This window comes from Lactuca virosa, chromosome 2 (genome assembly GCF_052849685.1).
Source record: "Lactuca virosa cultivar CGN04683 chromosome 2, Lactuca_virosa_CGN04683_v6, whole genome shotgun sequence".
Taxonomy (NCBI): domain Eukaryota; kingdom Viridiplantae; phylum Streptophyta; class Magnoliopsida; order Asterales; family Asteraceae; genus Lactuca; species Lactuca virosa.
The window spans coordinates 99,312,683-99,384,771 of record NC_136427.1 but is presented as its reverse complement, the minus strand read 5'-3'; positions in this window follow the sequence as shown (position 1 = coordinate 99,384,771).

The following is a 72,089-nucleotide window of genomic DNA, read 5'->3' as shown; positions in this document are numbered from 1 at the left end:
ACAAGAATCAACAGTTCAATAAACCACCATTCAACCGTAACTTCGGTTCCCAGAATAACCATCCTCGATATCCCAAAAGTTCTCATCCACCACCGCAATCTCAAAATAATCAACCAAAGGAGGTACCGAAGTGTCCTCAAACCACTGACTCCGGTACTCCCTCGGAAGACAAGACTGATGTTGAAGTTTGTCACAAATGCAACAAAGAGAATCACTTTGCAAGAGATTGTAAGACCAATGTAGTAAAAGACAGAGCATTCTACCTTAGAATGGTTCAAGAGCTGGAAGATAAGGAAAAGGCAAGGGCATACGTAGCCCAAGTCAAAAGAGACCATCAAGTTTGGTCATCCGGAGACGAAGATAAAGCCATCAGCAGTGTCAAAGGAAAAGGGAAAATCTGCATGCTGGCCACTGCGGATGATGATGATGGGTCTACAATGTTGAACAAGAACTACTGCTACATGGCAAAGGATGGAACTCTAAGCATCGTCGAACAGGTAAAACTTATGATCCAAACTCTAAATTATAGCATGCATGACTGTCAGCCCTACATAGATGATCTTAATGGCACTTGTGTTGCCGTCCTTACAGACTATAACAAAGCCTTAGATGAGAAGAACATTGCGTCCCAAGAGATGTTCCACGTTAGAGGACGACTGGATAACAAAAGACTCAAAATGGCTATGTTAGAGAAGGACCTAGAGTTAGAAAAAGATGCAAGAATGTTGAGTGAAACCCAATTAGAGATAGCTTTGAACCAGAGAGATTTAGCTCAGAGAGAAATTATACGCTTAAATCTCTTAATTGAAATTTTTTTAATGAAAGTGAAGCTATTGAAAATTTGGTAAACAATGGAATCGTAGACAATACATACAATTGGGGTTGGTCGAATGGATATCCTACCGCAATGGATTCCTCACCCCGGTTCAACAAAGACAGACTGTATGTCCCTCCAGACCGAGAATTTCTTTTCCCAGTCAATGACAAGACCTTTCCCGAAGATATCAAAACTCACTTCGGTAGACTGCACAATCTAAGCAATAATTGTGTCATTGAGGAAATTGTGCCTGAGGTTTCGGGTCACACATGTGATCAAATTCCTAACTGTGGCACTACTTATCCAAATTCTCAAACTTCATCCGTAGTTGATGAAGAAATTGTCATTGAGGGCCCCGAAGTCTCGAAAGACTTTCCATCTCTTCCCTCAGACCGCAGTGATTCTCACTGTAGTCAAATGTCCCATAAATGTCCCACCAAATTCCCAATTCAGACTTACTCTGCTATAGTCAAATCATCACTACCGCAGTCATCAGTACAAGGAACTGTGACTCTTCAGCCAATTCATCATGAGTTACCCATAGACAACTTTGAAGTAGGTCAATGCTCTCAAATCCCTGAATCCTCAAGTTCTGATGACTCAAGCCCACGTTTTCAAAATCATTCTAAGAATTCCAAGAAACTGCAGTTGAACAACAATGACTGCGGTTCACCAAAATCCTTGGCCAAAAGGGCCTTCAAAGAGGAAATTAGATCTAGAGGCACAAATAGACAAACTTTTTCGAAAAACAAGAAGCATGTCAGATTTCCAAAGTCCAAAAGTCCAGAAAAAATTGTTTTCTCACACTACTTTTCAAAAAACTCTCCTATCAAGAAAACAAACAAAAAGGAAAGTCCAGTTTCAAAAGTCATTCCTACTCCTTCTGACACAACCCAAAAGGGTGTTCAATCTTTTCGAAACAATGGTTTTCAGGTCTATTCCTCAAATGATCCTAAATGGAAAGGAATTTTACCCACTCCAACACTTTTAAAGTCACGTCAAAACTTCAACAAATGGAAGTGTATCCTACCAAATCCACCAAAAAGGACTCAAAGATCTACACGTGCTAAACCTCGTTCAAAAAAAACTTTTCAGAAACCAAACAACACTCATGTCAGATCTTTTCAACCTCGGACCGGTAACAAGTCCAATTCATCCTATAGACCGCTGACCAAGCATTGTGTCAGATCAAATGACAAAATCTCTTTTTGTAAATGTCAGTGTAGTTGTCAAAAGGATTTATCTTATGTCAAATCAAATCGGAATCAGAAACCTCGTACTTTTTCAAAAACTCACAACACTCCAAATCTGCACAAACACCCAGGACTAGGATTAAAAGTTGACAAGAGACCCGTCCCTACAACCTCGATCCATGCATCTTTCAGAAATTCACCAATTGCCCCAGGCTCCAAACTAGTTTGGATGCCTAAACTAACCGTGTAATTCTCAGGCCTTGTGCAAGGAGGAATAAGAAGAAGAATGGTTAATCGACAGTGCCTGCTCCTTGCACATGACTGAAAGGTTAGAGTACCTTCAGGATTTCAGGCCAATATGCAATGGTGGAAATGTCACATTCGGCAACAATGCGAATGGGGTCATCCGAGGTTACGGTGTTCTCACTACGGGGAACTTTTCCATTCAGAAGGTTGCTTATGTAGAAATCCATAATACCTATCTCATCAGTGTTGGCCAACTATGTAAAGCAGGACATCGAGTTGAATTTGATGATCAATTTTGCTACGTAATGAAAAGTGATAGGAACACATGTCTGATCAAATCCCGATCCGAAGGTACCATGTATCCTTTGGATGTCTCTATGATCATTGGTCGACCGCAGTTGTGCTTCCTATCCAAAGCTGTATCTGAAGTCAGTTGGCTATGGCACCGCAAGCTAGCTCACCTAAACTTCAGGTACATCAACAATTTGGTCACCGGAGAACTAGTCCGAGGTCTCCCTATTCTCAAATTCAGCAACGATACTCTCTGTCCGGCGTGTGAATGTGGTAAACAATCCAAAGCAAGTCATCCTCTAGTAATGGACTCTTCTATTTCTGAACCACTGGAGCTATTGCACATTAATCTCTGCGGTCCATCAACCATAGCCAGTCTCCGCCACAAGAAGTACATACTGGTTATTGTCGATGACTTTACACGCTTCACATGGGTCTTCTTTCTCAGACTCAAGTCAGAAACACCGCAGATTTTCATTAACTTCATCAAAGAAAGTGAACTTCAGATCAAGCTCCCAGTAAGACATATCCGCAGTGATAATGGCCTAGAGTTCACTAATCATCTTCTCAACAGTTTCTTGGTGTCCAAGGGCATATCTCACAACTTCTCAGCCCCCTACACACCGCAACAAAATGGTGTAGTAGAAAGAAGGAATCACACACTAGTAGAAGCAGCCAGATCAATACTCCACTTCGCACACCTTCCTCTCTACTTCTGGGCTGAAGCTGTAGCAACCGCATGTTTTGTCCAAAACAGAAGCATTGTGTGCAAACGCCTCAATAAAACACCATATGAGGGCCTTAATAACCGCAAGCCAAATGTTCGCTTCTTTCATATTTTTGGGTGTAGATGTTTTGTGATCAACAACCGAGATCAGCTTAACAAGTTTGCACCGAAGTCTGATGAAGGCATCTTTCTTGGTTATTCCACTAACAAGGTTGCTTATCGAGTGCTCATCAGACGTACAAGGCTGATCATTGAAAGCTTCGATGTGAAATTTGATGATTCTCACATCCGCAACGCTCCTCCATCCACTGAAACCACTGCAATCATGGAAAGTGACATTCCTGCATCTTCAGGTCCCTTAAATCTAGTTGAAGTCAATTATGACGATCTTTTCGATCCTGTTGAAACGGCGAAACTATCTGAAGTTCTTGTGTCACCCGCAGCTCAACAACAACACGCTGATGTTTCTGGACCATCTCTATCTAAAGTAGCATCTCTCAATACTTCCACCTCTCCGATTGAGGAGGAAAGCTCTACTCCGGATCTAGCAACAACCGCCGAGGTTCCAGTCCTTGATGTTGTTCAAGTTCCCACCCACAGAGAAGCATTAGCATCAAACGTATCTTCGGATTCAGATGATGAACTCATAGAGAACATTGACACGAGAACCGATCCAAGGATTATCACTCTCCCATCCGCAGTCCAGGGGGAACCTTCTCAGGTTCCAGAGGAACTCCCATCAGCAATCAAGGGGGAACCTCTCCCAACTGTTCAAGAAAACTCCATTCTCGTTCCAAAAATTCAAGATGACTCAGCAGGATGTTCTCAAGTCCAGGGGGAACTGCCATCTCCAACCGCAGATTCTCCTGATATTCAAGATATTCCATCTACCGCAGCTGCTGATTATCTGCAGCCCCGTCTATACGTATAGACGAAGGACCACCCACCAGGTCAAATCATCGGCAACCCGTCCGCAGGTATCCAGACTCGATCTTCCAAGGACCTATCTGATCACTGTAATTACACAACATTTATGTCCTCGGTAGAGCCCAGAACGATCAAAGAAGAATTGCTTGAACCTGACTGGATAGCTGCAATCCAAGAAGAGATAAAATAATTTCAAAGAAACAAAGTTTGGCAGCTCGTTCCGAAGCCACGTGGCCACTCTATTGTTGGCACTAGATGGGTATTCAAAAACAAGCTGGATGAATCTGGTGCGGTAGTCAGAAACAAGGCAAGGCTAGTTGCAAAGGGCTACAGTCAAACTTGAAGGTGTTGACTATGATGAAACGTATGCTACGGTAGCACGCATGGAAGCTATCCGGATCTTCCTAGCATACGCAGCCCACAAGAACATCAAGGTACACCAAATGGACGTTAAGAGTGCTTTTCTCAATGGGGAATTAAAAGAAGAAGTTTATCTTCAGCAACCTCCAGGTTTTGAAAATGTTGAATTCCCAGACCACTGCTACAAGCTTGAAAAAGCAATCTACGATCTGAAGCAAGCCCCAAGAGCTTGGTATGAGACTCTTTCTGAATTCCTCGTCTCATCCGGGTACAAGAGAGGAGTGATTGATCCCACGTTATTTAGAAAAGCAAATGGTAACCACCTTATGCTTGTACAAATATATGTGGATGATATCATCTTCGGATCAACTGATCAAGAAATGGTGGATGAATTTGCTAAGCTCATGACCAACAAATTCAAAATGAGCTTGAATAGAGAGATTAACTTCTTTCTAGGACTTCAAGTGAAACAAGTTCCACAAGGGATATTCATTCATCAAGAAAAATACACCACTGAACTATTAAAGAAATATTCTATGGACAACTGTTCTTCTGCTAAGGTCCCCCTGGCTTTCGGTTATAAGATCTCTGCTGATCCCTCAGGCGAATCCGTGGATCACAAGACTTGTAGAGGTATCATAGGCTCTTTGATGTACCTGACCGCAAGCAGGCCAGACATTGTCTTTGCAACTGGTGTATGTGCAAGGTATCAGGCTGACCCAAAAGTGTCACATATAACCGCAGCCAAACAGATACTACGGTACCTGAAAGGAAGCAAATCTCTTGGATTATGGTACCCCGCAGGCAATGATTTCAGCCTACAAGCTTTCGTAGATGCGGATCACGCCGGATGCAAACTAGATCGAAAAAGTACTTCAGGTGGATGTCAATTTCTAGGAGAAAGACTCGTCAGCTAGTCTTCAAGGAAACAAAGTTGTGTATCTCCGTCTACCGCAGAAGCTGAGTATGTGGCCGCAGCCAGCTGTTGTTCTCAAGTTCTTTGGATGAAAACTCAATTATTGGACTACGGTTATAGAATGCTGCGGATACCAATTTATTGTGACTCTGAAAGTGCTATTGCTATTTCTCACAATCCAATTCAGCACTCCAAGACTAAGCATATTGAACTACGGTATCATTTCATCAAAGACCACATCTTGAAAGGTAACATTGAACTCATCTTTGTCCATACTCATGAAGAGATTGCTGATGTGTTCACAAAAGCGCTCGACTCCACAAAGCTTAACACCTTCCTGCAAATGTTAGGATAGATGAATCCAGACCCGCAAGTCTTTTTGAGTTGTTAGCTACTGCAGACCATTCTTGGTCTCCGTTGCGGTTCTAACTGAGAGTTACTTATGATAGATGGTTTTAGTACCGCAGTCTAGGTACCGTAACCATATATCATACTTATCTCTCATGGGTCTTTAGTATTTGTTATTACTAATTTTTGTACAAGTGCTTTCCTCAGTTTCTCCTACTGCAATCAATAAATTTTCAACCGCGCTGACATTCCCATCCGCGATGACGTTCCTAACCGCAATGACGTTTCCATCCGCAATGAAGTTTCCATCCGCAATCACTATGATAATTTCTCCATTGTTTCATCAACCCTTGAATCCTTGTGTGCTATTTAATGATCCTTCATTAAATAATACATTAAATAAAAAAAACATTCCCTTGAGAAACTGTCCCATTCTCTTTCTGAATAAACCTTGTGTCAGACCTATTTTTAGGGATGATGACAAAAAGAATGATTTTCCATAAACACATCCTTAATTTGTCTTTTCCTCTTACCCAAAACGTCCCATCTGTTCCAACTTCCTATCCCTTCACCCCCATGATCACCTGACGTATTGACATACGTCTGACTTTTCATTAAATGCAAACCCCTTTTTGTAAATCTCCAAAAATCTTTTTTAAACTGTTTCATCTTTGTGTGGCTGAGATTAAATCCCCGATTCAAACAATTCCCCCAAACCCCAAACGACGTTTTTACCTTTCCTTACCTTTTACCTAGGGTAAAAAATTTTCACCCGCTTTATAAACTCATCTTCTTCCCTAAATCACTTTACGCTTTCAGAACATCGATCATTCCCTCTCAAACCCTTCAAGAACTCTGTTTTCTACTTCTTCTCTCAAGCTCCAACAATGGTGAAATCAGGTGCATCAAAGAAACAATCCAAGGTTTCAGGCTCAGTGAATCCTACAGGTTCAGACTCTCCAACGATTGCTTCAAGCAACTTTCAAGCAGTGTTTGAAGATCATTCTTCATACAATGCTCCAACCAAACTGATGATCAAGTTTCTCAAGAATCACCCTATGTTTGGCCTTTTCGACGCTTTTACAGATGTTGTTCCAGTCTCAACCCTCTACAAATGTGCATTTTCTGCTTATCGCCCAAACGAAAACCCTCAAGAAGTTCACCTCAACCTGATTAACGATTCTTTGGTCATCCTGTCCAAAGAAAAGTTTCTTAATGCCATAAACCTTCTGGTTCATCCATCCATCAAGATTTTCTCTCCTTCCATGGCGGACATTACATCCGCCCTTTACCAAATGGGGTATCAGAAACCAATTCGAGGAATTGGTGAATTCAAGAAAAATCAATTACCTGCGGTCTGGCAGTTTGTGTCCCATTTCATCATCCGCTGTCTATCCGACAGAACCGGAGGCATAGACAACATGGGACTCAAACTACTGGAGTTGGTGTGGAGCATATTCACAGGACACAACGTCAACTACGGTAAGATTCTATGGGACGACTTCCTTCAATACATTCCCAAAGAGAGCCCAAGGGAGAACCCAACCGAGCTCACATTTGCAAGGTTCTGGTCACTCTGCATATCAGACCTTCATGCGGACGCTGGAATAGATATGGGCAGTAACATCAACTTCTTTGTCACTAAGGATCTCAAAAGGTACAATCCCTCTTCTAATCAAACTGTATTTGGACCTATCCACAGACTCCCTACCCATATTCTTTCCACACTTGGTCTTGAGACTGCTGATGTCTCAGATCATATTGAGGCTACGGAAGGTATTGCCCCATACCCTCCTACCCCGACTCTTCCATCCGCAACCCTTAACCCTAAAGGTACCACAGTCCCTTCTACCACTACTCTTTCTAATGTTTCTCAAAGAAGAAAGCAATTGGCCACCAAGAAGAAACAAAGAACACCCAAGAAGGATGCTCCCAAACGAACCGCACCCACCAAGAAACGTAAAACCAAACCAACCGCAACCACACCTGGTAGTGATTTAGATGAGGGCAGGCAACCAATTGCTATCCTCAAGAAAACAAAAACCGATACATCTGACCAAATGCGTGACCGGACCGATACTGAAGCCTCTCAAAAGGCCCCGGTAGTCCTTGGGGTGGCCGCAGACCCATTCAACACCATCATCGAATACCACTCAAGCTCAGAAAGTGAGTTTGTTTCATCATCTCTTCGTGGAGACTCCCCCCCAGTTCACTCCCACGGGGATGACACTGGTTCTCGCCCTAAGGTCTCCAGGGCTTCCCGACTGCATTTTTTCCCCAGAGGAGTTGCGCTCCATCCTTTCAAATGTCACCCAAACACTTCAAACACCTCCCCAACCGCAGGGCACTTCTTTCGCCCATGCCAGAACTGAGCCGAGGCCAGACTTGACCACGGGTCAAGGAGACCGAGGAAGCTCAGGAAATCCTACTCTGCTTACATCAGTAACAGGTGGTTTAGGCACGGTGAGCACAAATGTGCAAGGATCCGTGGACCCGAAGGACACTTCGGTGCGTTTCCAAGGATTTGACGGCGATGAATCCAATGACTCATGGTTACAGTACAATCCGGTAACTGAGTCAGACATCAACAAGTATGCTGCTTTCAAAAGGGCATTCCAAGCCCGTGAGGAACAACAGATCAAGCAGCAGCAGCTAAAAGAGCAAGAAATCCAGTCAGTGGCTAAGTACTGGGCAGATGCAATACATAATGCCCATACCGTAGCCACCATTCTCAAAGTTCAAGACTGGATGACCGAGATGGCGGAAACAATTCTTAGAGCTCAAGAAACAGGTGCAGCTGCAGGTACCTCCAGAGTAACTCCTACTCCAACTCCAAATCCAATTCCAACTCCAACAGTCCATGAATCACAAGATGAAGGAACCGCAATCGAAGTCAGTTCTGCTCCCACCTTCGGCCTTGATGATGAAGATATACAGGAGGTAAACAAACCCAGTCCTTCTGATGATGACCTCATGATGTTCGATGAGGAAGAGGAATCAAGTGGCTCCCAACATTCGACTTCCAAGCCCAAAGGAAAGAAGAAGAAGAAGAATGTTGTCACCAGGAAAGAATTTATGAGCCTTCAAGCCAAAGTTGATCAGATCTTAGCTGCTGTCAAGCCCACTCAACCGCAACCAGAAGATTCTCGTGGACCGCAGTCCCTGTCGAACATATAGAGCGTCTGGAAACAAGGGAACGCTTGGCTGCTGAGAGAATCTCTCTCAAAGTGGAAATGGGGATCCGGTCCCTTGACAACAACCGCAAGGCAGATCACAACGACTTTATGGCTGCTGCAGAACGCCTAATCACTGAGGTAACCGCAATCAAAACGGATCTCCAAGCAACCATTGCAGATCAAGCCACTCAGTCTCAGAAGCTGATAGCTGAGACTCACACTGCGTCTGAGTCCACTATCTCCATTCTTCAAAGCACAATCAATAGACTGCAATGTTCCCTGTCTTCCAACTTCCATGGTCCAGAGATCCTCCCGCTCACCAAAGAAATTCAGAAACTACTCTTCAACCCCACCATTCCCAATAATCAACAATTGGCCGACGACCTTAAAGCACAATTTGAAAATGTTTTTGCCAAGGTTGATGGCCTCAGACAATGGCTTGAGGAAGCACCTGGGTTGCATTCCTCAAGAGGGGGAAGTGAAGACGAGGGGCATCAAAATGAAGAAACCCATCACTCTGATCACTCCATTTCACAGCATCAGAGTCCCCCCATCATCACTGAAAAAATTCCCACACCACAGCCTTCACCGCAACCATCCTACCATACCCCACCTCATGACACCCCCCCTCAATAGAAGGTCACTCCGGAAAAGCCAGAGACTCCCCTCACTTCAAAAATCTGGCGGAGTTCATGTCATCTCCAAGCTCAACCGAATCTCCTGCCACCACACAAAGAAAACATGACTGGAAAGCAGCCAAACTTGCCGAGCTTATATGGAGAGAATGCGGTTTTGACACAATGATGGATGAGTCCTTGATAAACTCTTGTATCAATCCTCACCGCAGACGGCATGATGAAGATAACAGACCCCACCTCACCTATGCTGAACCCCCTGGTGATGGCTACCGGGATGTCCCTATATCTCCAAATGCCAAATACTTCACTGTATTTGAGCAATTCGACCGCAACCTTCCTGACCACAAGCGACTGCCAATGGAATTTGAGAGACTTAGTCTTTTTCATGCTAAGCATGCCTCTCCCATTGAGAAGATTTGGTCTAACGATAGACCATCCGTAGTCAAGAACTACAAAATCCGTAAGTTCATGAAGGTTGACTTCATCCAGTATACCCTCACTAGAAGGGAGCATGACTACATCCGCACCCAGGCAGACTTTCCTTGCATGAACCCTGAAGAAATCTTTCTTATTGCCAAGGTGTTTCAGAACAAGTCAGAAAACCACTCAAAAATGAAGATTGCGCTTGAAAAGGCCAACACTTTTCTGAAGGAAACGGTCTGTGATTTTGCCAAGATCGATGCGGACATCCACCCTATCATTGCCAAGAAAGTTCATCTGCCACCGCTCGAGCCTGCACCAATGTATACCGAAGGCTACCAAGAAAGATCCTTAGGCGCAACCAACTTTCCTGAACTTGGAGTCATTTTCAAATGGAAGATTGATAACGTCAAATATCTCATTCCTGTGACTGCCATGCATCGCCTCACCAAGAAGCAACTTGACATTTGCCGAACCGCAGTTGAAAGATCGAAACACATTACCACAGAAGTCAAGTTCGAGATCCTAAGAAGAATCATCTGGCTGGAAAACATCAGGAAGTTTTGGTGGATCCTGATCAAGTTCCTCAAACTTGATAGCTGAATCAAAAGTTAAAGAGGTCACTTAGGGGAAAATTGTTGAATCATAAAAAGTGACCCTCTTGAACTTCAGCTACCGCAACCAATTCAGCTACCGCAGCCATCCAGCACCCGCAGTCAAATTCCTTTTGCTACAAACGCATCCGGATTCTTCCTACCACAGTCACTTAGCTAGATTACTTTACTTGTCTTATTGTAATACACTCTATTGTCCAGTAGGCCTTGCATGGCTACTCATAGATATGTAATCTAGTGTACTTCGAGTCTCTATAAATAAGAGCTCATTCTTTGTAATCCATACGGATAACTTACGTATCTATTCTGAATACATTTCTCTGAAGTTATCTTTTCTATCTCTCTATCTTACTACTCATCACTTCTTACTCTCACGTAACTGATTATAACCTCTCTCCGAAGCAAGTCTTCTGTGACTTAATCACTAAGTTTGATCTTCCTTATTAACTCGGTTTGAATGCATTCGTTGTTATGAATCAACTTATGTCTATACTTGATATAACAATTGTTGTCATTTCTATTTCTTTACTTTTCCGCAACTAACTCTCTAACTATTAACTTATTAATATTATTGTTGAGCTTTTAGATCCTTTGAGATTAACTATTCCGCAATCCACTTGTTCTAACGTTTGTTCAAGTGTGTCTCTAAGTTTTTCTCTCAACAAAACTAACCTTTGTTTACGAGATTTCATTCTTCATTAGTTTTATTTTTATTAATAGAACAACTATACAATATACCAGAGGATTCCAGGGGATAAAATACATGGTCTTATTTTAATTAATAAAACTATTATACATACTGGTGGTAACCAGGGTTTTCAAACAGAACATTCTATACATACTGGTGTTATCCAGCGTTTTCACACAAAAGGGATTTCCTTTGACACAACTTTATACAATACTTTTGGTGATATCCAGGCTTACGAACTAATACTTTATGGAACACTGTAACAAACACATATGTTAGAAAATATTGGATTTTCTTGGAAACATACAAATAATCTCACTGATTCATTAACAGGTTTTCATTAACAAAAACATGCTTATCAACTCACCAGCTTTTATGATGATACTCTTTCAAAACCGCTTGTATTCTCAGGAAATCAGTAGATAGGTACTCCCGCAGGCATGTTGAGAAGACAAATCGTATGGAGTCACGTCTTTTATATTTTGCTATACTTTTGATGTATATAAATATGAATCAAACAGATGTAAAAACCTTTTATATATTCAATGTAATGGTTGTGTTTACTTTGATTACTATGATGCAATTTTTATGATAGTACACATGACTTCCTCCACCCCCGAACGTTTCTGCTGTTTCGGTTTGGGGGTGTGACAGATTGGTATTAGAGCTATTGTTTATAGTGAACTAAGTATACCAAACCTTACATGGTATACAACTATAAACACTAAAAGGGGGCCGAAGCACTCTGAAACTAAAAGTTTACTTTTAAAATTTAAGTATTTTACAATAAGTATACAAGTATACATACATACTAGAAACCGTATCAAAGTAAGAACTACATAAAAGTATTTAGGACTAGTTGGGAAGTACGGTTAAACCTGAATAGTTATGTAATCATGTGTGGGGCCAATATAACCTGATCAACTATATTTGTTCGAGATATGACCAACATGTATTTGGGAGTGACTGTGGTGCTGCGACAAGTCTAAAACTCACCAAATCCGACGAAGTACGTAGTTAAAATACTATAGGAGTATTTTATAATTCTATAACACTGCACATATTTGTTACAAGTAATACTAATCCTCACAAATGAAAGACCTGCAATTCTTTGTATATGTTAGTAAGCGTTATTGTACATCTCTGTTAACGATGTAGGGTTAAGATACATCTGGTTCGAAAGTATCTGACTCTTGATCAATATAGAAGGCTTATCGTCATTTTCCCCTTGTATCTTTTATAGAAAGATGCCTCCCAAGAAGAGACCCAACAGAAAGAACAACGATCCTCCTCCGCCGCCACCTCCTCAGTTCGATCCTGCCATGTTCCAAGCAGCAGTTACAGCCGCCGTGGCTGCTGCCAATTCGCAGATAAATTCTGGCGGGTCGGGTAGTGGTACCCATCCCCTCAATCTTGATGGTGGTCAGGGACATCAGAAGGAGTGTTCCTACAAAGACTTTATGAATGAGAAACCCAAATCCTTCAACGGAAATGGTGGTGTCATTGCCCTAACTCGTTGGTTCAAGAAGATCGAATCAATTTTCGAAATCTGTGCATGCTCCAAAGCAAGCAAGGTGAAGTTCACCGCCTGCACCTTTACCGATATAGCACTAACTTGGTGGAATAGCCGAGTCAAATCCCTAACTTTGCCAGTAGCCAATGCCATGGGTTAGGAGGGTTTGAAAGAGTTAATGCTTGCAGAGTATTGCCCAAGAGGCGAGATACAAAAGTTGGAGCACAAGCTCTGGAACCTAAAGATGAAGGGTTCCGACATTGCTACATCCACTGCTAGATTTTGCGACCTGGCTCTTCTCTATCACAGGATGGTCACCCCGGAAAGCAAAAATATTGATAGGTACATATGGGGATTGACACCCCCAACTCAAGGAAACGTCTTGGCTGCTAAACCTTCGACTTTTGACAGCGCTAATTGTCTAGCGCAGACTCTAATAGATCACGAGGTTTATCATGAAACAGTAGCAGCCGTTCCCGAACCACCAAAGGTGAGTGGTGCGAAGAAAAAATTTGGAACAAGCGTAAGGGCCAGTCTTCGCAAGAGCTCTCCAAAACGCAACAAACAGTGGCAGTCGATGCTGCTACTACTCCTATTGATGTTCCAACCGCCCAAGCACCTGCCTGTAGATATGCTGGTACTCTTCCAAAGTGTGATAAGTGTAACTTCCATCATCACGAACCATGCCGTGAGAAGCAATGCAACAACTGTGGCAAAAAGGGACACACAACTCGTTTCTGCAAGACACCAGTCCAACCAACCAATCAGGCTCCTGCAGTGGGTGTTAGTCAAGCCTGTTATGGCTGTGGGGAGATCGGGCACTTCAAGAGAAACTTCCCCAAGACAACAACTGCTGGCAACACAGGGGGAGTGCTAGCGATGGGCCAGGAGGAGGCAGTTGCTGATCCCACCGTAGTTATGGGTACGTTCCTCCTCGACAACTCTTATGCATGTATTCTTTTCGATAGTGGTGTGGAGAGGAGTTTTGTTAGTCATGCATTTAAACATCTTCTTAAGCATAAATCCCAACCTTTAACAGAAACATTCACCGTCGAGATGGCTAACAGAAAGAAGGAGAGCACTAACGACGTATTCATAGGTTGTACTCTTACCCTAAACGATCATTCCTTCCCAATCGACCTCATGCCAGTTTCCATAAAAAGCTTCGATGTCATTATCGGCATGGAATGGTTGAGCCTCAATCGTGCTGATATCCTTTGTTATGAAAAAGCCATTCATCTCAATCTGTCATCTGGTGAAACCCTCGTTATCTATGGTGATAAACTCAGCTCAAGCCTTCGCATCATTTCGTACCTCAAAGCAAAAAATATATGCGAAAGGAGTGTTATGCATTCCTAGCCCATGTTGTTAACGGAAAATAGGAAGTTAAAAACCTCGATAGCATCGCCAATGTCTGCAACTTTCCTGATGTCTTCCCCGAAGATCTTCCCGGAATTCCTCCCGAGCGTTAAGTCGAGTTCCGAATCGACTTAATCCCTGGAGCTACCCCCGTAGCTAAATCCGCTTACCGTCTAGCGCCGACATAAATGCAAGAGTTATCCAGCCAGCTCAATGAACTACTCAACAAGGGATTCATCAGAGCAAGTTCCTCACCCTAGGGAGCCCCGGTCTTATTTGTGAAAAAGAAAGATAGGTCCTTTCGGATGTACGTAGATTATCACGAACTAAACAAGCTTACCATCAAAAATTGTTACCCTCTACCCAGAATCGATAACCTCTTTGATCAACTCCAAGGAGCCAACTACTTCTCAAAGATAGACCTAAGATCAGGGTATCATCAGCTACGAGTCTTGGAGAGTGATGTTCCGAAAATAGCTTTCCCAACTCGGTATGGTCACTACAAGTTTGTAGTAATGCCCTTTGGTCTAACCAACGCACCCACGGTATTCATGGATCTGATCAATCAGGTGTGCCGCCCATTCCTAGACAAGTTCGTGATAGTATTCATAGATGATATACTTGTCTATTCTCGGAGTGATGAAGATCACAGACAGCACTTGAGACTAGTTCTAGAAACCTTGAGGGCAGAGAAACTTTATGCAAAATTCTCAAAGTGTGAATTCTGGATAAGAAAAGTAACTTTCCTCGGTCACGTGGTTAGCGAAGATGGAATACATGTGGACCCTTCCAAAATCAATTCGATTGAGAATTGGTCAGCACCAAAGACACCCACAGAAATTCGTCAATTCTTGGGTCTTGCTGGCTACTATCGCAGGTTTATCCAGACTTTCTCCAAAATTGCTAAGCCTCTCACCACCCTGACTCAGAAAGGTGTAACCTTTAATTGGGGAGAAAATCAAGACACTGCATTCCAAACATTGAAGCAGGCCCTATGCAGCGCACCTATCTTGTCTCTGCCAGAAGGGACGGAGGACTTCGTGGTCTTCTGCGATGCATCCAATCAGGCTGTGTGCTCATGCAGCGAGGAAAAGTCATTGTATATGCTTCAAGACATCTAAAAGCACACGAAGTCAATTATACAACTCACGACCTAGAGTTGGGAGCAGTGGTCTTCGCATTAAAGATTTGGAGACATTATCTCTACGGAACTAAGTGCACCGTCTTCACCGACCATAAGAGTCTACAACATATTTTCGATCAGAAAGAGTTGAATATGAGGCAACGGTGATGGTTAGAGCTACTCAATGATTATGAGTGCGGAATTCTCTATCATCTCGACAAGGCCAATGTGGTAGCATATGCCCTCAGCCGGAAAGAGTATTCAGGTCGCAGAGTGAAGGCACTTACAATGACTATCCATTCCCATCTATCCACACAAATCAGAGAGGCTCAGGTTGAAGCCTTGAAGCCAGATAATGTGGCAGATAATCTGGACCCCAAAGTTCGGCGGTTACAGGGAGGTTGTCATGAACGAAGCTCATCAGACAAGATACTCTGTTCACCCAGGTTCAGATAAGATGTAGCTGGATCTCAAAAAGCTATATTGGTGGCCAAACATGAAAGCACAAATTGCTATCTGTGACAACCCAAAATTTTCATTTGTATAAACTCCGCAGTCAAGCACATCAAATATATAGTCAAATTCATCCCAGTACATTTTTGGCCAGTTTTAAGTTCGTTTGGGAATTTTATTTTAATTTCTCGTCAAACGAACAAATAAATGGAAGTATCCGTTAGGAGTGTTGTGGAATAAATAAACAATTAACACCTTGACTAGGTGTTTACGGCCAAACAAGGAGAGTTTGGGCCGTAAACTCTCTTTTTCCATGAACTCATGCATATAGCATGAGTTTACCCTTCATTCCTCACTTTTCACTTCCTAAGTCAAGAACACCAAGATTCTCTCTCAAGTATCATATCACATTTCTTGAAATCCGCCAAAAATATAAGTGTTTCCTTCCTAAATTCGTTCATATAACACTTTATCTAGTGTTTATACTCGATTTCATCCATGGAAATCTCCTCTTTTCTTAGATCTTCAAGTGTTCTTCAAAACACCAAGAACCAAGAACACACACTAGTGTGTGTGGCCGAAAACACCTTTCTTTGCTTCCACCTTGTAAGTATCTACTTCCTACACTGTTACCTAGTAAGAATACTTGATTTAGGAGCCTTGAAATCGTCTTTTCCAAGAACAAAAGGAGTTTTCGGTTTAGTGCATCTCCTTAAACTGAAAACCCCTAAAGAAAGGTCCCTTTAAGACCTTAAAACTCACTTAAGGCTTCGGATAAAGCTTAGAACCCTTTTACATGTTTGAAAGCACTCAAAAAACACCACATGCACCGAAGATCCTGAGTTTTCGGTCTCGCCCGAAAACCCTAAAAACCGAAAACCCCTTCGGACCGAGAACCTCTTGGACCGAGAACCCCTTCGGACTGAGAACCTCTTGGACCGAGAACCTCTTGGACCGAGAACCCTTCGGACTGAGAACCTTTTTGGATCGGGATTACCATTAAGAACGAAAGCTCCTAGGAACATACCACTTGGACCGAAAGCTCCATTTGGTGACCATACACTCCATTTATGCAATCCTTTGTGATTGTAACACTTCCATATAAGTGTTTCCTAGACTATAAGGGTGTTATCCTTATTAATTAGTTGAATATACTCTAATTGCATGCATATATGTGTCTTTATATGCTAAATAGGATTTGTGTGTGCTCAAGTCTTCACTTGACACTTAGCACCCTTTTTCCGATCTTACATTCGCATCACTCATTTCAGGTGAGTTCATACCCCTTAATTAACCTTTTAAATGTTTTTAAATGCTTTTATGGGGGGGATACAAGTTGAATCATGATAGTTATTATATCAATCACATGTGATTAATAATTGTCTAACAGATAGATTTTTGCATGTTAAACTGTTTTGTCCAGCTAAAGGTTTTCAAATCTCTTTTAAACACAAAAATCCTTTTCTTTAAATCATTGAGCTATTATTACTGTCTTTTAAAATTAGATTCTTGTTAGATTCATGTCTATATAGATATAGTTATATAAGTAGGGTTTGAAGGACTTAGGACTGATAGTCCGCTTTACTTCCTGTTCCTCGTTTGGTTGTGGACTTAGAGCATCCGGCTATTTGTCCGAGTGTCGTTGAAATCCTAGTTATATATTATGTATATCTGGTTAGATCTTAAACCTCTCACTCCAGTTCAATACCTTTGGGTAGCAAAGCCACCTAGATATCCTCTCAAGTAAACTACAATAGGTATAGTTTAGAAACCAACCCTAACATTCATGAAAGAGAACTTAATTATAGCTATATTCTAAAAACATATACTTTTTAAGTGAAAAGAAAGGTTTTATAGAAATCAAAACACGAGATACATCCTCATGACGCGGATTTCACCATTGTCGAGTGGTAACCAGAGTCTCCTGGACGTAGAGCGGGCATTGTGTGTATAGATCTATACGGGACAGACACTCCCACATCCAGACTGCTAGCTACAGTCCCGACCGACCAAGCCAAGGGGTGACAAATGTCACATTCACTCTGACGCCAGCAGGTCATCAAGTATTCGATCGTCAATCAGTATGGTTACGAGTATCTTTACATTTACCTTATAATTCATGGCTTTAAGGTAATAAGTGTTATCACGGAATTTTCTACATATAAAATCCTCATGATGTATTTTCCTAGTTATACACTAGGCCATATTTTAATCCTTTAAACTAACCTACTCAGGATTAAAGGCTACCTTAGACTCTCCGAGGCGTATTGTTCACTTAATACCACCTGGAGTCTGTATTTCATTCACTTAGACTCTCCGAGGTGTATTGTTCACTTAATACTGCCTGGAGTCTGTATTTCATTCACTTAGACTCTCTGAGGCGTATTGTTCATTTAATACTACCTAGAGCCTATGTTTTATTTACTTTTAGCCAGCAGTGTTACTGCTGAGGTAAAATATTATTTCTCCCTATTACTTTTACTTGTGACCTTCTCACATATTTATTAAAAGTATAAACTATATTTTTATAATGATTGTTACCTTTGGGGGAAATTACTCCTTAAACATAAAACAATTGGGTCTTAGTAGAAGACTGCTTTTAGTAGAAAATATAGGATTTTCTAGAAGGAATTCTAATACTCTGTAAACTCAAATCGCCATTATCTAGTGAGATTATTTTGAAGAAAAACATGTATTTATATCAATGTCATTAAATACTTATGAACTCACCAGCATTAAAAATGCTGATACTCGCTTTCAAAATAACTTGTATTCTCAGGTCGTCATTAGACAGGTACACTCCGGAAGCTTTTGTGAAGACAGCCTTGTACCGAGCTGCATCTTATGTTATTCTCTATATTTACTTTGATGTTGATGCGAAATGTAATCTATGTAAAATTATTACTACTAATGCAATGGTTATTGTTCTTTGATTACTATACTGCATGTGTTGTGATACTTGACATGACGTCCTCCACCCCAGAACGTTTCCGTCGTTCCGGTTTTGGAGTGTGACAAATTCGTATCAGAGCATTGTTTATAGTAAGCTCAGTATATCAAATCATAAAAGATATACAACCTATAAATACATTGGGATAAAAATACTCTGACCAAGAATTATACTTTAAAATATAACCATATTTTACAAAAGTATAAGAACATCCAGAATATACAAACCTGAACAAGTATCACAAGAAGAATGAGAATAAAAGTCTTTGGATGTTGAGCATTACCGTCAAACCTGGGCAGTTATGTAATCGTAAGCTAGGATAAATGTAACCTGATCAACTACATTTATTCGAGATGCGACTAACATGTGTTTGGGAGTGATGGTGGTGTTGCAATAAATCTGAAACTTACCAAGTAGGAATGCTAGAGCCAAACATAAAGTTTAAAATACTATAAGAGTATTTTAGGATACTAAAAGACTCACAATAAACCCAAAAGCATGTTCAGCAGTTAAGAATCAAACATGTAATTAAAATACTATAGGGGTATTTTAGGAACCATAAATAACCTTGCGTGAAAACTAAAAGAGATCCTTATTGATAGACCTATGATTACAGAGTGCATACTCCGAAGGTTATGTATAGTGAGGATCTTATAGGCTAAGACTATGTGGTTTCGCTCTACTTCCTTTTCCTTGTTTGGATGTGGATATAGGGTAGTATCACATATTTGAAGGCCTATCAGATCTAAGTTATACATGATTTGTGTACACTATGTAATTATAGCCGGCCTCGATATGGATCACCCACTAAAATGTTTTAATAATCTCTTAAGATTCTTTAGACATTCCCATTCTCGCACAAACCCCTTTAGGAAACCTTATCCACTTCAGTAATCAGCAGAGGAGTCGATAAAGACCCATAAGAGGTTCGTTGAGAAAGATTGCCAAGTAGGAAGTAAACGAACAGTGATGAGGCTATTGAAATCACCTTGTGCCTATACCTTTTAGGGACATCGGTGGGGAATTCTCCTGAACTTCAGAGATTCCAGTCATCCATTATGAAGTGATGACACTCAGAATCAGAATCAGAAATAAAGCGGAGCAGAAATTCAATATATCTACGAGAGCAGAGAACCCTATATAGATACCCGGAGGAAACCAACGCTTGTTCTAGTCAGGGATAAGAGGTGGACAGAGAGGGCCAATGCATGGAACCCAAGAAGTGTTACTACCTCTTTAGCGTCACACTAATAATCCATAAAATAATACAATTTAGTGAGTTAGTGATTACAATACTCACACTATGTGCTAGGCAAATCGTCTTTCCCGTCGCGATTAATATAAATAGATCGGAATCACAAAACCTCGATTGAGAGTGTTTAGCCATAAACTTTCATGTCCTTCTCTTGTGTAAACATCGTTCCGGAGCTCTTTCAAAATTCTTTTCAAAACCGGAGAGTGAACCTCTCCAACGTAAAGATAACCCAGTTGGAACGACACCCATTTTATGGCCTTCCGATACACTTACTCCTACTCTGTTACCCAGACTGCATCATAGGGATGTAGGTCGACGCTCAGATAACCATAAATCAAGGCGCGGGAAAAATTTATGCCTATCATAGTAAAGAAAGATACGTCTAGAGTTAACCATCGTTTCTCATCAGCTTGTGTTCCTTTTCGTGTAGGAAAAACCATGCCTCCAAAGAAACGTAACCAACCTGCTGGTAAGACACCGATTCTTCAAATCGATGAAGCTACGTTCCAAGTTGAAGTTTCAGCAGCCGTAGCAGCTGTCATGGCTCACCTGAATGCTAACAACGCCAATCTTAGCAGGAGCACTATCGAGAATCCCGATCATAGCAATGGACAGCAGCAACCAACCCCCGTGTGCGAATCCACCCAAGAACTCAAACCTAATCCCCTGAAAAGAAAGTTTGAGAACGAGAAGGGGAGTACCTCGACTCAAGGACCTTCTGAAAGGCAGCAAGCTGAGATAGTCAATACCCCTGTCAACCCGCCTGTCTCGACACCAAGAATACCATACCTAGGAAACCTGCTCCACTGCAGCAAGTGTAGCTACCATCATTATGGAGTCTGTCAAGAACCCTTTTGTGTTAGGTGCAACATGAAGGCGCATACCGCTCGCAACTGCAGAACCCCGGTTGAGTTCATTACATCAACCACCAACGTTGGGACCAGTCCAGTATGCCACCTATGTGGCGAAATTGGACACTTCAAGAAGGACTGCCCAACTGAAAGAAATGACAAAGACGCAGGAGGAGGTTAACCCTAATGCGTAGGGGAACATCAAGAACCCGGTGGAATTTTGGTATGCTTCTCAACCTTAAGTAGCTAATAGAAAACTTAAAATGATCAATTCTAATTGAAATTACTCTCTCGTTAAGGCGAAAGTCGCAGCACAGTTGTAACGCTTAAAAATCCATCGGGTAAAGCTATGATGGCTTAGTGTATACGTTAAGGCCATGTATAATTGGAATCGATAGACCGAGAGTGAGTGATGCTGCCTTATCTCCTGTTCCTCGTTTGGTTGTGGATTTAGGGCGGAGTCACTCAGTCAACAGTCCTTTTAATCCTAATTATGCATGACTAGTGTATACTAAACGGTTATAGAGAGGCCTCGTGAGAAATCCATTCATGAAAAGTACATTATTCCAAAACATCAGGACCCCTAGAGTTCTGCGTCAATCCTATCGGTCCAAGTATCCGCGATAGTGATACCATGGATGAAACCCGAGACGCTAAGAACTTGTGTGCCCTGTTCAGCACATGGTCCTATCAATCTTTATTCTATATCGTGTCGATGGTTGTAAATTTCGACACTACCTTCTGTCATGGCTTGACTTGGTTCAACCATGCGAAAATTCCTAGTGCTGTGTAAAGAGAACTTTCACCTTATCCTAAATGTCAAATAAAATTATTTCGAACCTAATAGGAAATCTAATGCGAACCATCGATCATCTCTCTCATCCAACTCTCAGAAGTACCCAGAGGAGGGGTACCACGCGCTGTTAACCACTCCGTTAGACTTTAAAACCAGGAACGAAAGGCACTGCAGATATCCCGAAAGACAATAACCGCCCGAGGCCTACTCAGTAGAACCTCCAGAAAGACCATTAGCACCGCACAACCAGGTTCATGAATCAAGAGAAAGAACTCATGGGATTAGCTTACTACTACTGAGTATATGCATTGGAGTGGTATATAATTTGGATCGATAAGATGTAAGATGAGTGCTTCCTCCCTACTCCCTGTTCCTCGTTTGGTTGTGGGTTTGGGGTGGGGCCACACATCTGAACACCCCGTCAATCCCAATTATATACGACTTGCATACACGGAGTAATAATGATTGAGCCAAGTATGAGGTCTACCACGAACCTTATAATAAGACCCTTCATCCTATCACATAGAAAAGGAGCTGGAGTCAAGAGAACCACTGTGGGTTGAGCTACTAAAATGACCACAAATTTGAAATTTGTTGTCATCCCGGTTAAGCCAACATAGTAGCTAACGCCCTCAGTTAGGAAAGGTAACTCAAGTCGTAAGAGTCAAAAACATTGACTACGACCATCCATTCACGCTCAATCTCACCAATTAAGCATCTCAGCAGTGGGTCCAGAAACCTGGAAAGCTGTGACAGGTTAAACTCTGAGAAGAGTGGATGAGGAAATTAGAGGTTCTGAGTGACGGAACCCTATGCTATCTAGATTTAATCTAGATAGAGAAGACTCAGTAACACCAAAAGAGTAGTTGCAAGGAATATTCGCACTACTCAGGCACTTCGTCCATCCAGATACAGACGAGTAGTGCCTGGGATACAATGCCTCCTCATACGAGAAAATTCATTGTTACCCTATAGACGATAGACTGCATTCTTCAAAGTTAATACAAAGATGCTAGGAACCACATGACCACCTCCGCAACCATGAATACTTGAATAAAGTAAATGGTAAGTTGCATTAAGCTTTATAACCCAGATCATAAAGAGATTGTAGACTCGACACCAGTCTAGGTGTTAGTCAATGGATTATACAATAACACGCGATGGAGAATGGAGCAAGTCTTAGAGATTTGTTAGACTACCAGGTGTTCCAAAGAATACTATCTCTCAGGAGATATTAGAACCACCTCCTAAAATAGTCAATCACTTCAGAAAATCTCTTAGGACGAAGTTAGCCCTGATCAGAGGCTGCTATCCATGAAACAGCAAAGCGAGTAAGTGAATGATTCCTTCCGATTAGAGATCATATTGTGAAAGCGTTTAGTAGACGATGAAGAAAATTGAAATTTTCTAAGCATCGTCTGGTAAAACCCTCTATCTCGCTGACTTTGAGAGTTTCTGTTAGGAACACCTCAAGAGTCAGAAGTGCAGGTCCATTTTGCACTAGGTCGAGATAGATGTCACGTAACCAATAGATGCCAGTATATAGCCAATACCTCCAATGATCCAGAAAACCTCCGAAAACAAATCAGTAGGAAATACGAATCCGAAGACGACCTGAACCGTCTAAGAACCAACCCGGGGACTACACCCTCAGTAAGAGAGAACTTTTGGAGCTTCAGAATGGCCATCACGCCAAGTGATGATCTAACCATGGAAGTACATTATGTTCTAAGTACTGAAACATTCTATCTTCCCAAAAACTTAGGACCATCCGAGATTCTTGATGAAGATTGGTTTAACCTCCGTCAGACCTCGACTACCTAAGGGATTCCATAATTTCCATCCGAATCTATCCCCGGCTCAACTTGAAAAAGTTCTTGTCCGACGCGACTCTTGTAATCCCACTCGTCGAGAACGGAATCATAGAGAGCCCCAACTTCGTAGGAGAACCTATAGAGATTATGGACCGAGAGGACAATGCGAACAAAGCAAATCTGCATCCCGATAGTGAAGGTTCGCAGGAACGCCAAGCGAGGACCGGACTTCACTTGGGAGCGCGTGGATCAACGAAACTTAAATGTCCCCATCTTTTTGCATAGTTATTTTGTAATGACTGGTTGCTTGAACTCTAATTTTGGGACGAAATTCCCTCTAACGGGGGATGATGTGACAACCCAAAATTTTCAATTGTATAAACTTCGTAGTCAAGCACATCAAATATATAGTCAAATGCATCCTAGTACATTTTTGGCCGGTTTTAAGTTCGTTTGGGAATTTTATTTTAATTTTTCGTCAAACGAACAAATAAATGGAAGTATCCGTTAGGAGTGTTGTGGAATAAATAAACAATTAACACCTTGACTAGGTGTTTACGGCCAAACAAGGAGAGTTTGGGCCGTAAACTCTCTTTTTTCATGAATTCATGCATATAGCATGAGTTTACCCTTCATTCCTCACTTTTCACTTCCTAAGTCAAGAACACCAAGATTCTCTCTCAAGTATCATATCACATTTCTTCAAATCTGCCAAAAATGTAAGTGTTTCCTTCCTAAATTCGTTCATATAACACTTTATCTAGTGTTTATACTCGATTTCATCCATGGAAATCTCCTCTTTTCTTAGATCTTCAAGTGTTCTTCAAAACACCAAGAACCAAGAACACACACTAGTGTGTGTGGCCGAAAACACCTTTCTTTGCTTCCACCTTGTAAGTATCTACTTCCTACACTGTTACCTAGTAAGAATACTTGATTTAGGAGCCTTGAAATCGTCTTTTCCAAGAACAAAAGGAGTTTTCGGTTTAGTGCATCTCCTTAAACCGAAAACCCCTAAAGAAAGGTCCCTTTAAGACCTCAAAACTCACTTAAGGCTTCGGATAAAGCTTAGAACCCTTTTGCATGTTTGAAAGCACTCGAAAAACACCACATGCACCGAAGATCCTGAGTTTTCGGTCTCACCCGAAAACCCTAAAAACCGAAAACCCCTTCGGACCGAGAACCTCTTGGACCGAGAACCCCTTCGGACCGAGAACCTCTTGGACCGAGAACCTCTTGGACCGAGAACCCTTCGGACCGAGAACCTTTTTGGATCGGGATTACCATTAAGACCAAAAGCTCCTAGGAACATACCACTTGGACCGAAAGCTCCATTTGGTGACCATACACTCCTTTTATGCAATCCTTTGTGATTGTAACACTTCTATATAAGTGTTTCCTAGACTATAAGGGTGTTATCCTTCTTAATTAGTTGAATATACTCTAATTGCATGCATATATGTGTCTTTATATGCTAAATAGGATTTGTGTGTGCTCAAGTCTTCACTTGACACTTAACATCCTTTTTCCGATCTTATATTCGCATCACTCATTTCAGGTGAGTTTATACCCCTTAATTAACCTTTTAAATGTTTTTAAATGCTTTTATGGGGGGGATACAAGTTGAATCATGATAGTTATTATATCAATCACATGTGATTAATAATTGTCTAACAGATAGATTTTTGCATGTTAAACTGTTTTGTCCAGCTAAAGGTTTTCAAATCTCTTTTAAACACAAAATTCCTTTTCTTTAAATCATTGAGCTTTTATCAAAGTCTTTTAAACTTAGATTCTTGTTAGATTCATGTCTCTATAGATATAGTTATATAATTAGGGTTTGAAGGACTTAGGACTGATAGCCCGCTTTACTTCCTGTTCCTCATTTGATTGTGGACTTAGAGCATCCGGCTATTTTTCCGAGTGTCGTTGAAATCCTAGTTATATATTATGTATATCTGGTTAGATATTAAACCTCTCACTCCAGTTCAATACCTTTGGGTAGCAAAGGCACCTAGATATCCTCTCAAGTAAACTATAATAGGTATAGTTTAGAAACCAACCCTAACATTCATGAAAGAGAACTTAATTATAGCTATATTCTAAAAACATATACTTTTTCAGTGAAAAGAAAGGTTTTATAGAAATCAAAACACGAGATACATCCTCATGACGCGGATTTCACCGTTGTCGAGTGGTAACCAGAGTCTCCTAGATGGAGAGCGGGCATTGTGTGTATAGATCTATACGGGACAGATACTCCCACATCCTGACTGCTAGCTACAGTCTCGGCCGACCAAGCCAAGGGGTGACAAATGTCACATTCACTCTGACGCCAGCAGGTCGTCAAGTATTCGATCGTCAATCAGTATGGTTACGAGTATCTTTACATTTACCTTATAATTCATGGCTTTAAGGTAATAAGTGTTATCACGGAATTTTCTACATACAAAATCCTCATGATGTATTTTCCTAGTTATACACTAGGCCATATTTTAAACCTTTAAACTAACCTACTCAGGATTAAAGGCTACCTTAGACTCTCTGAGGCGTATTGTTCACTTAATACCGCCTGGAGTCTGTATTTCATTCACTTAGACTCTCCGAGGCGTATTGTTCACTTAATACCGCCTGGAGTCTGTATTTCTTTCACTTAGACTCTCCGAGGCGTATTGTTCATTTAATACTACCTGGAGCCTATGTTTTATTTACTTTTAGCCAGCAGTGTTACTGCTGAGGTAAAATATTATTTCTCCCTATTACTTTTACTTGTGACCTTCTCACATATTTATTAAATGTATAAACTATATTTTTATAATGATAGTTACCTTTGGGGGAAATTACTCCTTAAACATAAAACAGTTGGGTCTTGGTAGAAGACTGCTTTTAGTAGAGAAACTCTTTGGTTTAAACATAAAACAATTGGGTCTTGGTAGAAGACTGCTTTTATTAGAAAATATAGGATTTTCTGGAAGGAATTCTAATACTCTGTAAACTCAAATCGCCATCATCTAGTGAGATTATTTTTAATAAAAACATGTATTTATATCAATGTCATTAAATACTTATGAACTCACCAGCATTAAAAATGATGATACTCGCTTTCAAAATAACTTGTATTCTCAGGTCGTCAGTAGATAGGTACACTCCGGAAGCTTTTGTGAAGACAACCTTGTACCGAGCTGCATGTTATGTTATTCTCTATATTTACTTTGATGTTGATGCTAAATGTAATCTATGTAAAATTATTACTACTAATGCAATGGTTGTTGTACTTTGATTACTATATTGCATGTGTTGTGATACTTGACATGATGTCCTCCACCCCAGAACGTTTCCGCCGTTCCGGTTTTGGGGTGTGACACTATCTTCGTGGGCAAATGCCTAAATTGTGCCAAGGTGAAGGTGGAATACCAAAAGCCCTTAGGTCTACTTCAACAGCCAGAAATACCTGAGTGGAATTGGGAAAAAATCTCAATGGATTTCACTACCAAACTGCCCAAGACCCAGAGTGGCCATGACAGTATCTGGGTAATCGTCGACAGATTGACTAAGTTTGCCCACTTCCTGCCAATAAGAGAAACATACAAGATGAAGAGACTGACCCGAATCTATATCCAAGAGATAGTTTGACTGCATGGTGTTCCTGTGTCCATTATCTATGATCGAGATAGCAGATTCACCTCCAGATTTTGGCAGTCCTTGCAAAAGGCTCTTGGAAGTAAGCTGGATATGAGCACAACTTATCATCCACAGACCGACAGGCAGAATGAGAGAACCATTCAAACCCTAGAAGACATGCTGAGAGCGTGCGATATCGACTTTGGTAAGTCATGGGATATCCATTTCCCATTGTTCGAGTTCTCTTACAACAACAACTATCACACTAGCATCAAGGCTGCTCCTTTCGAAGCCCTCTATGGTCGTAAGTGTAGATCTCCTTTGTGATGGGCTGAGGTGGGCGACACGCACCTAGCCAAAGGCCAAGTCCCTGATAGCACTCTCACTGGCCCAGAAATCATCCGAGCAACCACAGAAAAGATCGTACAAATCCGGGAACGAATTAAAGCTTCAAGTGATAGACAAAAGAGCTAAGCCGACAAAAGACAAAAACCTTTGGAGTTCTAGGTTGGTGACCGTGTCTTGTTAAAGGTCTCGCCCTAGAAAGGCATGATACGCTTTGGAAAGCGTGGAAAGCTAAATCCGAGATACATTGGACCATTCGAGATCCTCGCTAAGATCGACCCTGTAGCTTACAAACTTCTTTTACCCCAAGAGCTTAGTAACATTCATCTCGTCTTCCACGCGTCGAATCTTAAAAAGTTTTTATCCGACGAAACCCTTGTGATCCCTCTTGATGAGATCGAGATCAATGAGAACCTTAATTTTGTGGAAGAACCAATCGAAATCATGGATCGGGAAGTCAAACGAACGAAATAAAGTCGCATCCCGATAGTGAAGGTTCGTTGGAATGCCAAGCGGGGAACTGAATTCACTTGGGAGCGCGAAGAACAAATGAAACAGAAGTATCCACGTCTCTTTCCCTAGTTCATAATTATATTCATTTTAGAATTTCAGGACGAAATTCCCTCTATCGGGGGGATGATGTGACAACCCGAACCTTTCCGCTAACATTTGCCCGATTTCGTTAAATAAATTTTGAATTTTATTTTTCCCGTTAAATTCTTATGGTTTAGAAAATCGTTTATTTCTTTATATAAGAGCTGGAACCAAAATCACGTGAAAACTTGAGTTTTTCTTTGAGAATCAATGAAATCCGGTCTGATTGGTGTTCACGGCCGTGAACTCGATCATGGTCATAAAGCGATCACGGCCGTGAACCCGGTCTAACAGGTGGACCCCACCACCGACCATAAACCCAGCCTTTATATATGTTCTCCCACCCTTCATTTACACTTTTCTGGCCAAAGACTGTGACAACCCGAATTTTTTTTTATTCTCGTTAAGTCAACGTTGATGAAACTTAATCCTTCCATGGTCTTAGATTAGATGGTTTATTGGGTTATAAGTACTGAAGCCTAGTTAACTAAGAGTATTAAGTTTTGGAAGAGAACAGCTTTAAAGAACCGAGAACCTTCGCATGGCCGCAAACTCCTTGCAGCCGTAAACCTTGCAGCCGTGAACACCGAGTCGTAAACCTGCGAGCCGCAAACCACTTCTGTCACACCCCAAAACCGAGAACGGCGGAAACGTTCTGGGGTGGAGGACGTCATGTAATGTATCACAACAATGTAAAGTAGTAAACAAGCAACAACATCATCCATTGCATTAATAGTATAATTTTGCTTACAAGTGTGTTCTTTCATAGTATAAAACAACATAATGAATACTCAAAATAAAAGACGAGTCTTGACTGCTCCGTCTTCTCTAAACCTTGCATCGGTACCTGTCTATTTGTGACCTGAGAATACAAGTTATTTTGAAAGCGAGTATTAGCAATAAAGCTGGTGAATTCATAAGTATATTAGTGTCATTACTTTGTAAAGTTGTTATGAAAGACTGGTGAATGTTTAATGAATCATTTAGTATAAGTGTGAAAACCCTAGAAAATTCCATATTTCCTACTAGTATAAAAGGTAGTCTTCTACCAAGACCCGAATGTTTTGAAAGTTTAAGCCTCTACATAGGTGAAGGTTTTTCTTTGCACAACTATTATTATTCAAATCTAATCTACCTCATCGGTTATGTGAATGTGTCACAAAATAAAGGTAATAAGGAAAATAGTATAATAACAGAAGTATTATCCTTTGGTACTAGGATAAACTAATTAATCTACCTCATCGGTTATGTGAATGTGTCACAAAATAAAGGTAATAAGGAAAATAATATAAGTATTATCCTTTGGTACTAGGATGAAACACGACGTGGAAACTCGCCGTAAAAGTATTAACCGTAGACATCCGTAGATGTGCATTTACCTCTGTAGCTAACAGTTGGGTGTAGGAATGGTTAGTCCCGTAAAGTATACAATATTCCTCTCTGTATAGTATATAATAGTATCTACACATATAATATGTAATAGTATCTCATCATATAGTATCTATGTAACGGTATCCATGTAAAAGTATCTCTTCATATTGATGTATTAGTATCTCTTCATATTGATGTATTAGTATAGACTCATGAATGAACTGACTCTGATGTAATTCCTTGTACTAGGAATAATCTTTTGTATCCCCTAAACTATACCTATAATAGTTTACCGGAATGTAAATTGGGTGTCCAAGTAGGTTTATACATCCTTGCTACCCAAGAGTGTTGGAACTGAAGAATGAAAGCTCTTATATCAATACATAGATACATGAAACATAAGTGTATAGATATGGTTTTTTAAAAATGAGTTGAAAGAGATTTTGTAACACATTTAAGAGTTTTGAACAATAAATAATAATGACTTGATGTCATTTTATAAAACATTTCAAAAGTAAAACATTTGATAACAAAGTATAACAGAACTAAAAACCATTTCGTGTATCACATTTTGAAGTATGTGAAATCAATTGGTTGAACACACAGTTATAAATCACATGTGATTGATTCTATAACATGCTGTTATCTACTTGTATGCCCCCCCCCCCCATTAAAGCATTTAAAATCATTTAAAAGATTGATTAAGGGGTATGAACTCACCTGTAGTTGGTGGTTTGGATGAACGGATGATGTAGGATTCTAAGTGTCAAGTGATTACTTGTACACACACTATGATCCTAGTTAACATATAATAACACATATATGTATCCAATTAGTCATTAAACAACTAATTAACAAGGTTAAAGACATCCTAAGTCATGTAAAACACCTTATTTAAGTGCTATAAGACATAAGGATTGCATCTAAGTGTTGTAGGACATTGCTATTGAGTTTAGGGTTCAAGGGGACCCTCTATATGAGTTTACGGTTTTGTGACCATAAATCATTGAGTTTACGGTCGTAAACCCATGAGTTTACGGCCGTAAACTCATGCTTCTTTGACCACTTTGTGTTTTGAAGTCTTATAAGTCCTTAGAAGCATTTCTACTTGAAGTATAAGCCTTAGGAAGAGATTAGGGCACCATTTCACTCCTAAATGGAGTTTACGGTCCTTGGACCATTTTCCTTTGGGTTTACGGCCGTAAACCCACATGGTTTATGGTCTTTTGATGTTTTCATGTACTAAACTCATTAAGGAAGGGATCTATGCAAGTTTCCAAGGCTTAGAAGGGGCTAGGGCACACTTTGGCACCCTTTTTAGGGTTTACGGTCCAAGAACACCTTGGAACGTAAACACCTTGTTCTTGTGTTTCTTGGTTGATTTCTTGATGTCTAGAAGTGTAACAAGCCTTATACTACTCTAGGATAGAAGTACTTACTAGTTAGAAGCTTAAAAAAGTGCTAAAAGTCCAAGAACACTAGTGTGTGTTCTTGGTGTTCTTGGTGAAACTTGAAGATCTAACCTTTTGGAATGATTTCACATATGGAAGTGTGTTAGATCACTAGATTAAGCAATATATCAACTTATTAGGGCTAGAAACACTTACAAGTTGATAATCTAGAAGAATTGGTGGATGATACTTGAGAGAGAGGTGAGATTTGGATCTTGATTTTGTGAAAAATGGTAAATAATGACTAAGTGTCATATATATACCCCCTATTAGGGTTTACGGCCGTAAACACCTTTGTTTAGGCCGTAAACTCCAAACTCTTGGAGTTCTGGAACATTATTGTTGCACAATAAACCCTAGGGCATCCTCTCTCCTGATATCTCCTAGAACACTAACCATAACTTACTCAAACTTATTCCAAAAAGCTTGAAAGTTAGCAGAAACTATTTTGACTTCTATTGAATTGGATGGTTGCACAGAATAGAAATTTCGGGTTGTGACATCATCCCCCCGTTAGAGAGAATTTCGTCCCGAAATTAGAATTTAGGTAAGGAGTAGGCATGAATAATCGAGCTAAGAAGTGGGGATACTTCCTAATCGATTGATTTTCGCGCTGCCAAGTGAATTCAGGTCCTCAGTTGGCATTCCAACGAACCTTCACTAATGGGAAGCGGCTATGAATTGTTCGCCTGACCTCTCGGTCCATGGTCACTACGGTTCATCCACGAAGGTGAGGCTCTTGTGGAACTCGATCTCGTCGGGTGGGATTTCAAGAGTCTCGTCGGACAGATACTTTTTCAAGTCCGAGAAATGGAGGGTAGAATGTACGTTACTGAGTTCGCGGGGTAGGTTGGATTTGTGAGTTACAGGGCCGATTCTGGCAAGAATCTCGGGGGTCCTGACTATCTTGGATATTTAGCTTTCCACGCTTTCCGAAGCGTATCAAGCCTTCCCTGGGTGAGACTTCCAAAAGAATTTGGTCTCTCACCTGGAGTTCCAAAGGTTTCTCCCTCTTGCTTCTCTTCCCAGTCAAGGGTCGCTCCCTTCAGGGTCAAAGTCGTAGAGATTTCGTAATTTGTGAGGAGTTCTAGATGAACTATGACAGTAGGTCAGCGAGACCTAGAATTTGGCGAATTCCTGTCGGCGTCTTGGGTGCTGATAATTTCTCAACAGTTTTAATTAAATGAAAGGGTCCTCAAGAATTCCCACAACACTAATAGTGTGTCATAGGAATTTGACTCTTAAATTCCAAAACTCGCATTTAGAGAACTTCGTGTAATGCTTCTTTGATCGTATTGTTTCCGTGGTTTGTTGTAGTTGCTCTTTATGATTTCCTTCTTACTACGAGAGTAGATAAGTAAGTCATTGACAAGAACAATGAAGAAACTGATCCAAGTAAGAATGGCATACCCTATTCATTAAGTTCATGAATACTACGGGCGTATTGGTCCTATCCGAGGGGTATCACTACGAACTCGCAGCGTCCGCATCGAGTTTGGAAGATTGTCCTCGGGACATCCTTCTCTAAAACTCGCAACTGGTGATATTCGGATCTCAGGTCCATTTCTGAAGGGTACATCGTCCCTTGCGGTTGGTCGGCCTATTCATCTATACGAGGCAGATAGTAATGATTTCTGCTGGAGATATTGTCGAGGTCCCTGTAGTCGATGGACCTTCGAAACAATTCGTCTTTCTCCTTGAAGAACAAGACCGGAACTCTCCTTGGTGAGGAGTTTGGTCTTTCATTTCCATTGCTGAGTAGTTCGTTAGGTTTGACCTGACAGTTCTTGCAGCTCGGGGGGTGTTAGACTGTAGGGCGATCTGGTTACAGGAGTCGTACTGGGTTCTAAGTTTGTTCGCATGACGATGCGATTACTCGTAGTCTTGGGCAGTCTCCGTCCTAAAGTTCATATTAGAATTCATACATGGTTCATCAATCACAGTCTCGTGTATACGAGTCGTATATAATTAAGATTGAAAAGGTAGTTGAATAAATGATTCTTCTTTAAGCTCACATCCCTACGAGGAAAAGAAGTTAAAGCGGAATCATCAATTCTAAACCTGTAGAGCCTTGATTATATACTACCCTTATGTATACATTCTTCAGAGATAGATCAACCGTACGGGTCTTTGGATTGAACTTGATGTACTGTACAAGTGGTACTCTGGGGAGGTTTGCTGAGATTTCTTTGGAAAGGATAAGAAATGTAAGGTACTCTACGCATCACTACTTCGGAGTTCTGAAATGACGGTTTCGCTAGAAAGACGATTTCGGAGAAAGAGATTTACGCATGAAGCTGGTATTGCGAGGGTCGAAATGATTCAAGTTATCTGATAGTCTTGGACTACTCGGAAAAACAAAAGCATTAGATTAGGTCCAAAAGGCGTTACAGACAAAACATAACAGTGTAACTTGTAACAGAGTTACAGTACTTTAGATTAGCTAGAAGACTACTGCTGCAAACAAGGTATACTACAAAAGGCAAGTATACGCAGCACGAGCATCCCTTACTGACGGGATCTCGCAAAAGATAAGACTCGAGTTGCACTAGTTTTAGACATTTTAAGAGTCTGTTACAACGAACGCCTTAGATACTTTAACGTGGGTCAGGAGTAGTTTCTCCTGCGGCAGTGATCCTTAGTATCTTCCCGTCTGCGCCAGAGTTCTTTGTTATTGGGCAATCCTTCTTGAGGTGTCCAATCGCACCGTTATGATGACATATCTGGCTAGTACTAGCATTGATGGTGGAAGTGAAGTGTCGGGTCGGAGTTATGTGGACCCGGATGCTTTCGTTGATCTTCCTTTTCGGACAATTCCTCTTGTAGTGTCCGGTTTCACCACAACCATAGCAAGCTGGGCTGATTCCGATGGTAGGGGTGGTTTTACAAGATCGAGCAATGTGTCCCGATTTGTTGCAATTGATGCATTGCAATACTCGGCAAGCTCCATTGTGGTGATAGGTACACTTGATACACTTCGGGAGTGTTCCCTCATATCGCTTGCGTTTCTTTTGGGCCTGATGCTTTCGTTTCTCAAACTTTGAGTTATGGCTTTGGGTGTTTTCGATCGTTACTATTTGTTGATTTCTTGGATCGTTACAACGATTGGAAATGTCAACCTCTTTGCCAGTCTTGTTTGTGTTGCCAGAGTTGAGGGTTGTAAGGACAGCTGTCACAGCAGCTGTTACCGCGGCTTGGAATGTAGCGGCGTCGATATGAAGGATAGGGGTTTCGTTGCTCGACTGACTACTTCCGGATGACGACATGATTCTGTAACGTGAAAGATAAGGAGTTTGTGAGCGATTATGGTTGACCCTAGATGTATTTCGATCGTTCATGTAAAGAGTAAAAATATGTTCTCGAGGGTTTGACCTACATCCCTATGATGCAGTCCTAGTAAAGAATAGAAGTAAGTTTGTAGAATGGTCTCAAGACGTTTGTCGTTCAAGCCGGGGTATTATAAGTTGGATAATATGGTCCAACCTTTGAAAGAGGCTTGAAAATGATTCCGGAGTTAGATTACCCTAGTCCAATAACTTGACTAGAGTGAGTTTCAAATAGACCTCAACGAAAGGATGATGAAAGTATTTGAACAAAGAGTGACACAGAATTTAGCCGACTGAAAATATTATTGATGTTTAAGATGTAATAAGTTTGGGAAAAAATGACCCTGTAGAAGGTCTTACATCATATCCGGAGTAGGAAAGTTTTGGCCGCATAAAGGCCTAACCAAAAGTACTTACAGTACAAGGTAGTTTCATAGGAAAATGCCACATAGGGCACAGACAGGAAAAACGATTCCTTTAACAAGGAAGGAAAAGAAAGCTTCTCCTACTGGTAACGGTCATCCCTCTGGTGAACCGTTAGTTTAGGCAGTTGGCGTTCCATATCAAGCAGGTGTCTTTCGTACACCCTCTGGCGTACTCGGAGTTCTATGACTTCGGCTCATGTTTCAGCTAGTGATTGAAGTAGAGTCTCATGGTCTCTCTCAGATCTCTCATGAGTGTGTTCAAGGTGATTGGTGCGGATGGTATGCATTCTTGTATTAACATCAACCTCTGCGATACGATGGAGAGCTGACCTGCCTTGAATCTCGTTTCGGGCAACTCTACGGACCAGAATTGGAAGAATTCTGTCTGCTGAGCTTCCTTCACTTGTGTTGTAGAAGCTTCGGTCTCCAGCAAACGGCATAGGCTGATCTTGCTCTTCACTCCAAGTCTCCAAACATTCTATCTAAGGGGGCGTCGGACCATGAAGAGTCGGACGAAGGTTAGGAATTGGAATGGGAGCTACTTGGGGTAGGTTCTCAACTTCGGGTTCGGAGTTAGCATCATCCGAAAGGTCTTCAGCTTGGTGATCATTCAAAGGGATTGGATGATCATCCTCTGGTTCTCCTCCAAACCATCCAGCATTGCCTTCGTTCGGAAGGTACGGGTTGTCGTGGGGATGGAGTCCAGCCACGTTATCTACGCGAGAAAAAGGGATAAGAAATAACTAAATAGACGAACTAATTAGATAATTATAAGATGATCTTTATCAGTTACTTCAATACTTGTTTAGTGCATACCAGTTATATGCAACTAAGATAGGATAGACCTTCGAATAAGTGACCCTAACTCTAAGCCCACAACCCAACGAGGAACAGGAAGTAAAGCAAAGATCCACAGATTCTAAGTCTATGACGTCCTAGATACATATAACCTTAGTGTATCCACTAAGAAACTATTGACCTACTGCTAAAGACCTTTTTAATTTGCAAACAAGTAATTATAATAACACCAAATACCCCTATGGTATTTCATTATGGAAGTGTTGGTAAGTTTTTAGACTTGTTGCCACATCACAACCATTCTTGGGCATATGCTAATCACTCCTCGAACCAGCATAGCTGATCAGGCTATGCCACTCCTAGGACTGACCATATATCTCCAGGCTCACTTGTGATATTCAACAATCGTAATACTTTTGTTCTTGTCATTGTGACACTAATTTTAGTATGAATGCAGGCATGTATACTTAGTTAAATATTTTATTATTTATAAGTATAAACTCTTGGTCAGAGTGTTTTAATCCCAATGTATTTATAGTTAGTATATCTTTTATGGGTTGATATACTTAATTCACTATAAACAAAGCTTTGATACCAATCTGTCACACCCCAAAACCGAGAACGGCGGAAACGTTCTAGGGTGGAGGACGTCATGTAATGTATCACAACAATGTAAAGTAGTAAACAAGCAACAAGATCATCCATTGCATTAATAGTATAATTTTTCTTACAAGTGTGTTCTTTCATAGTATAAAACAACATAATGAATACTCAAAATAAAAGACGAGTCTTGACTGCTCCGTCTTCTCTAAACCTTGCATCGGTACCTGTCTATTTGTGACCTGAGAATACAAGTTATTTTGAAAGCGAGTATCAGCAATAAAGCTGGTGAATTCATAAGTATATTAGTGTCATTACTTTGTAAAGTTGTTATGAAAGACTGGTGAATGTTTAATGAATCATTTAGTATAAGTGTGAAAACCCTAGAAAATCCCATATTTCCTACTAGTATAAAAGGTAGTCTTCTACCAAGACCCGAATGTTTTGAAAGTTTAAGCCTCTACATAGGTGAAGGTTTTTCTTTGCGCAACTATTATTATTCAAATCTAATCTACCTCATCGGTTATGTGAATGTGTCACAAAATAAAGGTAATAAGGAAAATAGTATAATAACAGAAGTATTATCCTTTGGTACTAGGATAAACTAATTAATCTACCTCATCGGTTATGTGAATGTGTCACAAAATAAAGGTAATAAGGAAAATAATATAAGTATTATCCTTTGGTACTAGGATGAAACACGACATGGAAACTCGTCGTAAAAGTATTAACCGTAGACATTCGTAGATGTGCATTTACCTCTGTAGCTAACAGCTGGGTGTAGGAATGGTTAGTCCCGTAAAGTATACATTATTCCTCTCTGTATAGTATATAATAGTATCTACACATATAATATGTAATAGTGTCTCATCATATAGTATCTATGTAACGGTATCCATGTAAAAGTATCTCTTCATATTGATGTATTAGTATCTCTTCATATTGATGTATTAGTATCTCTTCATATTGATGTATTAGTATCTCTTCATATTGATGTATTAGTATAGACTCATGAATGAACTGACTCTGATGTAATTCCTTGTACTAGGAATAATGTTTTGTATCCCATAAACTATACCTATAATAGTTACCGGAATGAAAAATTGGGTGTCCAAGTAGGTTTATACGCCCTTGCTACCCAAGAGTGTTGGAACTGAAGAATGAAAGCTCTTATATCAATACATATATACATGAAACATAAGTGTATAGATATGGTTTTTTAAAAATGAGTTGAAAGAGATTTTGTAAAACATTTAAGAGTTTTGAACAATAAATAATAATGACTTGATGTCATTTTATAAAACATTTCAAAAGTAAATCATTTGATAACAAAGTATAACATAACTAAAAACCATTTCGTGTATCACCTTTTGAAGAATGTGAAATCAGTTGGTTGAACACACAGTTATAAATCACATGTGATTGATTCTATAACATGCTGTTATCTACTTGTATCCCCCCCCCAATTAAAGCATTTAAAATCATTTAAAAGATTGATTATGGGGTATGAACTCACCTGTAGTTGGTGGTTTGGATGAACGGATGATATAGGATGCTAAGTGTCAAGTGATTACTTGTACACACACTATGATCCTAGTTAACATATAATAACACATATATATATCCAATTAGTCTTTAAACAACTAATTAACAAGGTTAAAGACATCCTAGGTCATGTAAAACACCTTATTTAAGTGCTATAAGACATACGGATTGCATCTAAGTGTTGTAGGACATTGCTATTGAGTTTAGGGTTCAAGGGGACCCTCTATATGAGTTTACGGTTTTGTGACCATAACTCATTGAGTTTACGGTCGCAAACCCATGAGTATACGGCCGTAAACTCATGCTTCTTTGACCACTTTGTGTTTTGAAGTCTTATAAGTCCTTAGAAGCATTTCTACTTGAAGTATAAGCCTTAGGAAGATATTAGGGCACCATTTCACTCCTAAATGGAGTTTACGGTCCTTGGACCATTTGCCTTTGGGTTTACGGCCGTAAACCCACATGGTTTATGGTCTTTTGATGTTTTCATGTACTAAACTCATTAAGGAAGGGATCTATGCAAGTTTCTAAGGCTTAGAAGGGGCTAGGGCACACTTTGGCACCCTTTTTAGGGTTTACGGTCCAAGAACACATTGAACCGTAAACACCTTGTTCTTGTGTTTCTTGGTTGATTTCTTGATGTCTAGAAGTGTAACAAGCCTTATACTACTCTAGGATAGAAGTACTTACTAGTTAGAAGCTTGAAAAGGTGCTAAAAGTCCAAGAACACTAGTGTGTGTTCTTGGTGTTCTTGGTGAAACTTGAAGATCTAACCTTTTGGTATGATTTCACGGATGGAAGTGTGTTAGATCACTAGATTTAGCAATATATCAACTTATTAGGGCTAGAAACACTTACAAGTTGATGATCTAGAAGAATTGGTGGATGATACTTGAGAGAGAGGTGAGATTTGGATCTTGATTTTGTGAAAAATGGTAAATAATGACTAAGTGTCATATATATACCCCCTATTAGGGTTTACGGCCGTAAACACCTTTGTTTAGGCCATAAACTCCAAACTCTTGGAGTTCTGGGACATTATTGTTACATAATAAACCCTAGGGCATCCTCTCTCCTGATATCTCCTAGAACACTAACCATAACTTACTCAAACTTATTCCAAAAAGCTTGAAAGTTAGCAGAAACTGTTTTGACTTCTATTGAATTAGATGGTTGCACAGAATAGAAATTTCGGGTTGTCACAACTTCGCACCATGATCCCTCGGTTCACGACCGTAAACGAGGCTTTAGCCATGAACCTCGGACCGTGAACTCCTCGGCCGCAATCACTTCTCTATATAGATAGATTCACTTCATTATTTCTTCATTTCTCACATCTTCCAACCAAGAACTCCCATTCTGTCTCAAGTATCATCAAGGATATCCTCCTTGATCTTCTCAAGTGTAAGTTATTCTTCCGTATTTACTTGATATCCTTCTTATTCAAGTGAAACCCTATGATTTCATCCATGGATTCATCTCTTTTGGGTTTAGATCTTCAAATCACCAAGAACACACACTTGTTCTTTGGGCCGTAATCACCATATAAGCTTCCAAAATGTAAGTATCTCTTCCATATACTTGTTATCCATTAGAAGCTCTTGATCTTGATGTAGCCGTAAGCCCTTCATACGATCTTGATGTGGCCGTAAACCCTTCATAGGATCAAGCCTTGCACCGTAAACACTTCATGTGTGGCCGTAAACTCTCTTATGGCCGTAAACACTTATAGTGTGGCCGTGAACACCCTTTCATACAATCATATGTGATTATAACACTTCATTGCAAGTGTTTCCTAGTACCTAAGGTTGTTCCCTTACATGATTAGTTGTTATATACACTAATTGTATACATATATGTACCAATATATGTCATTTAGGACTCGTTTGTGCCTCGGGACTTCATTCGTGGAACTTCTCATCCTTACTCGAATCTTCAATTAAATCACCCACATAAGGTGAGTTCATACCCATATAATCAATTTTTTAAATGGTTTTACATGCTTTTAAGGGGGGGGGGGAATACAAGTAAAACACAAGAAATGTTGTGTATTAAAATATAAACTGCTTATTATGTCTTTGTACCAATAAACTGTATGTAGAACATGAAACTGTGAATAGAACATAGAAATGAGCTTATAAACTTTAATAAGCATAACTTAAAGAACAAAAGGATCTTTTTATCAACTTATCTGCTAAATATAAAAAGGGTTTTCGACATTATTACTTGTAAAGTCGTTAATCCAGCTTGTGAGACACGTCTTCTAGTACTCATATAAGTACCAGCAAAAGTCTACCCTTACGACCAGAGTCTCCTGGAGGTAGAGCGTGAGTTTGTGTATAGATCTATACGGGATTGACAATCCTGCACCTCGATGTTAGCTACACCCGGACCATCGGGTCTGCGGGTGACAAATGTCATATTCTTTTCGACGTCTACAATACGTCGGGGTTAACCGGTCCAATTAGTATGGTCGTAAAACTCACAAATAGATAACAACGATATATTTACGTAGTAATAAACTTTTCATGATCAAATCTCGAAGGACACTAACTATGTGATTACCCAATGTATACTTAGGGTTAGATAGAACTGAAGTCCGATAGACAATGAAATGTGTGACTTCTGCCTCATTTCCTGTTCCTTGTTTGGTTGTGGGCTTAGGGCACATTCACCCATTCAACTGTGTATTCGATCTCGGTTATATGCAACTCGTATGTATTAGGTAATCATAGGAGGGTAGTATCGTCGTATCAGGTATCCAGAACAACCAAGTCTTTATTCAGTTTAACATATCAACAAAACTATACATCATCGTAGTAAGTATAGGGAGTATACTTGTGCTTTTCAAACTTAGAATAACATGGACATCCAGTCGGTTTTTATAGAAAATATAGGATTTTCTATGGTAAACATAATTCTTTTAAGGTAAACAGTTTTGATTGTACTTTCTGAAAACAATAGCATTTTACCAAAAGCAACGTTTCACAATTGAGTTAGTGAAACTAGAAACTTATTTATAAAAGGGGTTTAATACTTCTTATTAAACCAGTATGACTTAAACGACCTTTAGTAGTTAATTCTATACTACCTTAGTTTATCCGTTAGGGTTATATATAATTAATATCCGATAGACAATTGAATGTGTGTTTTCCGCCTCATTTCCTGTTCCTTGTTTGGTTGTGGACTTAGGGCAGATTCATACATTTAACTGTCCGTTCGATATTAGATTATATATAGCTAGTATAAACCAAGTGATTATAGAAGGAACTATTGTGGTTACCATTTTTACTAAAGGAAATACATGATTTTCTTAAAAGATGTTTTCACCAAATATTAAAAACTACTACAGTTGACTCCGTAAGTACCAACTGAATATGCTAGGGTTATATACAATGAGGATCTAACAAACAATGGGATGTGTGCTTTCCGCCTCATTTCCTGTTCCTTGTTTGGTTGTGGGCTTAGGACAGATTCACATAATCGATTGTCTGTTTGATCTTGATTTTATAGAACTTGTATCCATTTAGTACTCATAGAAGAACTTAGAGTCATTTTTAATTATCTTACTTTTCTAAAGAACAAGCGAAGAGTCAAATATAGGATTTTCTGTAGGAACAAGCGAACTTTTTCTAAAGAACTTACTTTTCATCACTTAAACACTTATGAACTCACCAGCTTAAATGTTGATCTACTCTTTCAAAATGACTTGTATTCTCAGGAAACTAGTAGACAAGTACGCGCTCTGGGATTCAGAAGATGGAGCATAGTAGCTTCATGTCTTGTTTTGTTATTTACTTTTGGAGTCAACTTTTGTGAATCACATACTCTGTAAACACTTTAATATAAATGCAATGGTTGTTTGTTACTTTGATTACTATGATGCATGTGTTGTGATATTACATATGCCGTCCTTCGCCCCCAAACGTTTCCGCCGTTCCGGTTTGGGGTGTGACAAAGACTCATCCATTCTCTCTCTAACCTCCCAAACACAAACTCAAGAATACCCCCTTTTCTTCCGAAAATCATCAAAAATCACCTTTGGGTGTTGTTCTGGAACCTCTAAAACGTGTTTTTCATCAAATCAAGCGTTGTTGTTCTTGAGTTCACAGTCGTGAACCCTTCAAATCTTCATATTTCACCAAGAACACCAAGAACACCAAGAACAAGTCATGAGCCCTTCAAAGACCGTAAGCCCTTCGAAGACAGTTCTCGGCCGCGAACAGTTCACGGCCGAGAAAAATTCACGGCCGAGAAAAATTCACGGCCGTAATCCCCTTCACGGCCGCAATCAGCCTGCATCGAGAATCTTGGCTGCAAACCCGCTTTTTCCACTTCGATCGAGTCTCAGTAACATTTCTTAGCCAAAAACAAGTGTTTTCCAACACTATAATTAATGGTTTCACTAATAATACACATATATGTATTTAATTATTATTATGATCCCGTTAAGTTTCGTGTATATCAACTCGAGGGTCTTCGTTTCCAGTCTCGTTGTCTGACACATACACGCAACCAACTGTGAGTTCATACCCCTACGCTTTTATTATTTTAACATTTTCAGAGGGGGGGGGGGAATACAAGCCAATCATAAATAGTTTTTGTGACATGCAACCAAAAGATTACCACATTTTACAAAATGTTTAGATATCTTATCCCTTTTGTAACATGCTGAGCATAAGGGAAGTTTTCAACTCACAACTATAATTGCATAGTTTTCAGAACAATACACGAACCGAGTACTTAGCACACATACAAACTATAATAGGTATAGTTTGGGATTTTCAATATATAGTTTTATTATCTCGGGATTATACATTAAAAATCATTTGAACTATGACAAATATAGTTTATGGTATACATTACTACTTTCTGATTACAAGAGTACCATACTAAATAATTATTTAAGTACAATTATTATTACTCTGTAAAAGTATTCCTATAACTTCAATTACAAGAGAACGATACAAAACTATACGTACACTAGTTAATACAGGATTGCGAGACATCACTTCAATTGTACCCCTTTGGGGTGCGGGCTAAATCCTATCATTAGTTTAACCAGAGTCTCCTGGAGGGAGAGCGTGAAATTTGTGAATAGATCTATTTGGGACTGAAAATCCCACACCTAAACTACTAGCTACTTTAGGAAGGCATGCCTGGGGTGACAAATATCATACCGTCCGACACCTGAAGAACGTCGTAGAGGTCATCAGTCATATCAAGCATGGTTATACGACTCAGAATAGTATAAACTAACCTTTGTTTACGGGATTTCATTCTTCATTAGTATTATTTTTATTAATAGAACTACTATAAAATAGACTGGAGGATTCCAGGGGATAAAATACATGGTTTTATTTTAATTAATAAAACAACTATACATACTGGTGGTAACCAGGGTTTTCAAACAGAACATTCTATACATACTGGTGTTATCCAAGGTTTTCATACAAAAGGGCTTTCCTTTGACACAACTTTATACAATACTTTTGGTGATATCGAGGATTACGAACTAATACTTTATGGAACACTGTAACAAACACATATGTTAGAAAATATTGGATTTTCTTGGAAACATACAAATAATTTCACTGATTCATTAACAGGTTTTCATTAACAAAAACATGCTTATGAACTTACCAGCTTTTATGCTGATACTTTTTCAAAACTGGTTGTATTCTCAGGAAATCAGTAGATAGGTACTCCCGCGGGCATTTTGAGAAGACGGAGCCCATGGAGTCACGTATTTTATATTTTTCTATACTTTTGATGTATATAAATATGAATCAAACAGATGTAAAAACCTTTTATATATATTCAATGTAATGGTTGTGTTTACTTTGATTACTATGATGCAATTGTTATGATACTACCCATGACGTCCTCCACCCCCGAACGTTTCTGCCGTTTCGGTTTGGGGGTGTGACACTGAGATAGTTCCATGTGCAAATGCCAAAGAGTCCACTTGTTTTGCTGCCATTTGAAGGGACATTGGAAGCGAAGCTGCCCTGAATACCTGAAAGATCTAAGAGAAGGTAAAGTCAAAAAGGTTTGACTCTACTTCAGGTAAATCCACTATCTAACTCTATTAAGTTCCTGTTTGGAGATTCTTAATACATGATGTGATAAAATTACATTTTGATGTTTTGTAGGATCGAAGAAAAGAAAGTAAGCTTAAATAAAAAGCATGCTGAGTCTGATCGCGAAGAGATGGATTTCAATCGCATGGTTCGATAACCAGATTTTTGAACTGCTGCTTAAGAGTTATGATAGATTGCTTAGAAATTTGTAAAAACATAGTTTTCATTTGTAATTGCATTGCAAGAAAAACTTTTGCGTACCTTTGATAAATAAATAAAATTCTGATTTTTTATCTTATTTATATTTCCTTGCAATGGCATATGTGAAAAATTGATGTTTGTATTTTTAGCAATATGGATTTGACTCTTTCGTTTGTCGTAGTGTCTAAATTTACCAAATAAGAAAAGATTCTCATCACCCAAGTTTCAATTGGACGGAAACTTGGAATCATGCAACTTGTATTATGTGATGAGTGAGAACCTTCATCTTTGGGAAATTAAGACTAATTCCTTGTTTACATATATATGTGAGTCAAGTGAAGGACTAGGGGATCAGGTACACTTGTTTGTGCATTGATCAGGTCCACCACAATGAACGATAAGACTATTCATTATGGTTTACTAAAGTTAGTAAATATGGTTATGGTTACAAGATTAAGTATAATTCTCAGTCATTGAAAAGTGTCAATGTATAGCAGAACGAATAAGAAGAATCAAAGTCGGCATAAAGATAAAAGTTTCTCCAATCTAAAAAGATGGGAGAGTACTAGAATATTGTATTTTATGATCATCTTAATTATTATGAAAACCATATCACAATTTGATCCTCTAATGACACCTTAGTGATTTAGTTTGGCTAAGAAGTGGAATCGGGAATTGTTAAAATGGTTAAATCAATTAAGATGAATCATACTTCGTTCCAAAATCAAATCTTAGAGTCATACTCCAAGATTGTATATTGAGTGGCATATCAGCAAATGTAGAGTAAAATGTTTTCTACTCTTGTACATTTGAAATTGGTAAGTTGTATTGTTTTGGATAAAACAAAGATCAACTAAGACCGATTGTCAAAAAAAAATTTCTTGATGAGAAATCGCACTAACTCTTGAATATTTGTTTGTCAAGTAATATTTCTTGACAAAGAGAATCTTATATGTCAAGAGGTTAGTGGGAGTCTTAAAGGTCTTGAAAAGGTTCAAGAACTAATCAAGAGTAAAATTTATTGTTAATCAGTAGCACACGACTTGAGGTTTGTAAGCTATCGTGTTGACATATTCTTTTTTCTATGGCCATTCCAGTTAACGTTGACTATGCATGCGAGTTCTATGAGTTCTCAATTGTTTGCATAACTACCTGGAATCAATGGCAGGCCCTTGTGCTGCCAGGTGGTAAGAAATTAAGATTGAACAGGTTCAGTCCATATGAGTTTTGATTTGTCAGTAACCTTGTCTTAAGATTACGGTTATGACAAATTCACATGGATAAGAACACATACAGCATAAAAAAAATCTAAGTGTCATAAGGTTTCTCTCCAATTCATGAAAATGGTTGTGAGGAAACGCTTTCACTAAGTAGATTTTAAAGAGTTAGCAATTGTGATATTTGCATTCTCAAATTCGATTATGACTACGGCATCCCTCTTCATAGTTCGAATTGTGAGAAATGGCAAAAGGTCTAAACATTTCAGACTTATTGCTGTAAGTTCTAAAATTGTTTAGACACGTATATGAGCTTTCTAATAAAAGGTGTGTGAGCTTAGATAAAGTCTTATCGAAGCATCTCGTGTCAGAAATCTGAACTTTGGTAAGAAAGTCAATAAAGTATTGATTTCTAGAAGTCCAGCTGATTTCTGGATTTATGTCATAGCTAGTGGGAGCATAAAAGTTATGCAAGTAGCAAAATAATTGTTATGCTAGTGGGAGCATAATTATTATGGTAAGTGTTGCAAGTTGGCAATGTTCATTATAGAAAACAAAGTTTTCAATTCGCAAAGTTGCAGGGTTGAAAATTTGTTTTGCTATAATTAAGGGAGAGGAACTTATACTTCATTTCAATTCTAAAAGTTTAGATTGAGATTTTAATCAAATTTAGTCAAGGATTTATATGAATACCATGTTGAAATGCTTCAACATTGGAAATTCTATATATGGAAATATTATAGAAAAAGACTGGTCAACTATCATGTCTTTATGTAAGACATTATGAATCGTATCCCATATGCTTCGGGTATAGGATCGATTGCATATGCTATAATGTTCATGTGTTCTAATTTTCCAAATGCCTAGGGCATTAAGAGGGGAAAAGGAGTAGAACTGGATATGATTAAAGTTATTAAACAACTGTTAAGAACAATCCAAGGTTCGCCAAAGATTGGTTGCTTATGGATAGTTGGAAGTATAGTAATGGATGGACATTTTGACATTATTATGAATAGACAGGATTCTATTAACAATGAGTTGTCATATGGCAAATATGGAAATGTTTCCATAATAGGAGTTGGATATCAAGAATCTATGAGAAAGTTAGAAACTTTTATGCAAGAAGGATGTTCAAAGGAATGTACTTTGAATATAAGACTTCGGATCTATGGAATTGTCTTGTAACAATCTCCAATGGAAATTTTTGTAATTGACAAAGTCTCTGTGACTTGTGTACATAGTCATTACAAAAGGATCATTGCATATAAGTTTAGAATCTAACAAATTACAGTAAGTGACAAGAACTTGGTATTCTTACACTTACGATAAGTATTTGGAATTGTGAAGTGAGAATCGTTGGAAATGTTTACAATTGATATATTTCACAAAGTAAGGACCATAGACAAACATAGTGTGCATGCTTAGAGCATGGGATAACTATTTTGTTAATTCACGTATTAAGTTGATAAATCGAAACATTATACAATGAACAATGTGTAATCAATATGGTGATTAAATAAAAGGTTTTTTATTTACACTCAAAAGTTTTGGGGCCATATAGGATTAGTATTATTCTTGTGTTTCACTTTGCATGTTTTGACTTCCCGAATAACTAGGTTATTCAAACTATCCACAATCGATCATATGTTGGAAGTAAGTATGAAAGAAGATTGTCATGAGTTTGCTTGTAGATTGTCTAAGGCGTTAGACATAGAAAAAGTGTGCTACACCATTCATGAGTGCTCGTGAAATAACATTTGAGTATTGGATTAAACCCGCGCTCACCTGAATCACTTCATGGAATTTATCACGAGTGATTGTGAGACGATAATATCATATAATCTTCAAACTAATATATATGAGTTGGTGACTACGAGTTGGTTGTGCATTGATGATATGAAAACGCATCAGTAACTTGATGCTATAAAACATATCGTTGTGCATGACTTAATGAGTTGTTAGTACAAGCATATAATGTCGAAGTTTATCTATTCCTTTTATCCTAAGAGGATTAAAAGCGATATATTGGGCCCCTCGATGATTCTGTTTTGACTATGTGCCGGCCCGGTCAGAACTAAATTGATGTGTTCAGTTATGTTCTATGTCAGGCGAATCGGAAATCGGGAAACAAAATTGCAGGACAATGAGTATGACTATGTTCCATGTGTTTGTCCGCATAGATATCTTGAGAACAGAGGAATATATGATCCCTTATCTGAAGGATGCGTCACTGAGTAGGTCAGAGTTCGACAGTGGTTTTTGAAAGCTTATGATTGCTAAGTCGGATCCTGAAGTCTCATTAGCAGTAATAGTTATTAGACTTATCCAAGTGGGAGACTGTTGGATTTGGTGTCCAAGCCCATAACTATTATTGGGATGTACTTGACCCGATTCTAGCTTGGTCCTTTTTGGGTTGCCTTCACCAGTGCAATTTGATAGGATGGATTTTGATAATAAGGTTATTTATGGTTTAATAATATATTACAAGTATAATATATTAATATGAAATCATATTATTTAATTAGTGTTGATCAAGAATTAATTTGGAATTAATTTTGTGGTCAAAAGAGACTAATTAAATATATGGGGATTGATTATGTAAATCAATGATTCTTGTAGTGTGGGCCAATGATTCACGATTATGTAGATGGGCTGAACTAATCTATGGATAGTCCATGGAGGTTAAATCCATGGAGCATGAGAATGTGGAAAGTCATGGGTCATTAGGGTTTACAAAGTGTAACCGTAGCATGTACAACACTATAAATAGAATCCCATATAGCCAAAATCGGTTACACCATTAGCCACTTAGTTTCCAAGAGGGTGAAGTTGATTTTGTGCTAGTAACCTATTCTCTCAAGCCTCCTCTTGCATATTGGTGTTTATGAACCAGTAGAGGTATCACACTTTAGGTGCTCAAGCTTTCAAAGGTCAAGAACTAGAAGTCCTTCTAATAGGTAAGTCATTTAACTACTTGTATCATTCAATTGTTCAAATATAAGCTAGTTAGGACAATGCTTTGGAAAGTTGAAAATATGCATGTATAATTAGAGAAAACATAGATCCAAAGCATTTAGGGTTGCATGTGCACCATATGAGTGTTATAGTGCTCAAAACCCAACATATTTCAACCCGAACATAAATGCAAAAGTCACAAAGACAGCTAGCATCCTACATAACACAATCCAATGGGCCAACACTAGTGCCTTCGACCCATAAGTACACTGAAGAAACTAGCCCAAACAACTCAACAGAAGCTCAAAAGCTACCTTAATAACAAAACAGCCTATCCAAGCTACCTGAAGCCAAACAGACCGGTCCTTAGCCAAAAACTCAATACTACCCAAGTTTGACCTAAAATCAAGTGGTCAAAAAGTCAATGGTCGAAGTCAAACCTATCTGATGCCCACGTGGTGGCCAACCCATGGCGACGTTGTGGCCACTCAATCCAGTCTCGATCAAAATCTACTATCGCGCCGTGGCAGACATGTCACCATGTCGTGGCAGAATCTAGGAAAAATAGTCGTGAATAAACTCGTTGCCACGTCGTGGCAGGCATCATGCCACGTCGTGGGCTCATCCGAACAAAACAGACATGATAAGTCTCGCCACCATGCATGGGCCTTCCTTAGCCACGTTATGGTCATCAGTCTGAAGAGATTTTCTTCAAAAAGAGCTTAATTCATAAGGATCAAAGCTCAAAAACATCAGATCTGATTTCTAAAATCATGGGCTTAGGCCCGACAGACTGCCACTTTGTGGCCATATTTCTCCACTCCATGTCTTGCCACACCATGGACCTTTGATCTCCACTCCATGGCGATGGTTTTTTAACCAAATCCATTCTGACTTCAACTAGTCATAACTTCTTCATTTCAAATCCGTTCTTGGAGATCTTTATATGCATGAAAAGGTATTGACGAGGCCCACAACCCTATCTAATTACTTTTACTTAAAACATACCAAAATAAAATCCTTAATTCATGAAAGAAGTCAGAATCATCACTTTTCCCATTTTACCCTTTAACTCCAAAACGCAAAGCAAGGGCTTAGATCACATAACCAATATTATCAACATCTCATAGGGTCTAAACCCTATTCTGTAACATCCCAAAAATCAAAGTAATATTTTGATTTTTCCAAAACCAATCAAAACCATAAATGTTTACAAATCATAGTTTCTAAAATGTCAAATTCACAAATCAGAATATCCCAAGAACAAATCTCATAAAATCTGGAGGATGTGCACGATCAAGCCTTTGCCTTGTCCCAATCATCAGAAGTACATAATACATAACACATAACTATAAGCCAAAGCTTAGTGAGTTTCCCCAAAATACCCAACGTAACAGATTATATACAAACATGCATGATGGGTCCACAGTCATCGGACTTCATTACCCTCGGGTCCACATCCATCAGGCTGGATTACCCCCGGCCCATAATCATCGGACTATATTGCCTCAGCCCAATCAGTGATCGGAATGGAATGCCATGGTCTGTTGGCTTACAGACATAGCAGTGAAGCCTCAACCCAAACTGCACTATGTCGACATATGCAACAAATAAAACATATAACAATAAACAGATAATCATACAGAGATTAACAAATCACTACAACATAGCAACATTCTAAAACATAATAACAATCCAATAGACAGGCATTGATGGCTTCGACCCATAAGTATAGTGAGGAACTCACCTTATAGTCTTCAAAGATAGTAGAAAAGAACATTACTCCAAATGCCAACTCTACAGGTCACCTATACAACAAACATTGACCTAAATCAAGATGGAGCTGAAAATACCCAAAATGTGCCTAAGTCAAATTTGGTCAAAGTTAACACTCAACGGACAAACTCAACGTCAAAGTCAACCGCAGCTAGTCGTCACGTCGTGGTTGCTAGTCGACCAAACAGACGGATCTCGACCCAGTCGCCACATCGTGGCAACCTAAGCTACATCGTGGGACTGGTCAGGACAACTTAAAACATTAATTCATTTTTTTATAACTTCAAGAGCTCCAAAGCTCGAATATAGTCCATTTTAAGGTTCAAGCAGATAAAGTTTCTAACTTTATCCCTTTAGACCTTCCAAAAGATAGAGATCTCACTTCTAGGTCTAAATAGGGGAAAACATAACTTGGATTAACCCATTAATCACTTTCTCGTGAAGACTATTAGATCAGCACTTCCAGAAATGTTTCTAGCATCTTATAACCACATATAAACCTTTAATTTCCATACAATCATGTCTAATGCATGTCTTCGGCCCTTATTAGGTCAAAATGAGGGTTGTTGAGACAAAGATCCATGCATGGCATCAAAGCTAACTAATACTTTAGATCCAAGGCACCACATGGACCTTATGAACTGGGTATGTAGGCCCATGTGGGATCGATTTGTGATCGTTTTTATCGATGACATTCTGGTATATATTCGAAGACTAGTGAACAACATGAGGAGCATCTTCGAGAGATTCTTGGCGTCTTGAGGATGGAGAGACTTTATGCCAAATTCTCCAAGTCTGACTTGTGGTTGCGAGAGGTTCAGTTTTTGGGACACCTCGTCAATCAGAATGGTATCTTGGTCGACCCAGCCAAGATAGAGGCGGTGATGTAGTGGGAGGTGTCGAGATCTCCATCTTAGATTCGAAGCTTCCTCGGATTGGCAGGTTATTATCGGAGATTCATCAGAGACCTCTCCAAGATTGTTGTTCCTCTCACCAAGTTGACAAGGAAGGATGTTGCTTTTAGTTCGGGGCCTGATTAGTAAGCATCATTTGAGACTCTTTGCCAGAGATTGTGTGAAACACCAGTACTTGCCCTCCCGGAGGGACTTGAGGATTTCGTAGTCTATTGTGATGCATCCATTGCAGGATTTGGTTCTGTGTGGATGGATAGAGAGCATGCGATAGCCTACAATTTGAGGCAGCTAAAGCCTCACGATGTGAGATACCCCACTCATAATTTGGAGTTTGGGGCGGTGGTTTTTACACTCAATATTTGGCACCATTATCTCTATGGTGTTCGGTGTACCATCTACACGGACCATAAGAGTCTGAGATACCTTATCGATCTGCCTAACTTGAATACGAGGCAAAGGAGGTGGTTGGACGTAGTGAAGGATTATCAATGTGAGATCTTGTATTATCCAGGCAAGGCCAATATGGTGACCGATTCCTTGAGACGGAGGGAGGTGAGTACCCCGATGCGGGATGTGTGTTTGAGGATGACATTGATGACTCTAGTTTTAAAGATTATCAAGGAAGCGTAGTCGAAATCCATAAAAGAAGAAAAACTGAAAGAATGAGCGGGTGATCAGTCAGATTTCAACATTTCATTGGGACAGTTGAGGGCTTTTGACACTTCATGGGCGGGTATTGGTACCGTATGCGGGAGGGGCTCGACGGATTTTGATGGAGGAGACCCACAAATCGAGATTTTCTATCCACCAGGGGGCTACAAAGATGCATATTTACTTGAAGCATAATTATCGGTGGCCATTTATGAAACGCGATGTGGCATGGTTTGTGGAGCGATGTTTGACCTGCCGGAAGGTCAAGGAAGAGCACTAGCGTCCTCATGGAAAGTTGCAGCCTCTAGAGGTTCCCATATGGAAGTGGGAGAAGATTAATATGGATTTCATTACAAAGCTACTAAGGACTATGAGGAGTGCTGACACTATCTGGGTGATAGTGGATCATTTGACGAAGAGTTCTTACTTCTTAGCCATTAGTGAGAACTCTTCTGCAGAGAAGTTGGTCGAGATCTATGTTCGTGAGGTGGTGGCTCGGCATGTGGTGCTGACGTCAATTGTGTCTGACCGGGATGTGTGCTTTACTTCTAGATTATGGAAGAGATTTCATGAAGAGTTGGGCACCCGACTACACTTCAGTACCGTGTACCATCCGCAGACGGACGGATATAGCGAGCAGACGATTCAAAAGCTTGAGGATATGATGCATGCTTGTGTTATCGATTTTGGTGGCAGTTGGGACTCCTCTCTTCCGTTGGCCGAGTTCTCATATAAAAACAACCATCATGCCAGTATTGGTATGCCCCCCAGTCGAGCACCTTTATGGTCATAGATGTAGGACTCCTATTTGTTGGGGGCGAGGTGGGGCAGAGGGTCATGGGGAGCGTGAAGGTCGTCCTCAAAATGACTGAGCTTGTATAGCTGGTGCGACATAGGCGATTGACAGCGCAGATCCATCATGCGGAACGGAGCCACTGTGAGTTAGAGTTTTAGGTGGGGGATCTAGTGCTCCTAAAGGTGTCACCCTGGAAGGATGTTATCCGCTTCAGGAAGTGGGGCATGTTGGGCCCCCAGGTTCATTGGCCCTTTTCGAGTAGTTACCCGTGTGGGCAAGGTGGCCTACCCGTTGGAGCTACCGGAGGACCTGAGTCAGATCCATGATACCTTCCATGTTTCCCAGCTGATGAAGTGTATAGCCGATGAGACGGTTGTGGTTCCCTTGGAGGAAATTCAGGTCGAAAATCGCCTGAATTATGTGGAGAATCCTGTAGCCATTTTGGATCGGAAATTGAAAACCTTTACGAACAAGGTTGTGAACTTCTTCAAAGTTCAGTGGCAGCACCGTAGAGGTTCAGAGTGGACATGGGAACCGGAGCCCGAGAAGCATGAGCAGTACCCTGAGCTGTTTCTGCAGGATGACTTCAAAGGGAAAGTCTGATTTTAATGGGGGACAATTGTAACATCCCGACATAAGGTACGTTTATCATTCTTTGAATCTTTATCTAAAGTGTCGAAATTTGTCCCAAATAGAGAAAATTTGACAAAAAGGTTGTATGTGGGGCGTATGCATGAGTATGCGCAGCATACTCATGCATCATACATGGACGCGGAGGGCCAGGTAGTACGTTGGGCGTCTAGCTCAGGTGCAAAACCCTAATATTTGAATTGATCCCTATAAAAAGAACATCATGGCTTCATTTCTAGCCACCCTATCTGCTTCTAACCCTCCCATAAACCCTAATCTTGTGTGTGTCGCTTGTATGTGTCTGTGTCTTATTGCAAGTCTTGAGTGTTCTTGGCTCTTGTAGTTAGAGAAGGAGGTTAGAGAAGAAGAAGAAGGTGCTAGCAAGCTTGAAGATCCAGAAACTTCCCACATTTGTGCATCATTTTCAGGTATAAAGCGTATACCTTTACTAGTGTTCTTCTAAATCTCTTTGGTTTAAGATTTATGAGCTCAAGTCCCCAAGTTTGGAACTTTTTGAGTTTGGGGTTCTCGAGAGGGTTTAAGCTGTCCTTTCATGCATATTAAGACATCTAGATTGGAAAAAATGCTTGCTTGATCTTCCCTTTTTGACTCATGCATGAGTAAAGTATATTAGAATGGATGAAATGATGCTTTGATCCTCTCCTAGACATGAAATGGCTTAAATCCCACGACTTTATGGATTAAGAGGATTTAAATTAGTCAGATCTATAATTAGGATGGTCGTCTTAACAAATTAAGACGTCAAATAGTGTATTTGGAGATTCATGGAGTATGTCATGCATACTCCTGACTACGTGCACCGTAGTCGGATTTTCCCCCGACGCATGTTGATCCAGTGGTACGCCCAACGTAAAGTGTGGTACGCCCAGCGTACTAGTCGGGCGTTGACTTTTGTTGACTTTGACCTTTGATCAAAGTTTACGGTTTTTGGACCAAGGGAAGGGCAAAATGGTCCTTTTGCCCTTAGTAGGTTTGATCATGGGATTTGGACTCATGAGTGGTTTTGGACCTTAATTATTAATTAAGATTAATTATTTTGTTGACTAGGTGGAGTCTGGATCCGATAGTTAGGTTGCTAGGTTTTTCGTGTCATCAGTATTAGGTGAGTCTCCTCACATACTCTTACATGTATGGTAGGATATATGTTCTATGATGACCAGCTGGGTCTAGCTGCTATGTTATGTTATGTTAAGATAATTGTATGTGACTGAGGCTGCTGATAGCCAAGTAGGGTTGCTGATAACCCCTCAAGCGTGTTGTTAGTTCATCGGGACTGCTGATAGCCCTAGGGTTGCGGATAACCCATAGCTGTTATTTATGATGTGTTATATGTGGTATCTTAGGGAACTCACTAAGCTTTGTGCTTGCAGTTGTTAATTTGTATGTGGCAGGTACTTCGTAGGACCGCGGGAAGGTGAAGGTTTAATTGTACACACGCGCTGGGGAGATCACTATTGGGGCATGTTCTTATGTACTCTGATAATTATGATACTTGTTGCTTTGGGATGATCCTGTATTTGATAACTTGGTTGTGAAACTATGGTTTTGGGAAATTTAAAAATAAAATTTTTGGTCTAAAGATTGAGGTGTTACACCAAACTAAACTACATTGAGGAGCCAATAGAGATCATGTATCGGGACGTGAAAACGCTTAAGAAAAGCCACATCCCCACAGCCAAGGTGCAAATGGAACTCTAAGCGAGGACCAAAGTACACTTGGGAACAGGAATATCAAATGAGAGAGCAAGTACCCTCATTTTTTGAAGGGATCCCGACAACAAGCTAAATTTTAGGACGAAATTCCTTAAACGGGGGGAGAAAGTGACAACCGGGAAAACTTTGTCACTGTCTGACATTAGAAATTAGCATAGACAAATAAATGTAATCGAGTATTAATGTAATATTTTATTTTATGAATAAATATGATTGAATACACTCTTGCACATAAGAATAAAACGAGTCATAGGCTCAAAAATAAGTGACCAAAAATTTGTACCGTCTTTTAAAATGGTTAACATATTCATGAAAGTACACGGCGACGTGAATCCAAGGATGTAAACTTCGTAAAAATCTAACTTCGATTTGAGGATTTATGATTTTTATAAAAAGTAAAATAAACCATGTAAATAAAGTTATTAACGTCAAAATAGTATTAAGAGATCGGTTGAGTTGTCGTTAATCTCACCAAAAAGAGAGTCGTAGTACTCCTCGAGATAAGAACTTGAAGGCAAAGAATGTCGAAAACTGGGTCTGTATGAGTATGATATGATTTTTATAAAATCATTTAATTATACCCCTGTTAGTCCAAAAGATGAAAGTCAAAAATAGCCAAAACAACCTAAGATAAGTTGTAGTACTCATTGAGATCATCACATAGATATAAAAAGGGTAAAGATCAGAGCTCGTACGCAAGAGATATGATTTTTCAAAATTCATTTATGTGCGTGCGTCGTGAACACCGTGCACTCTAGCATTGGATTTGAGTAGATTGCGGACGACGTGGCTCTAGTAGAGTATGACACATGGCGACTCCCAAATGGAGCCACGATGCTTATGTGTGACACGCACAGATATTTGTGTGACGTGCACCTAAAAACGTGCTATAAGTAGTAGTGTCCGCAGAACCATTTATGCACACCTCTTAAGCATCTCCCTCTCTCTCTCTCTCTCTCTCTCTCTCACTGATTGAGCTAGTCAATCCCAAGGCAGATTCCGAAGTTCTAAGTCCCGATCTACCCTACTTCAACGAATCACGCCACAAAGGTGAGTTCACGACCCCACTTTTACCATTTTAAAATAATTTATGGGAGGGGGGGAGGGGGGAATACATGGTATAAAACTATATCAATAATTTTATTAAAATGTTATTATTTTTAATATATCAGGAGTTTATGCAAATGCATGAAACGTTAGAATAATATTACGTCTGGTAGTTACCCTGCCAAAAATTTAGGAATGATATTATGCCTAGTTGTTATACTGCCCAAAACTATATTGAAAGATTATATCTAGTTATTATGCTGGCCTATACCCTAGAATAACATAGTACATAGTCGGTATGCGGGCGAAACTTAAGGATAAGCATGGTAATTAGTTTTTACTTTGCTCTAATATCCTATCAAATAATATCAACAAAAATCAGAATTATATACATATATATATATATATATATATATATATATATATATATATATATACACACACATAGGTTTAGGTTCTATGGAAAACAAAAATGCATTAAAATGCATAAAAAAATACTTAGAGATCACAAATCCTTTTTTTGACTTTGTATATACAAAATTCGAAACCTTTTTAACAAATTCGGTGAAAAATCTTTTGGAAAAAAACCAAACAAAAAAAAAAAACGTTTTGTGATCTCTAAGTATTTTTTTTATGTATTTTTATTATTTTTAAGGTTTTTTTAGGTTTTTTTTGTTTTCCATATAATCTTCCCTATATACATATATGTATATATACACAAATATATATATATATATATATATATATATATATATATATATATATATATATATATATATATATATATATATATATATTAGTATTTGAAATATGTAGATAAATTTTGGAAGTTGTTTAATAATAATATTTTAGCTTTTTTTATGATATATTTATTACTAAATACTAATTCAAATATATATTTTTTGTTAAACATAATATGTTAACTATATATTTATATTAAAATGTAATATTTGTTTTGTAAAATGTTATGCATAAAATAAATAAACTAATAAAATATGTAATTCTATTTATTTTTAAATATAAATGATGTTTTAAAATTTATTTTATCCTAACTTAAACCATTATACTTTATCAATTTAATCGGTTAAAATAAATACGACATAATAATCATATTAACTGTTTTTATACTTTAAATTAAATATTTGATACTTTTAAATATAACTAAATTTAGTAAATTAGTATTTTCTAACCACGTTTCATACTAAAAGGGTTTCATACTAAAAGGGCTGAGACCAAAATGTAAAATATTTTGTTCCGAAAACTAAAAATGTCTATAAATGTCAAAATGATAAAAATATTACAAGTCCGAGACCAAAGCTACCAAAAGATTATCACAAACTTTGTTTACATTGAAACAAAAGATCATCAAACAAATAAATCAAACAAAACAATGATGTAATAGTATTTTATACTATGGTTATCGTCACTTCAACAACAATAGCTTTTGTTGCATAATGATAATAATAATAATAATAAAATATATTCGAAAATGCTTTTATAACAAATACATATTTTTAAATGATATCATGTCTACACCTTTTTTTTTAAATATCTTCAATAGAACCGTTTTTAATATTAAAATATAATTGAATACATTTTTTTCATTTTTTTAAATATATTTTACTTAGTAATCATCGTTTAAAACAAGGTTGACTTAAATCTGTTTTTTTTAAGTATTACAATACTTATTACTAAATTTAATCGCGTATGTATATTTTTATGGTGACGAACGTCATTCACGCCTAGAGTTGACAAGATGGCAACAGATAACGCACTGCACAATGCACACATAGGTAATTATCACACATTAGATAATTGCTTAAATACTAAGTGATAATTAATTTGAACTTAAATTTTTTGAAAAGTCGTATATATTGTCGTATACTATCATATGAATTATATTATTTATTTGTTATCTATTTCTATATTTTAATTATGTTAATTCAAGTTTATAGACATATTTATTATCCATTTCTATAACACAGATGTCGCCCCCATTGGAAAACTGATACTAGAGAGTCGTCGTAGATCCACCATTAGACCGCACTTAACATTTATTCGTTAAATGAAACTAATCGCCGTCCACTAATAGATAAATAGTAATAGACGAAAATTAGTATTTGATGTCCGTCTAGAGACAACTGATCGCCGAGAGGAACAAATCGCCGAAATGAAACAAATCGAAAGAAAACAATATGACGACCGCCGAAATGACACTAATTTTCATTCGGAAACTAATCGCCAGAATGAAACAAATCGTCGCCGCCGCATCGCGCGGGTACGCTACTAGTATATATATATATATATATATATATATATATATATATATATATATATATATATATATATATATATATATATATATGGTTAAGTATATATACGTATGAGTATAATCATCAATGAAAAACTAAAGGAAAGAATAATAAGATAAATGATCATACTTTAAGGTTAAACAAAAAAGTTGTTAAATGAGTTCGTCATCTTGTCAACTCTAGGCGTGAATGACGTTCATTCATCCTTTTTCCGATTTAGTGCAGCTAACTTCGGGACTACAATCCTTAAATCTTAAGTAAGAGGGAAAGATATGTATAGATCTATACGAGATTTACACCCCCACCTGTTTTTGCTAGTACAATCCTTGACGATAAAGTAACAACAGACATAAGTTTCTAAACTACATCACAACATCCGATGAAGCGTTGGGGCGGGGCACATATCAAGTCGAAAGTTCGATTATAGGAACTCATTGTAACATTGTCTATAAACCTTAATTAATTAAACTACCTAGAGGGGAACGCCTTCAAAGTAGTCATAGTAAGAAAAGATAAGAAAAATGGATAAAAAACTATACAAGAAAGGTTATAGGATAAGTACGAAAGGAATAATATATCCTAGGAAAACAAGATAGAAATAATAGAAATCTTTTAAAAATAAATGATAAAACTATTCTAATAGTATAAAACCATAAAAAACTATGAACTCAACAACAATATTTTGACGTTTTCAAAACCCATGTATTCTTAGGGAAATGAGTAGTAGATGTAGTGGAGTGTTAAAGAAAGTCATCATGTGGCTGATGGATTTTTTATTTGTTCTCCTATTATTTAGTCTATGATTAGGAAGTGTCCTTGGAAATCAAACAATGTAACACTTTATTAGTAATGAATAAAAGAAATTTTTGTGTTATATTTCTGGGTATTATTTAATATACATGCCTCCATGATCTAACATCCTAACGTAGAACAACCCGACGTTTTCTGCCGCCAACCGGGGGTGTGACAATGTTGAACGCCACCACGTCGTGGCAACCACCATGCCAAGTCGTGGTGCCTAAATGAAAGGCGTGATTCCATCGGGTGAGAGCATGTCGTGGAGACTAAACCACCACGTCGTGGCCACCAAAAATGTCACATTTTTAATCTTAAATGCAAAAACTCACAAGAGCAATCATACCTAGAACTTGGTATTACATTCCTAAGTCCCTTCCCTTCGACCACTACCGATCATCCTATCATACAAGTGTATGTCAACACACACATTAAGATCCCTAGAATTTCCCCCTTTACTCATGTGCCAGAAAAAGTCTCAGTTAATGTTGACAAGTCTCCTAATGAAGGCAAATCATACATAGCCGAGGATAAGATAGTCATTTGAATAGATCTCTCTACAATAAGGCCATTATCAAACAAGAACATGCAATAAGGATGAACTAAGAATTCTAAGGTTATCTAATACTAATTGTGTACAACTATAAAGCCTTGACTCAACAAATCATTAATATTAGAATGTGTCAGTATTACAACAATTGCATAACAGTAATCAAAGTAAACACAACCATTACATTGAATATATAGAATATTTACATCTGTTTGATACATAGTTTGAATACAACAAAATGAATAATCAAAAGTATAAAAGACGAGACACTATACGTTTTGTCTTCTCAAAAATCTGCGGGACTACCTGTCTACTGATTCCCTGAGAATACAAGCGGTTTTGAAAGAGTATCAGCATTAAAGCAGGTGAGTTCATAAGTATGCTTTTGTAATGAAAACCTGTCTGTGAATTTGTAAAATGTTTGCATGTTCTCAAGAAAATCCATTATTTTCTTTAGTAATGGAAAGTATTCTTTAACACTAAGACCAAAATGTATGTTGGTTACTGTATTCTGTAGTTGTATATGAAAATGTTAGTCTGTATGCCTGGTTACCACCAGTTGTATTGTATGTTGTGTTCTATACGAAAATCTTTGCATGAAAACCCTGGCTATCACCAGTATGTATAGTATGTTCTGTATGAAAACCTTTGTATGAAAACCCTGGCTGCCACCATTATGAATAATAGTTTTATTACTTAAAATAAAACTATGTATTTGTATTCCCTGGAATCCTGCAGTTGTATTATATGATAGTTCTATTAATGAAAATAAAGCTATTTGAAGAATTGAAATCCCGTAAACAAATGGTTAGCTTATACTGTTGTGAGTTTGGTATAACCATGCATGATATGACCTAGTGACCTCTACGACGTTCTTCATACGTCGGATGTTATGACATTTGTCACCCCAGGCATGCCTGCCTAACTGTAGCTAGCAGTTCAAGTGTGGGATTGTCAGTCCCGAATAGATCTATTCACAAATCTCACGCTCTCCCTCCAGGAGACTCTGGTTATACTGTGTTAGGATTTAGTTCTGTACCCCGAAGAGCACAATTGAAGTAGTGTCTCGCAACCCTGTATTAACTAGTTTACGTGTAGTATTGTAATGTTCTCTTGTACTTGAAACTATAATTATACTTGTAGAGTAAAATAATTATACTTAAATAATTATTTAGTATTGTATTGTTGTTCTCAGAAAGTAGTAATGTATGCCATATACTATATCTAACATAGTTTATATGTTTGTTAATGTATAAGCTCTGGACTTGATAAAATCGTGTATTGAATCCCAAACTATACCTATTATAGCTTGCATGTATGTTATGTATTCGGTTCATGTATTGTACTGAAAACTTTGCAATTATGATTTAATGTTGAAAGCTTCCCTTATGCTCAGCATGTTACAAAAAGTGATAAAATATCTAAATATTTCATAAAATGTAGTAATCTCTTGGTTGTATCAAATTGCATAAGTTTTAATTCTGTTGAAATCCTTTATATAAGAATACAAAATTCCTTTGTGTTTTTCTTGTATTCCTCCTGAAAACGTTTAAAAAGAGTAAAAGTGTAGGGGTATGACGTCACACCCCCGAACCAGACGGCGGAAACGTCCAGGGGCTCGTGTGACTAACAATTGAATAATCATCACAATGAATATACATGAATCATAACACGATCATCACCAACATTACATAATACAACTAGCATTGTTCACATCAAGTACATTGTTAAAATACATAAGTTCCAATCGTTAAAAGTACGATAAGTGATGTTACATAAAACGAAACCATACACACTTGCAAATCTTCCAGCTTAACGATTACCTGAGAATACAAGTTATTTTGAAAACGGTCAACATATATAATGTTGGTGAGTTCATAAGTATATTTGAGTAAAAGTATTTGTATCTTACGTAAAAACCCAGAAAATCCGATATTTTCTGTAAAATGTCTGAAAATGATGGGAAAATCAAGTATAAATGCATGTGTGAATTTCATAGTTATAACTTATATGAGTGTAGTTTAGATTCATTGTATTTTGAATAAATGATAAGTGTATATGAATAATTTCCCCAGAAAATCCGATATTTTCTGTTTTATAACAACGTCTAGATTCTTGTATCGATAAATAAGTCATTTTGCATTGACACAATTAAAGAGTTTATCTTCAAAAGGTTGAACTTTTGGTATTGAATCTCTATATGAGCCGTTATAACCATGCATGATAATGACAAGGTCGCCCGTCTTGGTATTTTTCCAAATGTCGGTCTTGTTAAGGATTTTGTCGCCCTAGACTGGCCTAGTCTAGCTGTAGCGAACAGCTAAGGCATGGGTGTCACCCCGTATAGATCTATACACAAACTCCTGCTTTCCTACCAGGAAACTCTGATTATAACTACAGGCTACGATTGTACACTCACAGGTGCCAACCGACATGTCTCACTAGATTCTCAACCCCTTTGTGCATTATGTTTAATGTTTACGTATATGTGGTATGTTTTTGTATTCAAAGGTACATATATAAGTATACGACGTTTAATGATTTCGCAAAGGTATAGTTACGGCCTACTAACATGTGAAATTTCCATTGCAAGCCCTATTAGCATGTAATTAGACCACAAAGGCCTAATAAACATGTAATCCATAACTTAGGGCCAAATTAACATTTAAGTGGTACGCAAGACCCAATAAACACGTCATGGAAAACATTTGGCTCAATATACACTTAATTGGGCCCTTAGGGTCCAATGGCCAAGTAACGTGAATATTAGGCCCAATAACTAGTTATCGATGTATTCCGTTTGTTTGTTTTATTCCGTTGTTTGTTTTAGCTCGAGGTTTAATAGATTGATGATAAAAATCCTCTTTTTCTAAAAACGACGTTTTTGGCCAATAATCCTCCAATTTTTAATTAAAGCCCAAAATTTTGTAAAAAATGACACTTTAGTCCATAATTTATAAAAATATGCAATTTTGTCCCAAATGTCTAAAAATTTACGGTATTAGCCCAAAAAGTTATATTTTCACATTTAGAAACCTGTTTTGCAGAAAAGTGCATTTTCAGCCCCTTGTTTGTAAAAGTTTACACTTTCGGCCCAATTTTGGAAAATTTTACATTTTTGGTCCAACTTGAAAATAAATGTTATTTTCACCTCCAAATTTGGTTTGTTTACATTTATGACTCAAACGTTGGCCAAATAACATTATTAACCCCAAAACTTCATTTTTTTCGCAAATTGGGCCCAAAACCGTGAGGCCCAAAAGTTTTGGCCCATTTAGCTTAAATTTGCATTTTTGGCCCTTTTTAAAGTATGTTTAACATAAAAATACCTTTTTATACATGTATAGGACCTGTTTGGCCCTTATAAAAATATAAATGTCACTTTTTGCCCTTATCTTTTGTTTTCTTGACAATTTTGACCTTTAACAAGGTTTTTGTTGAAATCTTTTGTATCTTAAACATGTAATCACTTTTGGCTTGATAATGTGTTGTATATAATGTCATAGTTCATAGATCTTTGCTAAATAATACTTAAAATTTCGATATTAGCTAAGATCTAACACATTATTACCAACTAAACTAAGAATTCACACAAAACATGCATATAACACATATATCTACACATTTTACTTGCATTCTCCCCCAAAAATCATATGAAAACCAAAAACAAGGGGGGTATGAACTCACCTTTGCTTGTTGTTTTGGTTTTTGAAGAAGAATTGGAAAGGATTTTTTTTGTCTTAGCACACCTTTGTTGTGGATCTCGAGTTTATGAAGCTTCTAAGGTGTAATCATGGAATAAAAAACATGTAAGAAAGAGTTTTTCATATTAAGATGAAAGAAGATACTTGTGTTTGACAATAACTTCCAAAGATTTGAATGACTTGATGAAGATCCTTAGAACCCTAGAAAATTTTTGAGATCTTGGAGGAAGGAAGAGGATGATTTTAGAGAAGTTTGGAGAGAATTTTTCAAGTGTGTGTGTGTGTTTTGGCTCTCGGCCGAGAGTAGAAGAAGAGAGGGGAGAGAGGTAGTGAGGTGACTAGCATGGATGTATGGGGGTCCTTGCATGAATACATGATGAACAAAATGGAGGTGGCACCTCCAAAGTCAACCCCCCCCCATTTCACTTCTTTTCCTTTTTTTTATACATTGGCCGAGATTTTGGGCCAAGAAGAAAGGGTGGAGTAGTTTGGGCCCATTAAATTTAGTTAGGATATTTGGATCCTAAACATAAACTTTTTCGGCCCATTGGGCTCTTGGAAGCATTCACGGCCCAAATAGAATAAAAAGAATGGGCTTATGGCTCACTAAGGTTAATTGGATTAGTTATGGCCCAATAAGGCCCATTAGGGTTAGAATGAATCATTCTAGACCCAAATGGTCCAAAATGTTTTAGCTTTGTGAATTGGGTCCAATTAGGATCCAATTAGGGCTTCTAAGTCCAATAAAGTTTAATTGGGTGCTTATTGGTCCATTAGGCCCAATAAGAAATTTCTAGTCCAATATGGACTCAAACCGGGATTCTTAGGGTTTTTAGACTCTTTGTTGAACATAATTGATGAATCTAAATGATCATTGAGTGAGATTTACTTAGAGTGCATGTTTTACAATAGATGAACGGTTACACAGGAATAGAATTTCCTAGCTAAAATGCTAGTTGTGACATCATCCCCCCGTTAGAGGGAATTTCGTCCCGAAATTCCTTTGAAAACTAGGATTGTGAAGGAAAGAATAGGTGAGGGTACTTCTTCTTCATCTGGTCTTCACGTTCCCACATGAATTCCGTTTCGCGTTTTGCGCTCCATCGAACCTTCACGATCGGGATGTGACTTTGCTTTGTACGCTTCACCTCCCTATCCATAATCTTGACTGGTTCTTCGACGAACAGGAGGTTCTCGTTTATCTCAATCTCTACCAATGGGACGACAAGGGTTTCATCTGATAGACACTTTTTCATATTCGAGTCGTGGAACACCGGGTGTACGTTGCTGAGCTCGGCGGGTAGCTGCAGCTTGTAAGCCACTGGACCAATCCGGGCAAGAATCTCGAACGTTCCACTGTACCGCGGGTTCAATTTTCCTCTTTTCCCAAATCGAATCATTACCTTCCATGGAGAGACCTTTAATAGCACGCGATCCCCGACTTGAAATTCTAGTGGCTTTCGCCGCTTGTCAGCATAGCTCTTTTTTCGGTCTCGCGATGCCTGAAGTCGAGCTTTGATTTGGACTATCTGCTTGGTTGTTTCACGAATGATTTCGGGTCCTGTAAGAGAACTGGCTGGCGATTGCCCTTTTGCTAGTTGAGTGTCACCCCCCTCGGCCCAGCATAGGGGCGATCTACATTTACGACCATAGAGATTCTCGAAGGGACCAACCTTGATGCTCGTATGGTAACTGTTGTTATAAGAGAATTCGATCAGAGGCAAGTGGGCATCCCATGATTTGCCGAAGTCAATCACGCAAGCTCGGAGCATATCCTCGAGTGTCTGGATGGTACGCTCACTCTGACCATCCGTCTGTGGGTGGTAGGCGGTGCTCATATCTAGCTGTGTGTCCCATTGCCTTCTGAAGAGATTGTTAGAATCTTGAAGTAAATCTGCTATCTCGATCAGAGATAATAGATACTGGCACTCCATGGAGTCTCACAACCTCCTTGAGGTAGATTCGGGTCAGCTTTTCCATCTTGTAGGATTCTTTTATTGGCAGGAAATGACCGGATTTTGTTAATCTATCAACGATTACCCAGATAGCATCCAATCTGTCTGCCGTCTTTGGCAATTTGGTCACGAAGTCCATAGCAATCCTTTCCCATTTCCACTCGGGTATCACTGGTTGTTGCAGTTGTCCCGAGGGCTTTTGCTATTCTACTTTCACTTTGGCGCAAGTAAGGCACTTGCCCACGAAAGTGGCTATCTCTTCCTTCATATTAGGCCACCAATATTGTTGCTTGATATCCAAATACATTTTGTCTGACCCCGGATGAATAGAATATCGCGTCCTGTGGGCTTCATGCATGACTACCTCTCTAAATCCCCCAATTTTAGGGACCCATATTCTATTCATGAAGTAGTATTTTTCGTCGTCTTTGACATCGTGTTCCTTCTCCATTCCTCGTAGCGATACACTAGCAACATTCTCTGGTTTCAATGCGTCCAATTGGGCTTCCTTGATCTGTGAGGCTAGATGAGACTGGATGGTGATTGACAGGGTCTTCACACGACGACTTGAATACTCCTTTCGGCTCAGGGCATCGGCTACTACGTTAGCCTTGCCTGGGTGATATTTGATTTCACACTCATAATCATTTAACAGTTTAACCCATCTTCGTTGCCTCATGTTTAGCTCCTTTTGATTTAGGATGTGCTGGAGGCTCTTGTGGTCTGTAAAGATGGTGCACTTGGTACCATAGAGGTAGTGCCTCCAAATGTTTAGGGCGAAGACCACCGCCCCCAATTCAAGATCATGCGTGGTGTAATTTACTTCATGTGTTTTCAGTGGTCTGGATGCATAAGCAATTACCTTCCCACGTTGCATAAGGACACAACCTAAACCCTGATTCGAAGCATCACAGTAAACTATGAAGTCTTCGGTTCCCTCCGGTAAGGATAGCACTGGAGCACTACAGAGGGCTTGCTTCAAGGATTGGAAGGCAATTTCTTGCTTCTCTGTCCAGTTGAATGGTACGCCTTTCTGAGTCAATGTGGTGAGGGGTTTAGCTATCTTGAAGAAGTTCTGAATGAATCTTCGGTAGTAACCTGCGAGACCCAGGAATTGGCGAATTTCCATTGGCGTTGCTGGAATTGCCCAACTTTCGATTGCTTTGATCATGGAGGGGTCCACGTGTATTCCTTCTTGTCTGACTACATGGCCAAGAAAGTTTACGCTGCGGAGCCAGAATTCGCACTTGGAGAGTTTTGCATACAACTTTTCGGTCCGCAGGGTTTCTAAAATCTGTCGGAGGTATTGGCTATGATCTTCTTCACTTCGAGAGTACACGAGAATATCATCAATGAAAACAATTACGAATTTATCAAGGAATGGGCGGCAAACTCGATTCATGAGGTCCATAAATGCAGCGGGGGCATTCGTCAGACCGAAGGGCATCACGACAAATTCGTAATGACCGTAACGAGTTCAGAAAGCAGTCTTAGGAATGTCCTCATCTCGGACTTTGAGTTGATAATAACCGGATCTCAGATCTATCTTTGAAAAGTAACTAGCTCCTTGAAGTTGGTCGAATAGATCATCGATTCGTGGAAGTGGATACCGGTTTTTGATGGTGAGCTTATTTAATTCCCTATAGTCGATGCACATCCAGAAGGATCCGTCTTTCTTTTTAACGAAAAGAACCGGAGCTCCCCACGGTGAGAAGTTGGGTATGATAAATCCTTTATTCAGGAGTTCGCTCAGTTGGCTTGATAATTATTGCATTTCTACAGGAGCCAACCCATAGGGTGATTTGGCGATTGGAGTGGCTCCAGGCACTAGGTCGATTCGGAATTCGATTTGTGGTTCTGGGGATATTCCCGGAAGATCTTCTGGATACACATCCGGGAAATCACACGCCACTGGGATGTGGTGAATGCTCGCTTCCTCTTTGGTTTTATCCACCACGTGAGCAAGGAATGCGTAGTTCTTCTTTTGTAGACACCTTTGCGCCTTGATACTCGAGATAAGGCGAAGGTTTACACCGGGTTTATCTCCGTAGATTATTAGGGTTTCGTGGTTAGGAAGATAAAGGCGAACGGCCTTCTCGTGACACATAATATCGGCATGATGGGGGCTTAACCAATCCATGCTGATGATCACATCAAAACTCCTAATATTTACAGGCATTAAGTTTATTTAGAAGGTGTGATTGTTTAGAGTTAGTGTACACCCCACATAGATATCCTTAGTTGATTCAGTCTTCCCATTAGCCATTTCCACTGTGAAGGCTTCATTAAGCATTTGGGGTTGTTGTTTCAGTAAGTATTTGAACTTATTACTCACAAAACTTCGCTCCCCTCCGCTATCATATAAGATGCATGCATATGAGTCGTTAAGTAAGAACGTACCGGTGACAATGGCTGGGTCTTGCACTGCTTCACCCTGACTCATTGTCAGTACTCTCCCTGCTGCTCTTGTCCCTTGATTGTTCGCGTTGGGGCAGTTTCGCCTGATATGCCCAGTTTTCCCACATCCGTAACAGGTATAGCTAGCTCCAGTATTGGTGTTGTTTTTGTTGTTGTTGTTGTTGTTGTTGTTGTTGTTGTTTGTCATCTGGTTCTGTTGAAGCTGAGTCCTACAATACTTTCTTGTATGGCCTTTCTGATTGCGCCTTGTGCAACTCATCTCTCTGCACTCCCCGTGATGGTGGAAGTTGCATTTGTTACACTTGGAGAGATTTCCCGAGTACTGCTTGGAAGCATTTGGCGTGGACGAGGTTGGAGCATGTGGTGTAGCAGTAGCTTGTGTTGCAGCATGGACAGACACTATTTGTTGCTTCTTAGACGATTCCGAGTTTTTCTTTCCTTTTCGCTTGTTGTTTTTCCCCTTCATGTTCTCTTCTTCCTTCTTAACCTCCACTACCACTGTCTTGGCACCCTTCTTATTGCCATGATCGTATAGTTTCTTGGCCTGTCTCTTGGCACTATCAAATGTCTTAGGGTTTGCTGCAATGACATTCCCTTGGATAGATTCAGTCAGTCCCCAGATAAACCTTTCAATCTTTTTCTCTTTTGAGGTGATCATTCCGGGACACAGAAGAGATAGCTCACTAAACCTGGATATGTATGCGTCGATATTGGAGTTTTGGACCATGAGGTTCCACACCTCTTGTTCCATCTTCTGAATCTCACCTCTAGGACAGTATTCTGCTAGCATCATCTCCTTCAGCTCTTCCCAAGGCATCGCGTTCGCTACCAGGAGTGTCATGGCCTCTATGTGGCCATTCCACCAGGAGAGAGATTGGTCAACGAATGTGCAGGCTATGAACTTGACCTTACACTCATCTAGATACCCGTAGATTTCAAAAACGGACTCTACTTTCACAATCCATCTCTTCAGGGCTATGATGCCTCCTGTCCCATTAAAGGTAGAGGTGAAATCCTTGTAGGTGCATGGTCGTGCGGCTTCATGGTTTGTCCCTTGATTTGTGCTTCTGGCTCCCTGCCCGTTGCCTTCTCTGTTGTTGCCATTGCGAATATGTGCAAGTGCTGCAGTGACCGCAGCAGACACTGCTGCCTGGAATGCAACCGAGTTTATTTCCGGCATGGTTGGTGTTGCGTCGTTTCCACGATTGGGTCTTTGAGGCATCTTTCTGTCATGGAACGGAAAGATGTTGAGTGCCTATGGTTTTTACGAGTTTGGGATCCCATAGACTAGGCGTATAGTGTGTGTATTTAAGTAATTGCATACATTAACATAAAACAAGAAGGTAAAACACATAGCAGATAACAATGTCATGATAAAACATAAATCATTTTCATTAATACTAATAGTTTTGATACATGAAAATTTTCCAAAAGGCATACAGTACATAGAACTATAAAAACCCGGCAGCATGACGACCTTATGAGTAGTGTAATCACTTAAACATAGAGTCGATAGTACATAGCATAGATCACATAACATAATACTGACGAAAGATACGGTTGGTCCTAGTCATGGTGGGATGTGTCAGGGGGTGGTGCTGAGGAAGTTGATGCTCCCTGAGGGCGAGCCACCTGTCGCTCCGCGTCTCGGAGTCGAGTCTCCCACCTCACCTGCCTCATGTGGAACTCTTGGATAACCTCTCGCGTTTCCTGCTCCGCCCGCTCAACCCTAGTCCGCATCTGGTGCATCTTATCGGCGGTGCTTTGAGCCAGATCACCAGTATCCCTCAATCCTCTCACCACGACTGGAAGAGCTCGATCAGCCGGTCCTCCCTCCCTCAAGTCATAGAACTCACGTGCCATGCCAAATGGGGGTCGCTGTCCCTGTTGCCTACTCCATCCCCATGGAGGTGTAGGGCCACTCGGGCCCATTCGGTGAGCCGGCACCCTCACTGGGTATGGTGGGTTGATGACTTCGGACTCTGTGTCCGAATCATCATCGCTGTCGTCACCAGATTCCTCTTCACCATCGTCTCCCACGGGTTCCGCAGGTCCCTCTTCAGGCTCCTCTTTAGGTTCCTCTTCAGGTTCCTCATCAGATTCCTCTAGCCATCCGTTATTTCCCTGATTCGGAAAGTAGGGATCTCCAGGGTGGTGGAAACCGGCCATACTGACTACACGAGAGTGCATATATAAGTCATATTTTAATTACTCTCATAGTATTTTTAATTATTTGTGTTTGGGTTCCCTAGAGTTATTGGAGAGTGGGGTAGGCATGTGGATTCATTTCCCGCTGTGATTACTCCCAAACACATGTTGGTCATATTCTGAATAAATATAGTTGATCAGGCTATATTTATCCTAATATGACTACATAACTGCCCAGGTTTAATCATAGTGTTCAATTTCCTCTAGAAGCTTTTATTAAATATTGTTAGGTTATTATCCTAATAAGCGCACATAAGTGTGAAATTTTTGTTTTGCTCAGAGTTATTTAGTCCCATTGTGTTTATAGTTGCATATCATGTATGGTTAGATATGCTAGTTCACTATAAACATTGCTCTGATACCAACCTGTCACACCCCCGAACCAGACGGCGAAAACGTCCGGGGGCTCGTGTGTGACAACCCGATATTTCGAGTCAATGTAATGTTAAAAAAGTCAAATGTTATAAACTATATTTGATGTAATAGAATAATGTCAAAAATGAAGTGTTCTAATGTCTCAATTGGGATACATAAAATATTAAATATTGTATCAAGGTTCTCAGAAATATAAAGAACACTCAAATACGAGTTATAACAAAGAATTTATGACTCACGAAACTTCTCTCCGCACCACAGTCAAAGAGTATGGATGCATAAATGTTGTTGAGCAGAAACGTACCCGTAGCCACTGTGGGATCGGCCATTGCCTCGTTCTGCCCTATTGCCAGCACTCTTCCTACACCGCCAGCATTCTTTGCCTTAGGGCAATCTCTCTTGCAGTGCCCAGTTTCCCCACACCCATAACATGCCTGGCTCACTCCAGTACCAGGAACTTGGGTGATTGGTCGCGCTGGTGCCATACAGAAACGGGCAGTGTGCCCTTTCCTGTCGCAGTTTTTACAGTGCATCTCCCGACAATTCTCGTTGTGATGGTAATTGCATTTGTTGCACTTTGGTAGGTTCCCATCATATTGTTTTACCGGCGTAGGGGTAACAGGGACAGCAGTGGGGGCAGTAGTGGCATGGGCCGCCACTATTTGATTCTTTGAAGGTTCTTGCGAAGTTTGACCCTTCCTCTTGTTCCAAAACTTCTTCTTGTTGTTGTTGTTGGCATTGCTGTTATTGTTGCTGCTTCCTTTGGTTGGTTCCGGGATGACGGTCGTGACATCTTGGCAGACCCCATGATCGATGAGGAACTGTGCCAGTTGTTTGGCACTGTCGAACGTCGTGGGTTTGGAAGCTAGCACACTTCCTCGAAGTTGGGGCGACAGCCCCCAGACATACCTTTCCACCTTCTTGCTTTCTGGGGCCATCATCCCTGGGCAAAGTATTGTCAAATCACTGAACCTATTTGTATAGGTTGTGATGTCTGAGCCCACAATAGTCAATCCCCAAAGCTCTTGTTCAAGCTTCTGGATCTCGGCCCATGGGCAGTACTCTCGCAGTAGCATTTGCTTCAGGTTCTCCCAACCCATGGACTTTGCCACTACCAGAGTTAGTGACTTGACGTGGCCATTCCACCACGTTAGGGCTCGTTCGGAGAAAGTACAGGCGGCAAATTTTACTTTGCTCTCTTCGGGGCATGAGCATATCTCGAACACGGCTTCCGTTTTCTCTATCCATTGGGATAGAGCCATTACTCCCCCAGTTCCATTAAAGGGGATGGGTTTGCTGTTGGAGAAGTCCTTATAAGTACATTAACCGGAACGTCCCTGGTTTTGGCCATTATTAGAGCTATTTATTCCTCCCCCTGATCCATTGTTACTCATTTGAGCCATTGCTGCAGTTACAGCGGCCTGAAAGGTAGCAGCATCCATCGACGTAGGTGGAGGTGGTGGTGGTGTTGGTGCTCATGTAGTATTGAAGCATCGAGGATTCCTTCTTGGTGGCATGATTCTGCCATAAGTTAAGATACGAATTCTTGATAAGTCTTCAAAAATGATTATGGAAAGTCATAGTATCATATGCTTTGCGCTCCGAACATTACCGAAATTTGTAAGTAAAGGGGAAACTTTCAATAATAAGTGTATGATTTCCTTAGTATCTAAAGAACTTAATGGTATACTCAAGGAAATAATAAATGCGTGTCATTCTCATTGATATTAATATTTGATACAACGATCAGGAAAATTTGACCTTACATGGGTCTAGGGTACATCAATGATAAAGGGAAAATTTGACAGCATTCGGGCCCCCGAATTGTGCACTCACAATCCGTCGGGTTTACATTTAAAGGAAAGAGTAACACCAACACTTAGTCGGTATATATATATATATATATATATATATATATATATATATATATATATATAGCGCCAGAAGTACGCACTCTACTCCGAGTGGGTGGCACGCTGCGGACCATGGTATGTGGTTGTGGAAGTCTGAGCTCGGGCTACTTAACGTTCAGCCTCGATGATGAGCCTCTCCATTACGGCTTGGTTCTTACGGAATTCCCTTACTTCGGCTCTAGTAGCAGTAATGTCCTTCTGATGGGAAAAGGTGTGCTTTATTGTCCGCTCATGTTCTTCGTCCAGACGACGAAGACGTACCGCAGTGACAGCAGCGGTGGCCCCAATGTCCAATAGTTGGCTG